The following is a 71,773-nucleotide window of genomic DNA, read 5'->3' as shown; positions in this document are numbered from 1 at the left end:
TTTTTTCTTTCGTCTTTGTTGAAAGACTTGTTTGGCCTACTTTTAATATGAGTTTCATGGTGTTGAAGTATGGAAAAGAAGCTATGTTGGTTCATTAGGCTTATTGAATGCTTGCAAAAGTCAGAAGTGGTAGCTCAGTGGGTTAAGCTGGTGGTTAACTGACTAACAGGTCCCCACAAGGTTGTGGGTTCAAGCCCCAGTATTGGCAAGTAAAAAATTTCAATTCTCTTTTTAAATGTAATAGTTTGTTTGCTTTGTGACATTAAACTGTAAATCTATTTGTTAAAGAGACCTGTTCAAAAGATTGCTTTATTTATTTGTCTTTTGTGAAAAACTTGTTTGGCCTACTTTTATTATGAGTTACATGGTGTTAAAGTATGGAAAAAAAAGCCATTTTGGTTTATTAGGTTTATTGACTGCTTGAACAAGTCAGAAATGGTAGCTCAGTAGGTTAAGCTGGTGGTTAACTGACTAAAAGGTCCCCACAAGGTTGTGGGTTCAAGCCCCAGTATAGACAAGGTAAACATTTTATTTCTCTTTTGAAATGAAATAGTTTGTTTGCTTTTGTGACATTAAACTGTAAATCTATTTGTTAATTAAAGAGACCTGTTCAAAAGATTGCTTTATTTCTTTGTCTTTTGTTTAAAGACTTGTTTGGCCTACTTTTATTATGAGTTACATGGTGTTGAAGTATGGAAAAGAAGCTATGTTGGTTCATTAGGCTTATTGACTGCTTGCAAAAGTCAGAAGTGGTAGCTCAGTGGGTTAAGCTGGTGGTTAACTGACTAACAGGTCCCCACAAGGTTGTGGGTTCAAGCCCCAGTATTGGCAAGTAAAGAATTTTAATTATCTTTTTAAATGTAATAGTTTGTTTGCTTTTGTGACATTAAAATGTAAATCTATTTGTTAATTAAAGAGACCTGTTCAAAAGATTGCTTTATTTATTTGTCTTTTGTAAAAAACTTGTTTGGCCTACTTTTAATATGAGTTACATGGTGTTGAAGTGAAGAAAAAAAGCCATGTTGGTTTATTAGGCTTATTGACTGCTTGAACAAGTCAGAAATGGTAGCTCAGTGGGTTAAGCTGGTGGTTAACTGACTAATAGGTCTGCACAAGGTTGTGGGTTCAAGCCCCAGTATTGGCAATTAAACATTTTATTTCTCTTTTGAAATGAAATAGTTTGTTTGCTTTTGTGACATTAAACTGTAAATCAATTTGTTAATTAAAGAGACCTGTTCAAAAGATTGCTTTATTTATTTGTCTTTTGTGAAAAACTTGTTTGGCCTACTTTTATTATGAGTTACATGGTGTTAAAGTATAGAAAAAAAAGCCATGTTGGTTTATTAGGTTTATTGACTGCTTAAACAAGTCAGAAATGGTAGTTTAGTAGGTTAAGCTGGTGGTTAACTGACTAAAAGGTCCCCACAAGGTTGTGGGTTCAAGCCCCAGTATAGACAAGGTAAACATTTTATTTCTATTTTGAAATGAAATAGTTTGTTTGCTTTTGTGACATTAAACTGTAAATCTATTTGTTAATTAAAGAGACCTGTTCAAAAGATTGCTTTATTTCTTTGTCTTTTGTGAAAAACTTGTATGGCCTACTTTTAATATGAGTTACATGGTGTTGAAGTATAGAAAAAAAGCCATGTTGGTTCATTAAGCTTATTGACTGCTTGAACAAGTCAGAAATGGTAGCTCAGTGGGTTAAGCTGGTGGTTAACTGACTAACAGGTCCCCACAAGGTTGTGGATTCAAGCCCCAGTATTGGCAATTAAACATTTTATTTCTCTTTTGAAATGTAATAGTTTGTTTACTTTTGTGACATTAAACTGTAAATCAATTTGTTTATTAAAGAGACCTGTTAAAAAGATTGTTTTTTTTCTTTGTCTTTGTTGAAAGACTTGTTTGGCCTACTTTTAATATGTGTTCCATGGTGTTGAAGTATGAAAAAGAAGCCATGTTGGTTCATTAGGCTTATTGACTGCTTACAAAAGTCAGAAATGGTAGCTCAGTTGGTTAAGCTGGTGGTTAACTGACTAACAGGTCCACACAAGGTTGTGGGTTCAAGCCGCAGTATAGCCAAGATAAAAAAAAAAATTCTCTTTTTAAATGTAATAGTTTGTTTGCTTTTGTGACATTAAACTGTAAATCTATTTGTTAATTAAAGAGACCTGTTCAAAAGATTGCTTTATTTCTTTGTCTTTGTTGAAAGACTTGTTTGGCCTACTTTTAATATGAGTTACATGGTGTTGAAGTAAAGAAAAAAAGCCATGTTGGTTTATTAGGCTTATTGACTGCTTGAACAAGTCAGAAATGGTAGCTCAGTAGGTTAAGCTGGTGGTTAACTGACTAACAGGTCTGCACAAGGTTGTGGGTTCAAGCCCCAGTATTGGCAATTAAACATTTTATTTCTCATTTGAAATATAATAGTTTGTTTGCTTTTGTGACATTAAACTGTAAATCAATTTGTTTATTAAAGAGACCTGTTCAAAAGATTGCTTTTTTTCTTTCGTCTTTGTTGAAAGACTTGTTTGGCCTACTTTTAATATGAGTTTCATGGTGTTGAAGTATGGAAAAGAAGCTATGTTGGTTCATTAGGCTTATTGACTGCTTGCAAAAGTCAGAAGTGGTAGCTCAGTGGGTTAAGCTGGTGGTTAACTGACTAACAGGTCCCCACAAGGTTGTGGGTTCAAGCCCCAGTATTGGCAAGTAAAGAATTTTAATTATCTTTTTAAATGTAATAGTTTGTTTGCTTTTGTGACATTAAAATGTAAATCTATTTGTTAATTAAAGAGACCTGTTCAAAAGATTGCTTTATTTATTTGTCTTTTGTAAAAAACTTGTTTGGCCTACTTTTAATATGAGTTACATGGTGTTGAAGTGAAGACAAAAAGCCATGTTGGTTTATTAGGCTTATTGACTGCTTGAACAAGTCAGAAATGGTAGCTCAGTGGGTTAAGCTGGTGGTTAACTGACTAATAGGTCTGCACAAGGTTGTGGGTTCAAGCCCCAGTATTGGCAATTAAACATTTTATTTCTCTTTTGAAATGAAATAGTTTGTTTGCTTTTGTGACATTAAACTGTAAATCAATTTGTTAATTAAAGAGACCTGTTCAAAAGATTGCTTTATTTATTTGTCTTTTGTGAAAAACTTGTTTGGCCTACTTTTATTATGAGTTACATGGTGTTAAAGTATAGAAAAAAAAGCCATGTTGGTTTATTAGGTTTATTGACTGCTTGAACAAGTCAGAAATGGTAGCTCAGTAGGTTAAGCTGGTGGTTAACTGACTAAAAGGTCCCCACAAGGTTGTGGGTTCAAGCCCCAGTATAGACAAGGTAAACATTTTATTTCTCTTTTGAAATGAAATAGTTTGTTTGCTTTTGTGACATTAAACTGTAAATCTATTTGTTAATTAAAGAGACCTGTTCAAAAGATTGCTTTTTTTCTTTGTCTTTGTTGAAAGACTTGTTTGGCCTACTTTTAATATGTGTTCCATGGTGTTGAAGTATGAAAAAGAAGCCATGTTGGTTCATTAGGCTTATTGACTGCTTACAAAAGTCAGAAGTGGTAGCTCAGTGGGTTAAGCTGGTGGTTAACTGACTAATAGGTCTGCACAAGGTTGTGGGTTCAAGCCCCAGTATTGGCAATTAAACATTTTATTTCTCTTTTGAAATGAAATAGTTTGTTTGCTTTTGTGACATTAAACTGTAAATCTATTTGTTAATTAAAGAGACCTGTTCAAAAGATTGCTTTATTTCTTTGTCTTTTGTGAAAAACTTGTATGGCCTACTTTTAATATGAGTTACATGGTGTTGAAGTATAGAAAAAAAGCCATGTTGGTTCATTAAGCTTATTGACTGCTTGAACAAGTCAGAAATGGTAGCTCAGTGGGTTAAGCTGGTGGTTAACTGACTAACAGGTCCCCACAAGGTTGTGGATTCAAGCCCCAGTATTGGCAATTAAACATTTTATTTCTCTTTTGAAATATAATAGTTTGTTTGCTTTTGTGACATTAAACTGTAAATCAATTTGTTTATTAAAGAGACCTGTTCAAAATATTGCTTTTTTTCTTTCGTCTTTGTTGAAAGACTTGTTTGGCCTACTTTTAATATGAGTTTCATGGTGTTGAAGTATGAAAAAGAAGCCATGTTGGTTCATTAGGCTTATTGACTGCTTACAAAAGTCAGAAGTGGTAGCTCAGTGGGTTAAGCTGGTGGTTAACTGACTAACAGGTCCCCACAAGGTTGTGGGTTCAAGCCCCAGTATTGGCAAGTAAAGAATTTTAATTATCTTTTTAAATGTAATAGTTTGTTTGCTTTTGTGACATTAAAATGTAAATCTATTTGTTAATTAAAGAGACCTGTTCAAAAGATTGCTTTATTTATTTGTCTTTTGTAAAAAACTTGTTTGGCCTACTTTTAATATGAGTTACATGGTGTTGAAGTGAAGACAAAAAGCCATGTTGGTTTATTAGGCTTATTGACTGCTTGAACAAGTCAGAAATGGTAGCTCAGTGGGTTAAGCTGGTGGTTAACTGACTAATAGGTCTGCACAAGGTTGTGGGTTCAAGCCCCAGTATTGGCAATTAAACATTTTATTTCTCTTTTGAAATGAAATAGTTTGTTTGCTTTTGTGACATTAAACTGTAAATCAATTTGTTAATTAAAGAGACCTGTTCAAAAGATTGCTTTATTTATTTGTCTTTTGTGAAAGACTTGTTTGGCCTACTTTTATTATGAGTTACATGGTGTTGAAGTATGGAAAAGAAGCTATGTTGGTTCATTAGGCTTATTGACTGCTTGCAAAAGTCAGAAGTGGTAGCTCAGTGGGTTAAGCTGGTGGTTAACTGACTAACAGGTCCCCACAAGGTTGTGGGTTCAAGCCCCAGTATTGGCAAGTAAAGAATTTTAATTATCTTTTTAAATGTAATAGTTTGTTTGCTTTTGTGACATTAAAATGTAAATCTATTTGTTAATTAAAGAGACCTGTTCAAAAGATTGCTTTATTTCTTTGTCTTTTGTGAAAAACTTGTTTGGCCTACTTTTAATATGAGTTACATGGTGTTGAAGTGAAGAAAAAAAGCCATGTTGGTTTATTAGGCTTATTGACTGCTTGAACAAGTCAGAAATGGTAGCTCAGTGGGTTAAGCTGGTGGTTAACTGACTAATAGGTCTGCACAAGGTTGTGGGTTCAAGCCCCAGTATTGGCAATTAAACATTTTATTTCTCTTTTGAAATGAAATAGTTTGTTTGCTTTTGTGACATTAAACTGTAAATCAATTTGTTAATTAAAGAGACCTGTTCAAAAGATTGCTTTATTTATTTGTCTTTTGTGAAAAACTTGTTTGGCCTACTTTTATTATGAGTTACATGGTGTTAAAGTATAGAAAAAAAAGCCATGTTTGTTTATTAGGTTTATTGACTGCTTAAACAAGTCAGAAATGGTAGTTTAGTAGGTTAAGCTGGTGGTTAACTGACTAAAAGGTCCCCACAAGGTTGTGGGTTCAAGCCCCAGTATAGACAAGGTAAACATTTTATTTCTATTTTGAAATGAAATAGTTTGTTTGCTTTTGTGACATTAAACTGTAAATCTATTTGTTAATTAAAGAGACCTGTTCAAAATATTGCTTTATTTCTTTGTCTTTTGTGAAAAACTTGTATGGCCTACTTTTAATATGAGTTACATGGTGTTGAAGTATAGAAAAAAAGCCATGTTGGTTCATTAAGCTTATTGACTGCTTGAACAAGTCAGAAATGGTAGCTCAGTGGGTTAAGCTGGTGGTTAACTGACTAACAGGTCCCCACAAGGTTGTGGATTCAAGCCCCAGTATTGGCAATTAAACATTTTATTTCTCTTTTGAAATGTAATAGTTTGTTTACTTTTGTGACATTAAACTGTAAATCAATTTGTTTATTAAAGAGACCTGTTAAAAAGATTGTTTTTTTTCTTTGTCTTTGTTGAAAGACTTGTTTGGCCTACTTTTAATATGTGTTCCATGGTGTTGAAGTATGAAAAAGAAGCCATGTTGGTTCATTAGGCTTATTGACTGCTTACAAAAGTCAGAAATGGTAGCTCAGTTGGTTAAGCTGGTGGTTAACTGACTAACAGGTCCACACAAGGTTGTGGGTTCAAGCCGCAGTATAGCCAAGATAAAAAAAAAAATTCTCTTTTTAAATGTAATAGTTTGTTTGCTTTTGTGACATTAAACTGTAAATCTATTTGTTAATTAAAGAGACCTGTTCAAAAGATTGCTTTATTTCTTTGTCTTTGTTGAAAGACTTGTTTGGCCTACTTTTAATATGAGTTACATGGTGTTGAAGTAAAGAAAAAAAGCCATGTTGGTTTATTAGGCTTATTGACTGCTTGAACAAGTCAGAAATGGTAGCTCAGTAGGTTAAGCTGGTGGTTAACTGACTAACAGGTCTGCACAAGGTTGTGGGTTCAAGCCCCAGTATTGGCAATTAAACATTTTATTTCTCATTTGAAATATAATAGTTTGTTTGCTTTTGTGACATTAAACTGTAAATCAATTTGTTTATTAAAGAGACCTGTTCAAAAGATTGCTTTTTTTCTTTCGTCTTTGTTGAAAGACTTGTTTGGCCTACTTTTAATATGAGTTTCATGGTGTTGAAGTATGGAAAAGAAGCTATGTTGGTTCATTAGGCTTATTGACTGCTTGCAAAAGTCAGAAGTGGTAGCTCAGTGGGTTAAGCTGGTGGTTAACTGACTAACAGGTCCCCACAAGGTTGTGGGTTCAAGCCCCAGTATTGGCAAGTAAAGAATTTTAATTATCTTTTTAAATGTAATAGTTTGTTTGCTTTTGTGACATTAAAATGTAAATCTATTTGTTAATTAAAGAGACCTGTTCAAAAGATTGCTTTATTTATTTGTCTTTTGTAAAAAACTTGTTTGGCCTACTTTTAATATGAGTTACATGGTGTTGAAGTGAAGAAAAAAAGCCATGTTGGTTTATTAGGCTTATTGACTGCTTGAACAAGTCAGAAATGGTAGCTCAGTGGGTTAAGCTGGTGGTTAACTGACTAATAGGTCTGCACAAGGTTGTGGGTTCAAGCCCCAGTATTGGCAATTAAACATTTTATTTCTCTTTTGAAATGAAATAGTTTGTTTGCTTTTGTGACATTAAACTGTAAATCAATTTGTTAATTAAAGAGACCTGTTCAAAAGATTGCTTTATTTATTTGTCTTTTGTGAAAAACTTGTTTGGCCTACTTTTATTATGAGTTACATGGTGTTAAAGTATAGAAAAAAAAGCCATGTTGGTTTATTAGGTTTATTGACTGCTTGAACAAGTCAGAAATGGTAGCTCAGTAGGTTAAGCTGGTGGTTAACTGACTAAAAGGTCCCCACAAGGTTGTGGGTTCAAGCCCCAGTATAGACAAGGTAAACATTTTATTTCTCTTTTGAAATGAAATAGTTTGTTTGCTTTTGTGACATTAAACTGTAAATCTATTTGTTAATTAAAGAGACCTGTTCAAAAGATTGCTTTTTTTCTTTGTCTTTGTTGAAAGACTTGTTTGGCCTACTTTTAATATGTGTTCCATGGTGTTGAAGTATGAATAAGAAGCCATGTTGGTTCATTAGGCTTATTGACTGCTTACAAAAGTCAGAAGTGGTAGCTCAGTGGGTTAAGCTGATGGTTAACTGACTAACAGGTCCCCACAAGGTTGTGGGTTCAAGCCCCAGTATTGGCAAGTAAAATATTTCAATTCTCTTTTTAAATGTAATAGTTTGTTTGCTTTGTGACATAAACTGTAAATCTATTTGTTAAAGAGACCTGTTCAAAAGATTGCTTTATTTATTTGTCTTTTGTGAAAAACTTGTTTGGCCTACTTTTAATATGAGTTACATGGTGTTGAAGTAAAGAAAAAAAGCCATGTTGGTTTATTAGGCTTATTGACTGCTTGAACAAGTCAGAAATGGTAGCTCAGTAGGTTAAGCTGGTGGTTAACTGACTAACAGGTCCCCACAAGGTTGTGGGTTCAAGCCCCAGTATTGGCAAGTAAAAAAATTTAATTCTCTTTTGAAATGGAATAGTTTGTTTGCTTTTGTGACATTAAACTGTAAATCAATTTGTTCAATAAAGAGACCTGTTAAAAAGATTGCTTTTTTTCTTTGTCTTTGTTGAAAGACTTGTTTGGCCTACTTTTAATATGTGTTCCATGGTGTTGAAGTATGAAAAAGAAGCCATGTTGGTTCATTAGGCTTATTGACTGCTTACAAAAGTCAGAAATGGTAGCTCAGTGGGTTAAGCTGGTGGTTAACTGACTAACAGGTCCACACAAGGTTGTGGGTTCAAGCCGCAGTATAGCCAGGATACAAAAAAAAATTCTCTTTTTAAATGTAATAGTTTGTTTGCTTTTGTGACATTAAACTGTAAATCTATTTGTTAATTAAAGAGACCTGTTCAAAAGATTGCTTTATTTCTTTGTCTTTGTTGAAAGACTTGTTTGGCCTACTTTTAATATGAGTTACATGGTGTTGAAGTAAAGAATAAAAGCCATGTTGGTTTATTAGGCTTATTGACTGCTTGAACAAGTCAGAAATGGTAGCTCAGTAGGTTAAGCTGGTGGTTAACTGACTAACAGGTCTGCACAAGGTTGTGGGTTCAAGCCCCAGTATTGGCAATTAAACATTTTATTTCTCTTTTGAAATATAATAGTTTGTTTGCTTTTGTGACATTAAACTGTAAATCAATTTGTTTATTAAAGAGACCTGTTCAAAAGATTGCTTTTTTTCTTTCGTCTTTGTTGAAAGACTTGTTTGGCCTACTTTTAATATGAGTTTCATGGTGTTGAAGTATGGAAAAGAAGCTATGTTGGTTCATTAGGCTTATTGACTGCTTGCAAAAGTCAGAAGTGGTAGCTCAGTGGGTTAAGCTGGTGGTTAACTGACTAACAGGTCTCCACAAGGTTTTGGGTTCAAGCCCCAGTATTGGCAAGTAAAAAATTTCAATTCTCTTTTTAAATGTAATAGTTTGTTTGCTTTGTGACATTAAACTGTAAATCTATTTGTTAATTAAAGAGACCTGTTCAAAAGATTGCTTTATTTATTTGTCTTTTGTGAAAAACTTGTTTGGCCTACTTTTAATATGAGTTACATGGTGTTGAAGTAAAGAAAAAAAGCCATGTTGGTTTATTAGGCTTATTGACTGCTTGAACAAGTCAGAAATGGTAGCTCAGTAGGTTAAGCTGGTGGTTAACTGACTAACAGGTCCGCACAAGGTTGTGGGTTCAAGCCCCAGTATTGGCAATTAAACATTTTATTTCTCTTTTGAAATCTAATAGTTTGTTTGCTTTTGTGACATTAAACTGTAAATCAATTTGTTTATTAAAGAGACCTGTTCAAAAGATTGCTTTTTTTCTTTCGTCTTTGTTGAAAGACTTGTTTGGCCTACTTTTAATATGAGTTTCATGGTGTTGAAGTATGGAAAAGAAGCTATGTTGGTTCATTAGGCTTATTGAATGCATGCAAAAGTCAGAAGTGGTAGCTCAGTGGGTTAAGCTGGTGGTTAACTGACTAACAGGTCCCCACAAGGTTGTGGGTTCAAGCCCCAGTATTGGCAAGTAAAAAATTTTAATTCTCTTTTTAAATGTAATAGTTTGTTTGCTTTTGTGACATTAAACTGTAAATCTATTTGTAAATTAAAGAGACCTGTTCAAAATATTGCTTTATTTATTTGTCTTTTGTGAAAAACGTGTTTGGCCTACTTTTAATATGAGTTACATGATGTTAAAGTATAGAAAAAAAGCAATGTTGGTTTATTAGGCTTATTGACTGATTAAACAAGTCAGAAATTGTAGCTCAGTAGGTTAAGCTGGTGGTTAACTGCCTAACAGGTCCCCACAAGGTTGTGGGTTCAAGCCCCAGTATTGGCAAGTAAAAAAATTTAATTCTCTTTTGAAATGGAATAGTTTGTTTGCTTTTGTGACATTAAACTGTAAATCAATTTGTTCAATAAAGAGACCTGTTAAAAAGATTGCTTTTTTTCTTTGTCTTTGTTGAAAGACTTGTTTGGCCTACTTTTAATATGTGTTCCATGGTGTTGAAGTATGAAAAAGAAGCCATGTTGGTTCATTAGGCTTATTGACTGCTTACAAAAGTCAGAAATGGTAGCTCAGTTGGTTAAGCTGGTGGTTAACTGACTAAAAGGTCCACACAAGGTTGTGAGTTCAAGCCGCAGTATAGCCAAGATAAAAAAAAAAAATTCTCTTTTTAAATGTAATAGTTTGTTTGCTTTTGTGACATTAAACTGTAAATCTATTTGTTAATTAAAGAGACCTGTTCAAAAGATTGCTTTATTTCTTTGTCTTTGTTGAAAGACTTGTTTGGCCTACTTTTAATATGAGTTACATGGTGTTGAAGTAAAGAAAAAAAGCCATGTTAGTTTATTAGGCTTATTGACTGCTTGAATAAGTCAGAAATGGTAGCTCAGTAGGTTAAGCTGGTGGTTAACTGACTAACAGGTCTGCACAAGGTTGTGGGTTCAAGCCCCAGTATTGGCAATTAAACATTTTATTTCTCATTTGAAATATAATAGTTTGTTTGCTTTTGTGACATTAAACTGTAAATCAATTTGTTTATTAAAGAGACCTGTTCAAAAGATTGCTTTTTTTCTTTCGTCTTTGTTGAAAGACTTGTTTGGCCTACTTTTAATATGAGTTTCATGGTGTTGAAGTATGAAAAAGAAGCTATGTTGGTTCATTAGGCTTATTGACTGCTTACAAAAGTCAGAAGTGGTAGCTCAGTGGGTTAAGCTGGTGGTTAACTGACTAACAGGTCCCCACAAGGTTGTGGGTTCAAGCCCCAGTATTGGCAAGTAAAAAATTTAAATTCTCTTTTTAAATGTAATAGTTTGTTTGCTTTGTGACATTAAACTGTAAATCTATTTGTTAATTAAAGAGACCTGTTCAAAAGATTGCTTTATTTATTTGTCTTTTGTGAAAAACTTGTTTGGCCTACTTTTAATATGAGTTACATGGTGTTGAAGTAAAGAAAAAAAAGCCATGTTGGTTTATTAGGCTTATTGACTGCTTGAACAAGTCAGAAATGGTAGCTCAGTAGGTTAAGCTGGTGGTTAACCGACTAACAGGTCCGCACAAGGTTGTGGGTTCAAGCCCCAGTTTTGGCAATTAAACATTTTATTTCTCTTTTGAAATCTAATAGTTTGTTTGCTTTTGTGACATTAAACTGTAAATCAATTTGTTTATTAAAGAGACCTGTTCAAAAGATTGCTTTTTTTCTTTCGTCTTTGTTGAAAGACTTGTTTGGCCTACTTTTAATATGAGTTTCATGGTGTTGAAGTATGGAAAAGAAGCTATGTTGGTTCATTAGGCTTATTGAATGCTTGCAAAAGTCAGAAGTGGTAGCTCAGTGGGTTAAGCTGGTGGTTAACTGACTAACAGGTCCCCACAAGGTTGTGGGTTCAAGCCCCAGTATTGGCAAGTAAAAAATTTCAATTCTCTTTTTAAATGTAATAGTTTGTTTGCTTTGTGACATTAAACTGTAAATCTATTTGTTAAAGAGACCTGTTCAAAAGATTGCTTTATTTATTTGTCTTTTGTGAAAAACTTGTTTGGCCTACTTTTATTATGAGTTACATGGTGTTAAAGTATAGAAAAAAAAGCCATTTTGGTTTATTAGGTTTATTGACTGCTTGAACAAGTCAGAAATGGTAGCTCAGTAGGTTAAGCTGGTGGTTAACTGACTAAAAGGTCCCCACAAGGTTGTGGGTTCAAGCCCCAGTATAGACAAGGTAAACATTTTATTTCTCTTTTGAAATGAAATAGTTTGTTTGCTTTTGTGACATTAAACTGTAAATCTATTTGTTAATTAAAGAGACCTGTTCAAAAGATTGCTTTATTTCTTTGTCTTTTGTTTAAAGACTTGTTTGGCCTACTTTTATTATGAGTTACATGGTGTTGAAGTATGGAAAAGAAGCTATGTTGGTTCATTAGGCTTATTGACTGCTTGCAAAAGTCAGAAGTGGTAGCTCAGTGGGTTAAGCTGGTGGTTAACTGACTAACAGGTCCCCACAAGGTTGTGGGTTCAAGCCCCAGTATTGGCAAGTAAAGAATTTTAATTATCTTTTTAAATGTAATAGTTTGTTTGCTTTTGTGACATTAAAATGTAAATCTATTTGTTAATTAAAGAGACCTGTTCAAAAGATTGCTTTATTTATTTGTCTTTTGTGAAAAACTTGTTTGGCCTACTTTTAATATGAGTTACATGGTGTTGAAGTAAAGAAAAAAAGCCATGTTGGTTTATTAGGCTTATTGACTGCTTGAACAAGTCAGAAATGGTAGCTCAGTAGGTTAAGCTGGTGGTTAACCGACTAACAGGTCCGCACAAGGTTGTGGGTTCAAGCCCCAGTTTTGGCAATTAAACATTTTATTTCTCTTTTGAAATCTAATAGTTTGTTTGCTTTTGTGACATTAAACTGTAAATCAATTTGTTTATTAAAGAGACCTGTTCAAAAGATTGCTTTTTTTCTTTCGTCTTTGTTGAAAGACTTGTTTGGCCTACTTTTAATATGAGTTTCATGGTGTTGAAGTATGGAAAAGAAGCTATGTTGGTTCATTAGGCTTATTAAATGCATGCAAAAGTCAGAAGTGGTAGCTCAGTGGGTTAAGCTGGTGGTTAACTGACTAACAGGTCCCCACAAGGTTGTGGGTTCAAGCCCCAGTATTGGCAAGTAAAAAATTTTAATTCTCTTTTTAAATGTAATAGTTTGTTTGCTTTTGTGACATTAAACTGTAAATCTATTTGTAAATTAAAGAGACCTGTTCAAAATATTGCTTTATTTATTTGTCTTTTGTGAAAAACGTGTTTGGCCTACTTTTAATATGAGTTACATGATGTTAAAGTATAGAAAAAAAGCAATGTTGGTTTATTAGGCTTATTGACTGATTAAACAAGTCAGAAATTGTAGCTCAGTAGGTTAAGCTGGTGGTTAACTGCCTAACAGGTCCCCACAAGGTTGTGGGTTCAAGCCCCAGTATTGGCAAGTAAAAAAATTTAATTCTCTTTTGAAATGGAATAGTTTGTTTGCTTTTGTGACATTAAACTGTAAATCAATTTGTTCAATAAAGAGACCTGTTAAAAAGATTGCTTTTTTTCTTTGTCTTTGTTGAAAGACTTGTTTGGCCTACTTTTAATATGTGTTCCATGGTGTTGAAGTATGAAAAAGAAGCCATGTTGGTTCATTAGGCTTATTGACTGCTTACAAAAGTCAGAAATGGTAGCTCAGTTGGTTAAGCTGGTGGTTAACTGACTAAAAGGTCCACACAAGGTTGTGAGTTCAAGCCGCAGTATAGCCAAGATAAAAAAAAAAAATTCTCTTTTTAAATGTAATAGTTTGTTTGCTTTTGTGACATTAAACTGTAAATCTATTTGTTAATTAAAGAGACCTGTTCAAAAGATTGCTTTATTTCTTTGTCTTTGTTGAAAGACTTGTTTGGCCTACTTTTAATATGAGTTACATGGTGTTGAAGTAAAGAAAAAAAGCCATGTTAGTTTATTAGGCTTATTGACTGCTTGAATAAGTCAGAAATGGTAGCTCAGTAGGTTAAGCTGGTGGTTAACTGACTAACAGGTCTGCACAAGGTTGTGGGTTCAAGCCCCAGTATTGGCAATTAAACATTTTATTTCTCATTTGAAATATAATAGTTTGTTTGCTTTTGTGACATTAAACTGTAAATCAATTTGTTTATTAAAGAGACCTGTTCAAAAGATTGCTTTTTTTCTTTCGTCTTTGTTGAAAGACTTGTTTGGCCTACTTTTAATATGAGTTTCATGGTGTTGAAGTATGAAAAAGAAGCTATGTTGGTTCATTAGGCTTATTGACTGCTTACAAAAGTCAGAAGTGGTAGCTCAGTGGGTTAAGCTGGTGGTTAACTGACTAACAGGTCCCCACAAGGTTGTGGGTTCAAGCCCCAGTATTGGCAAGTAAAAAATTTAAATTCTCTTTTTAAATGTAATAGTTTGTTTGCTTTGTGACATTAAACTGTAAATCTATTTGTTAATTAAAGAGACCTGTTCAAAAGATTGCTTTATTTATTTGTCTTTTGTGAAAAACTTGTTTGGCCTACTTTTAATATGAGTTACATGGTGTTGAAGTAAAGAAAAAAAAGCCATGTTGGTTTATTAGGCTTATTGACTGCTTGAACAAGTCAGAAATGGTAGCTCAGTAGGTTAAGCTGGTGGTTAACCGACTAACAGGTCCGCACAAGGTTGTGGGTTCAAGCCCCAGTTTTGGCAATTAAACATTTTATTTCTCTTTTGAAATCTAATAGTTTGTTTGCTTTTGTGACATTAAACTGTAAATCAATTTGTTTATTAAAGAGACCTGTTCAAAAGATTGCTTTTTTTCTTTCGTCTTTGTTGAAAGACTTGTTTGGCCTACTTTTAATATGAGTTTCATGGTGTTGAAGTATGGAAAAGAAGCTATGTTGGTTCATTAGGCTTATTGAATGCTTGCAAAAGTCAGAAGTGGTAGCTCAGTGGGTTAAGCTGGTGGTTAACTGACTAACAGGTCCCCACAAGGTTGTGGGTTCAAGCCCCAGTATTGGCAAGTAAAAAATTTCAATTCTCTTTTTAAATGTAATAGTTTGTTTGCTTTGTGACATTAAACTGTAAATCTATTTGTTAAAGAGACCTGTTCAAAAGATTGCTTTATTTATTTGTCTTTTGTGAAAAACTTGTTTGGCCTACTTTTATTATGAGTTACATGGTGTTAAAGTATAGAAAAAAAAGCCATTTTGGTTTATTAGGTTTATTGACTGCTTGAACAAGTCAGAAATGGTAGCTCAGTAGGTTAAGCTGGTGGTTAACTGACTAAAAGGTCCCCACAAGGTTGTGGGTTCAAGCCCCAGTATAGACAAGGTAAACATTTTATTTCTCTTTTGAAATGAAATAGTTTGTTTGCTTTTGTGACATTAAACTGTAAATCTATTTGTTAATTAAAGAGACCTGTTCAAAAGATTGCTTTATTTCTTTGTCTTTTGTTTAAAGACTTGTTTGGCCTACTTTTATTATGAGTTACATGGTGTTGAAGTATGGAAAAGAAGCTATGTTGGTTCATTAGGCTTATTGACTGCTTGCAAAAGTCAGAAGTGGTAGCTCAGTGGGTTAAGCTGGTGGTTAACTGACTAACAGGTCCCCACAAGGTTGTGGGTTCAAGCCCCAGTATTGGCAAGTAAAGAATTTTAATTATCTTTTTAAATGTAATAGTTTGTTTGCTTTTGTGACATTAAAATGTAAATCTATTTGTTAATTAAAGAGACCTGTTCAAAAGATTGCTTTATTTATTTGTCTTTTGTAAAAAACTTGTTTGGCCTACTTTTAATATGAGTTACATGGTGTTGAAGTGAAGAAAAAAAGCCATGTTGGTTTATTAGGCTTATTGACTGCTTGAACAAGTCAGAAATGGTAGCTCAGTGGGTTAAGCTGGTGGTTAACTGACTAATAGGTCTGCACAAGGTTGTGGGTTCAAGCCCCAGTATTGGCAATTAAACATTTTATTTCTCTTTTGAAATGAAATAGTTTGTTTGCTTTTGTGACATTAAACTGTAAATCAATTTGTTAATTAAAGAGACCTGTTCAAAAGATTGCTTTATTTATTTGTCTTTTGTGAAAAACTTGTTTGGCCTACTTTTATTATGAGTTACATGGTGTTAAAGTATAGAAAAAAAAGCCATGTTGGTTTATTAGGTTTATTGACTGCTTAAACAAGTCAGAAATGGTAGTTTAGTAGGTTAAGCTGGTGGTTAACTGACTAAAAGGTCCCCACAAGGTTGTGGGTTCAAGCCCCAGTATAGACAAGGTAAACATTTTATTTCTATTTTGAAATGAAATAGTTTGTTTGCTTTTGTGACATTAAACTGTAAATCTATTTGTTAATTAAAGAGACCTGTTCAAAAGATTGCTTTATTTCTTTGTCTTTTGTGAAAAACTTGTATGGCCTACTTTTAATATGAGTTACATGGTGTTGAAGTATAGAAAAAAAGCCATGTTGGTTCATTAAGCTTATTGACTGCTTGAACAAGTCAGAAATGGTAGCTCAGTGGGTTAAGCTGGTGGTTAACTGACTAACAGGTCCCCACAAGGTTGTGGGTTCAAGCCCCAGTATTGGCAAGTAAAAAAATTTAATTCTCTTTTGAAATGGAATAGTTTGTTTGCTTTTGTGACATTAAACTGTAAATCAATTTGTTCAATAAAGAGACCTGTTAAAAAGATTGCTTTTTTTCTTTGTCTTTGTTGAAAGACTTGTTTGGCCTACTTTTAATATGTGTTCCATGGTGTTGAAGTATGAAAAAGAAGCCATGTTGGTTCATTAGGCTTATTGACTGCTTACAAAAGTCAGAAATGGTAGCTCAGTGGGTTAAGCTGGTGGTTAACTGACTAACAGGTCCACACAAGGTTGTGGGTTCAAGCCGCAGTATAGCCAGGATACAAAAAAAAATTCTCTTTTTAAATGTAATAGTTTGTTTGCTTTTGTGACATTAAACTGTAAATCTATTTGTTAATTAAAGAGACCTGTTCAAAAGATTGCTTTATTTCTTTGTCTTTGTTGAAAGACTTGTTTGGCCTACTTTTAATATGAGTTACATGGTGTTGAAGTAAAGAATAAAAGCCATGTTGGTTTATTAGGCTTATTGACTGCTTGAACAAGTCAGAAATGGTAGCTCAGTAGGTTAAGCTGGTGGTTAACTGACTAACAGGTCTGCACAAGGTTGTGGGTTCAAGCCCCAGTATTGGCAATTAAACATTTTATTTCTCTTTTGAAATATAATAGTTTGTTTGCTTTTGTGACATTAAACTGTAAATCAATTTGTTTATTAAAGAGACCTGTTCAAAAGATTGCTTTTTTTCTTTCGTCTTTGTTGAAAGACTTGTTTGGCCTACTTTTAATATGAGTTTCATGGTGTTGAAGTATGGAAAAGAAGCTATGTTGGTTCATTAGGCTTATTGACTGCTTGCAAAAGTCAGAAGTGGTAGCTCAGTGGGTTAAGCTGGTGGTTAACTGACTAACAGGTCTCCACAAGGTTTTGGGTTCAAGCCCCAGTATTGGCAAGTAAAAAATTTCAATTCTCTTTTTAAATGTAATAGTTTGTTTGCTTTGTGACATTAAACTGTAAATCTATTTGTTAATTAAAGAGACCTGTTCAAAAGATTGCTTTATTTATTTGTCTTTTGTGAAAAACTTGTTTGGCCTACTTTTAATATGAGTTACATGGTGTTGAAGTAAAGAAAAAAAGCCATGTTGGTTTATTAGGCTTATTGACTGCTTGAACAAGTCAGAAATGGTAGCTCAGTAGGTTAAGCTGGTGGTTAACTGACTAACAGGTCCGCACAAGGTTGTGGGTTCAAGCCCCAGTATTGGCAATTAAACATTTTATTTCTCTTTTGAAATCTAATAGTTTGTTTGCTTTTGTGACATTAAACTGTAAATCAATTTGTTTATTAAAGAGACCTGTTCAAAAGATTGCTTTTTTTCTTTCGTCTTTGTTGAAAGACTTGTTTGGCCTACTTTTAATATGAGTTTCATGGTGTTGAAGTATGGAAAAGAAGCTATGTTGGTTCATTAGGCTTATTGAATGCATGCAAAAGTCAGAAGTGGTAGCTCAGTGGGTTAAGCTGGTGGTTAACTGACTAACAGGTCCCCACAAGGTTGTGGGTTCAAGCCCCAGTATTGGCAAGTAAAAAATTTTAATTCTCTTTTTAAATGTAATAGTTTGTTTGCTTTTGTGACATTAAACTGTAAATCTATTTGTAAATTAAAGAGACCTGTTCAAAATATTGCTTTATTTATTTGTCTTTTGTGAAAAACGTGTTTGGCCTACTTTTAATATGAGTTACATGATGTTAAAGTATAGAAAAAAAGCAATGTTGGTTTATTAGGCTTATTGACTGATTAAACAAGTCAGAAATTGTAGCTCAGTAGGTTAAGCTGGTGGTTAACTGCCTAACAGGTCCCCACAAGGTTGTGGGTTCAAGCCCCAGTATTGGCAAGTAAAAAAATTTAATTCTCTTTTGAAATGGAATAGTTTGTTTGCTTTTGTGACATTAAACTGTAAATCAATTTGTTCAATAAAGAGACCTGTTAAAAAGATTGCTTTTTTTCTTTGTCTTTGTTGAAAGACTTGTTTGGCCTACTTTTAATATGTGTTCCATGGTGTTGAAGTATGAAAAAGAAGCCATGTTGGTTCATTAGGCTTATTGACTGCTTACAAAAGTCAGAAATGGTAGCTCAGTTGGTTAAGCTGGTGGTTAACTGACTAAAAGGTCCACACAAGGTTGTGAGTTCAAGCCGCAGTATAGCCAAGATAAAAAAAAAAAATTCTCTTTTTAAATGTAATAGTTTGTTTGCTTTTGTGACATTAAACTGTAAATCTATTTGTTAATTAAAGAGACCTGTTCAAAAGATTGCTTTATTTCTTTGTCTTTGTTGAAAGACTTGTTTGGCCTACTTTTAATATGAGTTACATGGTGTTGAAGTAAAGAAAAAAAGCCATGTTAGTTTATTAGGCTTATTGACTGCTTGAATAAGTCAGAAATGGTAGCTCAGTAGGTTAAGCTGGTGGTTAACTGACTAACAGGTCTGCACAAGGTTGTGGGTTCAAGCCCCAGTATTGGCAATTAAACATTTTATTTCTCATTTGAAATATAATAGTTTGTTTGCTTTTGTGACATTAAACTGTAAATCAATTTGTTTATTAAAGAGACCTGTTCAAAAGATTGCTTTTTTTCTTTCGTCTTTGTTGAAAGACTTGTTTGGCCTACTTTTAATATGAGTTTCATGGTGTTGAAGTATGAAAAAGAAGCTATGTTGGTTCATTAGGCTTATTGACTGCTTACAAAAGTCAGAAGTGGTAGCTCAGTGGGTTAAGCTGGTGGTTAACTGACTAACAGGTCCCCACAAGGTTGTGGGTTCAAGCCCCAGTATTGGCAAGTAAAAAATTTAAATTCTCTTTTTAAATGTAATAGTTTGTTTGCTTTGTGACATTAAACTGTAAATCTATTTGTTAATTAAAGAGACCTGTTCAAAAGATTGCTTTATTTATTTGTCTTTTGTGAAAAACTTGTTTGGCCTACTTTTAATATGAGTTACATGGTGTTGAAGTAAAGAAAAAAAAGCCATGTTGGTTTATTAGGCTTATTGACTGCTTGAACAAGTCAGAAATGGTAGCTCAGTAGGTTAAGCTGGTGGTTAACCGACTAACAGGTCCGCACAAGGTTGTGGGTTCAAGCCCCAGTTTTGGCAATTAAACATTTTATTTCTCTTTTGAAATCTAATAGTTTGTTTGCTTTTGTGACATTAAACTGTAAATCAATTTGTTTATTAAAGAGACCTGTTCAAAAGATTGCTTTTTTTCTTTCGTCTTTGTTGAAAGACTTGTTTGGCCTACTTTTAATATGAGTTTCATGGTGTTGAAGTATGGAAAAGAAGCTATGTTGGTTCATTAGGCTTATTGAATGCTTGCAAAAGTCAGAAGTGGTAGCTCAGTGGGTTAAGCTGGTGGTTAACTGACTAACAGGTCCCCACAAGGTTGTGGGTTCAAGCCCCAGTATTGGCAAGTAAAAAATTTCAATTCTCTTTTTAAATGTAATAGTTTGTTTGCTTTGTGACATTAAACTGTAAATCTATTTGTTAAAGAGACCTGTTCAAAAGATTGCTTTATTTATTTGTCTTTTGTGAAAAACTTGTTTGGCCTACTTTTATTATGAGTTACATGGTGTTAAAGTATAGAAAAAAAAGCCATTTTGGTTTATTAGGTTTATTGACTGCTTGAACAAGTCAGAAATGGTAGCTCAGTAGGTTAAGCTGGTGGTTAACTGACTAAAAGGTCCCCACAAGGTTGTGGGTTCAAGCCCCAGTATAGACAAGGTAAACATTTTATTTCTCTTTTGAAATGAAATAGTTTGTTTGCTTTTGTGACATTAAACTGTAAATCTATTTGTTAATTAAAGAGACCTGTTCAAAAGATTGCTTTATTTCTTTGTCTTTTGTTTAAAGACTTGTTTGGCCTACTTTTATTATGAGTTACATGGTGTTGAAGTATGGAAAAGAAGCTATGTTGGTTCATTAGGCTTATTGACTGCTTGCAAAAGTCAGAAGTGGTAGCTCAGTGGGTTAAGCTGGTGGTTAACTGACTAACAGGTCCCCACAAGGTTGTGGGTTCAAGCCCCAGTATTGGCAAGTAAAGAATTTTAATTATCTTTTTAAATGTAATAGTTTGTTTGCTTTTGTGACATTAAAATGTAAATCTATTTGTTAATTAAAGAGACCTGTTCAAAAGATTGCTTTATTTATTTGTCTTTTGTAAAAAACTTGTTTGGCCTACTTTTAATATGAGTTACATGGTGTTGAAGTGAAGAAAAAAAGCCATGTTGGTTTATTAGGCTTATTGACTGCTTGAACAAGTCAGAAATGGTAGCTCAGTGGGTTAAGCTGGTGGTTAACTGACTAATAGGTCTGCACAAGGTTGTGGGTTCAAGCCCCAGTATTGGCAATTAAACATTTTATTTCTCTTTTGAAATGAAATAGTTTGTTTGCTTTTGTGACATTAAACTGTAAATCAATTTGTTAATTAAAGAGACCTGTTCAAAAGATTGCTTTATTTATTTGTCTTTTGTGAAAAACTTGTTTGGCCTACTTTTATTATGAGTTACATGGTGTTAAAGTATAGAAAAAAAAGCCATGTTGGTTTATTAGGTTTATTGACTGCTTAAACAAGTCAGAAATGGTAGTTTAGTAGGTTAAGCTGGTGGTTAACTGACTAAAAGGTCCCCACAAGGTTGTGGGTTCAAGCCCCAGTATAGACAAGGTAAACATTTTATTTCTATTTTGAAATGAAATAGTTTGTTTGCTTTTGTGACATTAAACTGTAAATCTATTTGTTAATTAAAGAGACCTGTTCAAAAGATTGCTTTATTTCTTTGTCTTTTGTGAAAAACTTGTATGGCCTACTTTTAATATGAGTTACATGGTGTTGAAGTATAGAAAAAAAGCCATGTTGGTTCATTAAGCTTATTGACTGCTTGAACAAGTCAGAAATGGTAGCTCAGTGGGTTAAGCTGGTGGTTAACTGACTAACAGGTCCCCACAAGGTTGTGGATTCAAGCCCCAGTATTGGCAATTAAACATTTTATTTCTCTTTTGAAATGTAATAGTTTGTTTACTTTTGTGACATTAAACTGTAAATCAATTTGTTTATTAAAGAGACCTGTTAAAAAGATTGTTTTTTTTCTTTGTCTTTGTTGAAAGACTTGTTTGGCCTACTTTTAATATGTGTTCCATGGTGTTGAAGTATGAAAAAGAAGCCATGTTGGTTCATTAGGCTTATTGACTGCTTACAAAAGTCAGAAATGGTAGCTCAGTTGGTTAAGCTGGTGGTTAACTGACTAACAGGTCCACACAAGGTTGTGGGTTCAAGCCGCAGTATAGCCAAGATAAAAAAAAAAATTCTCTTTTTAAATGTAATAGTTTGTTTGCTTTTGTGACATTAAACTGTAAATCTATTTGTTAATTAAAGAGACCTGTTCAAAAGATTGCTTTATTTCTTTGTCTTTGTTGAAAGACTTGTTTGGCCTACTTTTAATATGAGTTACATGGTGTTGAAGTAAAGAAAAAAAGCCATGTTGGTTTATTAGGCTTATTGACTGCTTGAACAAGTCAGAAATGGTAGCTCAGTAGGTTAAGCTGGTGGTTAACTGACTAACAGGTCTGCACAAGGTTGTGGGTTCAAGCCCCAGTATTGGCAATTAAACATTTTATTTCTCATTTGAAATATAATAGTTTGTTTGCTTTTGTGACATTAAACTGTAAATCAATTTGTTTATTAAAGAGACCTGTTCAAAAGATTGCTTTTTTTCTTTCGTCTTTGTTGAAAGACTTGTTTGGCCTACTTTTAATATGAGTTTCATGGTGTTGAAGTATGGAAAAGAAGCTATGTTGGTTCATTAGGCTTATTGACTGCTTGCAAAAGTCAGAAGTGGTAGCTCAGTGGGTTAAGCTGGTGGTTAACTGACTAACAGGTCCCCACAAGGTTGTGGTTTCAAGCCCCAGTATTGGCAAGTAAAGAATTTTAATTATCTTTTTAAATGTAATAGTTTGTTTGCTTTTGTGACATTAAAATGTAAATCTATTTGTTAATTAAAGAGACCTGTTCAAAAGATTGCTTTATTTATTTGTCTTTTGTAAAAAACTTGTTTGGCCTACTTTTAATATGAGTTACATGGTGTTGAAGTGAAGACAAAAAGCCATGTTGGTTTATTAGGCTTATTGACTGCTTGAACAAGTCAGAAATGGTAGCTCAGTGGGTTAAGCTGGTGGTTAACTGACTAATAGGTCTGCACAAGGTTGTGGGTTCAAGCCCCAGTATTGGCAATTAAACATTTTATTTCTCTTTTGAAATGAAATAGTTTGTTTGCTTTTGTGACATTAAACTGTAAATCAATTTGTTAATTAAAGAGACCTGTTCAAAAGATTGCTTTATTTATTTGTCTTTTGTGAAAAACTTGTTTGGCCTACTTTTATTATGAGTTACATGGTGTTAAAGTATAGAAAAAAAAGCCATGTTGGTTTATTAGGTTTATTGACTGCTTGAACAAGTCAGAAATGGTAGCTCAGTAGGTTAAGCTGGTGGTTAACTGACTAAAAGGTCCCCACAAGGTTGTGGGTTCAAGCCCCAGTATAGACAAGGTAAACATTTTATTTCTCTTTTGAAATGAAATAGTTTGTTTGCTTTTGTGACATTAAACTGTAAATCTATTTGTTAATTAAAGAGACCTGTTCAAAAGATTGCTTTTTTTCTTTGTCTTTGTTGAAAGACTTGTTTGGCCTACTTTTAATATGTGTTCCATGGTGTTGAAGTATGAAAAAGAAGCCATGTTGGTTCATTAGGCTTATTGACTGCTTACAAAAGTCAGAAGTGGTAGCTCAGTGGGTTAAGCTGGTGGTTAACTGACTAATAGGTCTGCACAAGGTTGTGGGTTCAAGCCCCAGTATTGGCAATTAAACATTTTATTTCTCTTTTGAAATGAAATAGTTTGTTTGCTTTTGTGACATTAAACTGTAAATCTATTTGTTAATTAAAGAGACCTGTTCAAAAGATTGCTTTATTTCTTTGTCTTTTGTGAAAAACTTGTATGGCCTACTTTTAATATGAGTTACATGGTGTTGAAGTATAGAAAAAAAGCCATGTTGGTTCATTAAGCTTATTGACTGCTTGAACAAGTCAGAAATGGTAGCTCAGTGGGTTAAGCTGGTGGTTAACTGACTAACAGGTCCCCACAAGGTTGTGGATTCAAGCCCCAGTATTGGCAATTAAACATTTTATTTCTCTTTTGAAATATAATAGTTTGTTTGCTTTTGTGACATTAAACTGTAAATCAATTTGTTTATTAAAGAGACCTGTTCAAAATATTGCTTTTTTTCTTTCGTCTTTGTTGAAAGACTTGTTTGGCCTACTTTTAATATGAGTTTCATGGTGTTGAAGTATGAAAAAGAAGCCATGTTGGTTCATTAGGCTTATTGACTGCTTACAAAAGTCAGAAGTGGTAGCTCAGTGGGTTAAGCTGGTGGTTAACTGACTAACAGGTCCCCACAAGGTTGTGGGTTCAAGCCCCAGTATTGGCAAGTAAAGAATTTTAATTATCTTTTTAAATGTAATAGTTTGTTTGCTTTTGTGACATTAAAATGTAAATCTATTTGTTAATTAAAGAGACCTGTTCAAAAGATTGCTTTATTTATTTGTCTTTTGTAAAAAACTTGTTTGGCCTACTTTTAATATGAGTTACATGGTGTTGAAGTGAAGACAAAAAGCCATGTTGGTTTATTAGGCTTATTGACTGCTTGAACAAGTCAGAAATGGTAGCTCAGTGGGTTAAGCTGGTGGTTAACTGACTAATAGGTCTGCACAAGGTTGTGGGTTCAAGCCCCAGTATTGGCAATTAAACATTTTATTTCTCTTTTGAAATGAAATAGTTTGTTTGCTTTTGTGACATTAAACTGTAAATCAATTTGTTAATTAAAGAGACCTGTTCAAAAGATTGCTTTATTTATTTGTCTTTTGTGAAAGACTTGTTTGGCCTACTTTTATTATGAGTTACATGGTGTTGAAGTATGGAAAAGAAGCTATGTTGGTTCATTAGGCTTATTGACTGCTTGCAAAAGTCAGAAGTGGTAGCTCAGTGGGTTAAGCTGGTGGTTAACTGACTAACAGGTCCCCACAAGGTTGTGGGTTCAAGCCCCAGTATTGGCAAGTAAAGAATTTTAATTATCTTTTTAAATGTAATAGTTTGTTTGCTTTTGTGACATTAAAATGTAAATCTATTTGTTAATTAAAGAGACCTGTTCAAAAGATTGCTTTATTTCTTTGTCTTTTGTGAAAAACTTGTTTGGCCTACTTTTAATATGAGTTACATGGTGTTGAAGTGAAGAAAAAAAGCCATGTTGGTTTATTAGGCTTATTGACTGCTTGAACAAGTCAGAAATGGTAGCTCAGTGGGTTAAGCTGGTGGTTAACTGACTAATAGGTCTGCACAAGGTTGTGGGTTCAAGCCCCAGTATTGGCAATTAAACATTTTATTTCTCTTTTGAAATGAAATAGTTTGTTTGCTTTTGTGACATTAAACTGTAAATCAATTTGTTAATTAAAGAGACCTGTTCAAAAGATTGCTTTATTTATTTGTCTTTTGTGAAAAACTTGTTTGGCCTACTTTTATTATGAGTTACATGGTGTTAAAGTATAGAAAAAAAAGCCATGTTGGTTTATTAGGTTTATTGACTGCTTAAACAAGTCAGAAATGGTAGTTTAGTAGGTTAAGCTGGTGGTTAACTGACTAAAAGGTCCCCACAAGGTTGTGGGTTCAAGCCCCAGTATAGACAAGGTAAACATTTTATTTCTATTTTGAAATGAAATAGTTTGTTTGCTTTTGTGACATTAAACTGTAAATCTATTTGTTAATTAAAGAGACCTGTTCAAAATATTGCTTTATTTCTTTGTCTTTTGTGAAAAACTTGTATGGCCTACTTTTAATATGAGTTACATGGTGTTGAAGTATAGAAAAAAAGCCATGTTGGTTCATTAAGCTTATTGACTGCTTGAACAAGTCAGAAATGGTAGCTCAGTGGGTTAAGCTGGTGGTTAACTGACTAACAGGTCCCCACAAGGTTGTGGTTTCAAGCCCCAGTATTGGCAATTAAACATTTTATTTCTCTTTTGAAATGTAATAGTTTGTTTACTTTTGTGACATTAAACTGTAAATCAATTTGTTTATTAAAGAGACCTGTTAAAAAGATTGTTTTTTTTCTTTGTCTTTGTTGAAAGACTTGTTTGGCCTACTTTTAATATGTGTTCCATGGTGTTGAAGTATGAAAAAGAAGCCATGTTGGTTCATTAGGCTTATTGACTGCTTACAAAAGTCAGAAATGGTAGCTCAGTTGGTTAAGCTGGTGGTTAACTGACTAACAGGTCCACACAAGGTTGTGGGTTCAAGCCGCAGTATAGCCAAGATAAAAAAAAAATTCTCTTTTTAAATGTAATAGTTTGTTTGCTTTTGTGACATTAAACTGTAAATCTATTTGTTAATTAAAGAGACCTGTTCAAAAGATTGCTTTATTTCTTTGTCTTTGTTGAAAGACTTGTTTGGCCTACTTTTAATATGAGTTACATGGTGTTGAAGTAAAGAAAAAAAGCCATGTTGGTTTATTAGGCTTATTGACTGCTTGAACAAGTCAGAAATGGTAGCTCAGTAGGTTAAGCTGGTGGTTAACTGACTAACAGGTCTGCACAAGGTTGTGGGTTCAAGCCCCAGTATTGGCAATTAAACATTTTATTTCTCATTTGAAATATAATAGTTTGTTTGCTTTTGTGACATTAAACTGTAAATCAATTTGTTTATTAAAGAGACCTGTTCAAAAGATTGCTTTTTTTCTTTCGTCTTTGTTGAAAGACTTGTTTGGCCTACTTTTAATATGAGTTTCATGGTGTTGAAGTATGGAAAAGAAGCTATGTTGGTTCATTAGGCTTATTGACTGCTTGCAAAAGTCAGAAGTGGTAGCTCAGTGGGTTAAGCTGGTGGTTAACTGACTAACAGGTCCCCACAAGGTTGTGGGTTCAAGCCCCAGTATTGGCAAGTAAAGAATTTTAATTATCTTTTTAAATGTAATAGTTTGTTTGCTTTTGTGACATTAAAATGTAAATCTATTTGTTAATTAAAGAGACCTGTTCAAAAGATTGCTTTATTTATTTGTCTTTTGTAAAAAACTTGTTTGGCCTACTTTTAATATGAGTTACATGGTGTTGAAGTGAAGAAGAAAAAAAGCCATGTTGGTTTATTAGGCTTATTGACTGCTTGAACAAGTCAGAAATGGTAGCTCAGTGGGTTAAGCTGGTGGTTAACTGACTAATAGGTCTGCACAAGGTTGTGGGTTCAAGCCCCAGTATTGGCAATTAAACATTTTATTTCTCTTTTGAAATGAAATAGTTTGTTTGCTTTTGTGACATTAAACTGTAAATCAATTTGTTAATTAAAGAGACCTGTTCAAAAGATTGCTTTATTTATTTGTCTTTTGTGAAAAACTTGTTTGGCCTACTTTTATTATGAGTTACATGGTGTTAAAGTATAGAAAAAAAAGCCATGTTGGTTTATTAGGTTTATTGACTGCTTGAACAAGTCAGAAATGGTAGCTCAGTAGGTTAAGCTGGTGGTTAACTGACTAAAAGGTCCCCACAAGGTTGTGGGTTCAAGCCCCAGTATAGACAAGGTAAACATTTTATTTCTCTTTTGAAATGAAATAGTTTGTTTGCTTTTGTGACATTAAACTGTAAATCTATTTGTTAATTAAAGAGACCTGTTCAAAAGATTGCTTTTTTTCTTTGTCTTTGTTGAAAGACTTGTTTGGCCTACTTTTAATATGTGTTCCATGGTGTTGAAGTATGAATAAGAAGCCATGTTGGTTCATTAGGCTTATTGACTGCTTACAAAAGTCAGAAGTGGTAGCTCAGTGGGTTAAGCTGATGGTTAACTGACTAACAGGTCCCCACAAGGTTGTGGGTTCAAGCCCCAGTATTGGCAAGTAAAATATTTCAATTCTCTTTTTAAATGTAATAGTTTGTTTGCTTTGTGACATAAACTGTAAATCTATTTGTTAAAGAGACCTGTTCAAAAGATTGCTTTATTTATTTGTCTTTTGTGAAAAACTTGTTTGGCCTACTTTTAATATGAGTTACATGGTGTTGAAGTAAAGAAAAAAAGCCATGTTGGTTTATTAGGCTTATTGACTGCTTGAACAAGTCAGAAATGGTAGCTCAGTAGGTTAAGCTGGTGGTTAACTGACTAACAGGTCCCCACAAGGTTGTGGGTTCAAGCCCCAGTATTGGCAAGTAAAAAAATTTAATTCTCTTTTGAAATGGAATAGTTTGTTTGCTTTTGTGACATTAAACTGTAAATCAATTTGTTCAATAAAGAGACCTGTTAAAAAGATTGCTTTTTTTCTTTGTCTTTGTTGAAAGACTTGTTTGGCCTACTTTTAATATGTGTTCCATGGTGTTGAAGTATGAAAAAGAAGCCATGTTGGTTCATTAGGCTTATTGACTGCTTACAAAAGTCAGAAATGGTAGCTCAGTGGGTTAAGCTGGTGGTTAACTGACTAACAGGTCCACACAAGGTTGTGGGTTCAAGCCGCAGTATAGCCAGGATACAAAAAAAAATTCTCTTTTTAAATGTAATAGTTTGTTTGCTTTTGTGACATTAAACTGTAAATCTATTTGTTAATTAAAGAGACCTGTTCAAAAGATTGCTTTATTTCTTTGTCTTTGTTGAAAGACTTGTTTGGCCTACTTTTAATATGAGTTACATGGTGTTGAAGTAAAGAATAAAAGCCATGTTGGTTTATTAGGCTTATTGACTGCTTGAACAAGTCAGAAATGGTAGCTCAGTAGGTTAAGCTGGTGGTTAACTGACTAACAGGTCTGCACAAGGTTGTGGGTTCAAGCCCCAGTATTGGCAATTAAACATTTTATTTCTCTTTTGAAATATAATAGTTTGTTTGCTTTTGTGACATTAAACTGTAAATCAATTTGTTTATTAAAGAGACCTGTTCAAAAGATTGCTTTTTTTCTTTCGTCTTTGTTGAAAGACTTGTTTGGCCTACTTTTAATATGAGTTTCATGGTGTTGAAGTATGGAAAAGAAGCTATGTTGGTTCATTAGGCTTATTGACTGCTTGCAAAAGTCAGAAGTGGTAGCTCAGTGGGTTAAGCTGGTGGTTAACTGACTAACAGGTCTCCACAAGGTTTTGGGTTCAAGCCCCAGTATTGGCAAGTAAAAAATTTCAATTCTCTTTTTAAATGTAATAGTTTGTTTGCTTTGTGACATTAAACTGTAAATCTATTTGTTAATTAAAGAGACCTGTTCAAAAGATTGCTTTATTTATTTGTCTTTTGTGAAAAACTTGTTTGGCCTACTTTTAATATGAGTTACATGGTGTTGAAGTAAAGAAAAAAAGCCATGTTGGTTTATTAGGCTTATTGACTGCTTGAACAAGTCAGAAATGGTAGCTCAGTAGGTTAAGCTGGTGGTTAACTGACTAACAGGTCCGCACAAGGTTGTGGGTTCAAGCCCCAGTATTGGCAATTAAACATTTTATTTCTCTTTTGAAATCTAATAGTTTGTTTGCTTTTGTGACATTAAACTGTAAATCAATTTGTTTATTAAAGAGACCTGTTCAAAAGATTGCTTTTTTTCTTTCGTCTTTGTTGAAAGACTTGTTTGGCCTACTTTTAATATGAGTTTCATGGTGTTGAAGTATGGAAAAGAAGCTATGTTGGTTCATTAGGCTTATTGAATGCATGCAAAAGTCAGAAGTGGTAGCTCAGTGGGTTAAGCTGGTGGTTAACTGACTAACAGGTCCCCACAAGGTTGTGGGTTCAAGCCCCAGTATTGGCAAGTAAAAAATTTTAATTCTCTTTTTAAATGTAATAGTTTGTTTGCTTTTGTGACATTAAACTGTAAATCTATTTGTAAATTAAAGAGACCTGTTCAAAATATTGCTTTATTTATTTGTCTTTTGTGAAAAACGTGTTTGGCCTACTTTTAATATGAGTTACATGATGTTAAAGTATAGAAAAAAAGCAATGTTGGTTTATTAGGCTTATTGACTGATTAAACAAGTCAGAAATTGTAGCTCAGTAGGTTAAGCTGGTGGTTAACTGCCTAACAGGTCCCCACAAGGTTGTGGGTTCAAGCCCCAGTATTGGCAAGTAAAAAAATTTAATTCTCTTTTGAAATGGAATAGTTTGTTTGCTTTTGTGACATTAAACTGTAAATCAATTTGTTCAATAAAGAGACCTGTTAAAAAGATTGCTTTTTTTCTTTGTCTTTGTTGAAAGACTTGTTTGGCCTACTTTTAATATGTGTTCCATGGTGTTGAAGTATGAAAAAGAAGCCATGTTGGTTCATTAGGCTTATTGACTGCTTACAAAAGTCAGAAATGGTAGCTCAGTTGGTTAAGCTGGTGGTTAACTGACTAAAAGGTCCACACAAGGTTGTGAGTTCAAGCCGCAGTATAGCCAAGATAAAAAAAAAAAATTCTCTTTTTAAATGTAATAGTTTGTTTGCTTTTGTGACATTAAACTGTAAATCTATTTGTTAATTAAAGAGACCTGTTCAAAAGATTGCTTTATTTCTTTGTCTTTGTTGAAAGACTTGTTTGGCCTACTTTTAATATGAGTTACATGGTGTTGAAGTAAAGAAAAAAAGCCATGTTAGTTTATTAGGCTTATTGACTGCTTGAATAAGTCAGAAATGGTAGCTCAGTAGGTTAAGCTGGTGGTTAACTGACTAACAGGTCTGCACAAGGTTGTGGGTTCAAGCCCCAGTATTGGCAATTAACCATTTTATTTCTCATTTGAAATATAATAGTTTGTTTGCTTTTGTGACATTAAACTGTAAATCAATTTGTTTATTAAAGAGACCTGTTCAAAAGATTGCTTTTTTTCTTTCGTCTTTGTTGAAAGACTTGTTTGGCCTACTTTTAATATGAGTTTCATGGTGTTGAAGTATGAAAAAGAAGCTATGTTGGTTCATTAGGCTTATTGACTGCTTACAAAAGTCAGAAGTGGTAGCTCAGTGGGTTAAGCTGGTGGTTAACTGACTAACAGGTCCCCACAAGGTTGTGGGTTCAAGCCCCAGTATTGGCAAGTAAAAAATTTAAATTCTCTTTTTAAATGTAATAGTTTGTTTGCTTTGTGACATTAAACTGTAAATCTATTTGTTAATTAAAGAGACCTGTTCAAAAGATTGCTTTATTTATTTGTCTTTTGTGAAAAACTTGTTTGGCCTACTTTTAATATGAGTTACATGGTGTTGAAGTAAAGAAAAAAAAGCCATGTTGGTTTATTAGGCTTATTGACTGCTTGAACAAGTCAGAAATGGTAGCTCAGTAGGTTAAGCTGGTGGTTAACCGACTAACAGGTCCGCACAAGGTTGTGGGTTCAAGCCCCAGTTTTGGCAATTAAACATTTTATTTCTCTTTTGAAATCTAATAGTTTGTTTGCTTTTGTGACATTAAACTGTAAATCAATTTGTTTATTAAAGAGACCTGTTCAAAAGATTGCTTTTTTTCTTTCGTCTTTGTTGAAAGACTTGTTTGGCCTACTTTTAATATGAGTTTCATGGTGTTGAAGTATGGAAAAGAAGCTATGTTGGTTCATTAGGCTTATTGAATGCTTGCAAAAGTCAGAAGTGGTAGCTCAGTGGGTTAAGCTGGTGGTTAACTGACTAACAGGTCCCCACAAGGTTGTGGGTTCAAGCCCCAGTATTGGCAAGTAAAAAATTTCAATTCTCTTTTTAAATGTAATAGTTTGTTTGCTTTGTGACATTAAACTGTAAATCTATTTGTTAAAGAGACCTGTTCAAAAGATTGCTTTATTTATTTGTCTTTTGTGAAAAACTTGTTTGGCCTACTTTTATTATGAGTTACATGGTGTTAAAGTATAGAAAAAAAAGCCATTTTGGTTTATTAGGTTTATTGACTGCTTGAACAAGTCAGAAATGGTAGCTCAGTAGGTTAAGCTGGTGGTTAACTGACTAAAAGGTCCCCACAAGGTTGTGGGTTCAAGCCCCAGTATAGACAAGGTAAACATTTTATTTCTCTTTTGAAATGAAATAGTTTGTTTGCTTTTGTGACATTAAACTGTAAATCTATTTGTTAATTAAAGAGACCTGTTCAAAAGATTGCTTTATTTCTTTGTCTTTTGTTTAAAGACTTGTTTGGCCTACTTTTATTATGAGTTACATGGTGTTGAAGTATGGAAAAGAAGCTATGTTGGTTCATTAGGCTTATTGACTGCTTGCAAAAGTCAGAAGTGGTAGCTCAGTGGGTTAAGCTGGTGGTTAACTGACTAACAGGTCCCCACAAGGTTGTGGGTTCAAGCCCCAGTATTGGCAAGTAAAGAATTTTAATTATCTTTTTAAATGTAATAGTTTGTTTGCTTTTGTGACATTAAAATGTAAATCTATTTGTTAATTAAAGAGACCTGTTCAAAAGATTGCTTTATTTATTTGTCTTTTGTGAAAAACTTGTTTGGCCTACTTTTAATATGAGTTACATGGTGTTGAAGTAAAGAAAAAAAGCCATGTTGGTTTATTAGGCTTATTGACTGCTTGAACAAGTCAGAAATGGTAGCTCAGTAGGTTAAGCTGGTGGTTAACCGACTAACAGGTCCGCACAAGGTTGTGGGTTCAAGCCCCAGTTTTGGCAATTAAACATTTTATTTCTCTTTTGAAATCTAATAGTTTGTTTGCTTTTGTGACATTAAACTGTAAATCAATTTGTTTATTAAAGAGACCTGTTCAAAAGATTGCTTTTTTTCTTTCGTCTTTGTTGAAAGACTTGTTTGGCCTACTTTTAATATGAGTTTCATGGTGTTGAAGTATGGAAAAGAAGCTATGTTGGTTCATTAGGCTTATTAAATGCATGCAAAAGTCAGAAGTGGTAGCTCAGTGGGTTAAGCTGGTGGTTAACTGACTAACAGGTCCCCACAAGGTTGTGGGTTCAAGCCCCAGTATTGGCAAGTAAAAAATTTTAATTCTCTTTTTAAATGTAATAGTTTGTTTGCTTTTGTGACATTAAACTGTAAATCTATTTGTAAATTAAAGAGACCTGTTCAAAATATTGCTTTATTTATTTGTCTTTTGTGAAAAACGTGTTTGGCCTACTTTTAATATGAGTTACATGATGTTAAAGTATAGAAAAAAAGCAATGTTGGTTTATTAGGCTTATTGACTGATTAAACAAGTCAGAAATTGTAGCTCAGTAGGTTAAGCTGGTGGTTAACTGCCTAACAGGTCCCCACAAGGTTGTGGGTTCAAGCCCCAGTATTGGCAAGTAAAAAAATTTAATTCTCTTTTGAAATGGAATAGTTTGTTTGCTTTTGTGACATTAAACTGTAAATCAATTTGTTCAATAAAGAGACCTGTTAAAAAGATTGCTTTTTTTCTTTGTCTTTGTTGAAAGACTTGTTTGGCCTACTTTTAATATGTGTTCCATGGTGTTGAAGTATGAAAAAGAAGCCATGTTGGTTCATTAGGCTTATTGACTGCTTACAAAAGTCAGAAATGGTAGCTCAGTTGGTTAAGCTGGTGGTTAACTGACTAAAAGGTCCACACAAGGTTGTGAGTTCAAGCCGCAGTATAGCCAAGATAAAAAAAAAAAATTCTCTTTTTAAATGTAATAGTTTGTTTGCTTTTGTGACATTAAACTGTAAATCTATTTGTTAATTAAAGAGACCTGTTCAAAAGATTGCTTTATTTCTTTGTCTTTGTTGAAAGACTTGTTTGGCCTACTTTTAATATGAGTTACATGGTGTTGAAGTAAAGAAAAAAAGCCATGTTAGTTTATTAGGCTTATTGACTGCTTGAATAAGTCAGAAATGGTAGCTCAGTAGGTTAAGCTGGTGGTTAACTGACTAACAGGTCTGCACAAGGTTGTGGGTTCAAGCCCCAGTATTGGCAATTAAACATTTTATTTCTCATTTGAAATATAATAGTTTGTTTGCTTTTGTGACATTAAACTGTAAATCAATTTGTTTATTAAAGAGACCTGTTCAAAAGATTGCTTTTTTTCTTTCGTCTTTGTTGAAAGACTTGTTTGGCCTACTTTTAATATGAGTTTCATGGTGTTGAAGTATGAAAAAGAAGCTATGTTGGTTCATTAGGCTTATTGACTGCTTACAAAAGTCAGAAGTGGTAGCTCAGTGGGTTAAGCTGGTGGTTAACTGACTAACAGGTCCCCACAAGGTTGTGGGTTCAAGCCCCAGTATTGGCAAGTAAAAAATTTAAATTCTCTTTTTAAATGTAATAGTTTGTTTGCTTTGTGACATTAAACTGTAAATCTATTTGTTAATTAAAGAGACCTGTTCAAAAGATTGCTTTATTTATTTGTCTTTTGTGAAAAACTTGTTTGGCCTACTTTTAATATGAGTTACATGGTGTTGAAGTAAAGAAAAAAAAGCCATGTTGGTTTATTAGGCTTATTGACTGCTTGAACAAGTCAGAAATGGTAGCTCAGTAGGTTAAGCTGGTGGTTAACCGACTAACAGGTCCGCACAAGGTTGTGGGTTCAAGCCCCAGTTTTGGCAATTAAACATTTTATTTCTCTTTTGAAATCTAATAGTTTGTTTGCTTTTGTGACATTAAACTGTAAATCAATTTGTTTATTAAAGAGACCTGTTCAAAAGATTGCTTTTTTTCTTTCGTCTTTGTTGAAAGACTTGTTTGGCCTACTTTTAATATGAGTTTCATGGTGTTGAAGTATGGAAAAGAAGCTATGTTGGTTCATTAGGCTTATTGAATGCTTGCAAAAGTCAGAAGTGGTAGCTCAGTGGGTTAAGCTGGTGGTTAACTGACTAACAGGTCCCCACAAGGTTGTGGGTTCAAGCCCCAGTATTGGCAAGTAAAAAATTTCAATTCTCTTTTTAAATGTAATAGTTTGTTTGCTTTGTGACATTAAACTGTAAATCTATTTGTTAAAGAGACCTGTTCAAAAGATTGCTTTATTTATTTGTCTTTTGTGAAAAACTTGTTTGGCCTACTTTTATTATGAGTTACATGGTGTTAAAGTATAGAAAAAAAAGCCATTTTGGTTTATTAGGTTTATTGACTGCTTGAACAAGTCAGAAATGGTAGCTCAGTAGGTTAAGCTGGTGGTTAACTGACTAAAAGGTCCCCACAAGGTTGTGGGTTCAAGCCCCAGTATAGACAAGGTAAACATTTTATTTCTCTTTTGAAATGAAATAGTTTGTTTGCTTTTGTGACATTAAACTGTAAATCTATTTGTTAATTAAAGAGACCTGTTCAAAAGATTGCTTTATTTCTTTGTCTTTTGTTTAAAGACTTGTTTGGCCTACTTTTATTATGAGTTACATGGTGTTGAAGTATGGAAAAGAAGCTATGTTGGTTCATTAGGCTTATTGACTGCTTGCAAAAGTCAGAAGTGGTAGCTCAGTGGGTTAAGCTGGTGGTTAACTGACTAACAGGTCCCCACAAGGTTGTGGGTTCAAGCCCCAGTATTGGCAAGTAAAGAATTTTAATTATCTTTTTAAATGTAATAGTTTGTTTGCTTTTGTGACATTAAAATGTAAATCTATTTGTTAATTAAAGAGACCTGTTCAAAAGATTGCTTTATTTATTTGTCTTTTGTAAAAAACTTGTTTGGCCTACTTTTAATATGAGTTACATGGTGTTGAAGTGAAGAAAAAAAGCCATGTTGGTTTATTAGGCTTATTGACTGCTTGAACAAGTCAGAAATGGTAGCTCAGTGGGTTAAGCTGGTGGTTAACTGACTAATAGGTCTGCACAAGGTTGTGGGTTCAAGCCCCAGTATTGGCAATTAAACATTTTATTTCTCTTTTGAAATGAAATAGTTTGTTTGCTTTTGTGACATTAAACTGTAAATCAATTTGTTAATTAAAGAGACCTGTTCAAAAGATTGCTTTATTTATTTGTCTTTTGTGAAAAACTTGTTTGGCCTACTTTTATTATGAGTTACATGGTGTTAAAGTATAGAAAAAAAAGCCATGTTGGTTTATTAGGTTTATTGACTGCTTAAACAAGTCAGAAATGGTAGTTTAGTAGGTTAAGCTGGTGGTTAACTGACTAAAAGGTCCCCACAAGGTTGTGGGTTCAAGCCCCAGTATAGACAAGGTAAACATTTTATTTCTATTTTGAAATGAAATAGTTTGTTTGCTTTTGTGACATTAAACTGTAAATCTATTTGTTAATTAAAGAGACCTGTTCAAAAGATTGCTTTATTTCTTTGTCTTTTGTGAAAAACTTGTATGGCCTACTTTTAATATGAGTTACATGGTGTTGAAGTATAGAAAAAAAGCCATGTTGGTTCATTAAGCTTATTGACTGCTTGAACAAGTCAGAAATGGTAGCTCAGTGGGTTAAGCTGGTGGTTAACTGACTAACAGGTCCCCACAAGGTTGTGGATTCAAGCCCCAGTATTGGCAATTAAACATTTTATTTCTCTTTTGAAATGTAATAGTTTGTTTACTTTTGTGACATTAAACTGTAAATCAATTTGTTTATTAAAGAGACCTGTTAAAAAGATTGTTTTTTTTCTTTGTCTTTGTTGAAAGACTTGTTTGGCCTACTTTTAATATGTGTTCCATGGTGTTGAAGTATGAAAAAGAAGCCATGTTGGTTCATTAGGCTTATTGACTGCTTACAAAAGTCAGAAATGGTAGCTCAGTTGGTTAAGCTGGTGGTTAACTGACTAACAGGTCCACACAAGGTTGTGGGTTCAAGCCGCAGTATAGCCAAGATAAAAAAAAAAATTCTCTTTTTAAATGTAATAGTTTGTTTGCTTTTGTGACATTAAACTGTAAATCTATTTGTTAATTAAAGAGACCTGTTCAAAAGATTGCTTTATTTCTTTGTCTTTGTTGAAAGACTTGTTTGGCCTACTTTTAATATGAGTTACATGGTGTTGAAGTAAAGAAAAAAAGCCATGTTGGTTTATTAGGCTTATTGACTGCTTGAACAAGTCAGAAATGGTAGCTCAGTAGGTTAAGCTGGTGGTTAACTGACTAACAGGTCTGCACAAGGTTGTGGGTTCAAGCCCCAGTATTGGCAATTAAACATTTTATTTCTCATTTGAAATATAATAGTTTGTTTGCTTTTGTGACATTAAACTGTAAATCAATTTGTTTATTAAAGAGACCTGTTCAAAAGATTGCTTTTTTTCTTTCGTCTTTGTTGAAAGACTTGTTTGGCCTACTTTTAATATGAGTTTCATGGTGTTGAAGTATGGAAAAGAAGCTATGTTGGTTCATTAGGCTTATTGACTGCTTGCAAAAGTCAGAAGTGGTAGCTCAGTGGGTTAAGCTGGTGGTTAACTGACTAACAGGTCCCCACAAGGTTGTGGGTTCAAGCCCCAGTATTGGCAAGTAAAGAATTTTAATTATCTTTTTAAATGTAATAGTTTGTTTGCTTTTGTGACATTAAAATGTAAATCTATTTGTTAATTAAAGAGACCTGTTCAAAAGATTGCTTTATTTATTTGTCTTTTGTAAAAAACTTGTTTGGCCTACTTTTAATATGAGTTACATGGTGTTGAAGTGAAGACAAAAAGCCATGTTGGTTTATTAGGCTTATTGACTGCTTGAACAAGTCAGAAATGGTAGCTCAGTGGGTTAAGCTGGTGGTTAACTGACTAATAGGTCTGCACAAGGTTGTGGGTTCAAGCCCCAGTATTGGCAATTAAACATTTTATTTCTCTTTTGAAATGAAATAGTTTGTTTGCTTTTGTGACATTAAACTGTAAATCAATTTGTTAATTAAAGAGACCTGTTCAAAAGATTGCTTTATTTATTTGTCTTTTGTGAAAAACTTGTTTGGCCTACTTTTATTATGAGTTACATGGTGTTAAAGTATAGAAAAAAAAGCCATGTTGGTTTATTAGGTTTATTGACTGCTTGAACAAGTCAGAAATGGTAGCTCAGTAGGTTAAGCTGGTGGTTAACTGACTAAAAGGTCCCCACAAGGTTGTGGGTTCAAGCCCCAGTATAGACAAGGTAAACATTTTATTTCTCTTTTGAAATGAAATAGTTTGTTTGCTTTTGTGACATTAAACTGTAAATCTATTTGTTAATTAAAGAGACCTGTTCAAAAGATTGCTTTTTTTCTTTGTCTTTGTTGAAAGACTTGTTTGGCCTACTTTTAATATGTGTTCCATGGTGTTGAAGTATGAAAAAGAAGCCATGTTGGTTCATTAGGCTTATTGACTGCTTACAAAAGTCAGAAGTGGTAGCTCAGTGGGTTAAGCTGGTGGTTAATTGACTAATAGGTCTGCACAAGGTTGTGGGTTCAAGCCCCAGTATTGGCAATTAAACATTTTATTTCTCTTTTGAAATGAAATAGTTTGTTTGCTTTTGTGACATTAAACTGTAAATCTATTTGTTAATTAAAGAGACCTGTTCAAAAGATTGCTTTATTTCTTTGTCTTTTGTGAAAAACTTGTATGGCCTACTTTTAATATGAGTTACATGGTGTTGAAGTATAGAAAAAAAGCCATGTTGGTTCATTAAGCTTATTGACTGCTTGAACAAGTCAGAAATGGTAGCTCAGTGGGTTAAGCTGGTGGTTAACTGACTAACAGGTCCCCACAAGGTTGTGGATTCAAGCCCCAGTATTGGCAATTAAACATTTTATTTCTCTTTTGAAATATAATAGTTTGTTTGCTTTTGTGACATTAAACTGTAAATCAATTTGTTTATTAAAGAGACCTGTTCAAAATATTGCTTTTTTTCTTTCGTCTTTGTTGAAAGACTTGTTTGGCCTACTTTTAATATGAGTTTCATGGTGTTGAAGTATGAAAAAGAAGCCATGTTGGTTCATTAGGCTTATTGACTGCTTACAAAAGTCAGAAGTGGTAGCTCAGTGGGTTAAGCTGGTGGTTAACTGACTAACAGGTCCCCACAAGGTTGTGGGTTCAAGCCCCAGTATTGGCAAGTAAAGAATTTTAATTATCTTTTTAAATGTAATAGTTTGTTTGCTTTTGTGACATTAAAATGTAAATCTATTTGTTAATTAAAGAGACCTGTTCAAAAGATTGCTTTATTTATTTGTCTTTTGTAAAAAACTTGTTTGGCCTACTTTTAATATGAGTTACATGGTGTTGAAGTGAAGACAAAAAGCCATGTTGGTTTATTAGGCTTATTGACTGCTTGAACAAGTCAGAAATGGTAGCTCAGTGGGTTAAGCTGGTGGTTAACTGACTAATAGGTCTGCACAAGGTTGTGGGTTCAAGCCCCAGTATTGGCAATTAAACATTTTATTTCTCTTTTGAAATGAAATAGTTTGTTTGCTTTTGTGACATTAAACTGTAAATCAATTTGTTAATTAAAGAGACCTGTTCAAAAGATTGCTTTATTTATTTGTCTTTTGTGAAAGACTTGTTTGGCCTACTTTTATTATGAGTTACATGGTGTTGAAGTATGGAAAAGAAGCTATGTTGGTTCATTAGGCTTATTGACTGCTTGCAAAAGTCAGAAGTGGTAGCTCAGTGGGTTAAGCTGGTGGTTAACTGACTAACAGGTCCCCACAAGGTTGTGGGTTCAAGCCCCAGTATTGGCAAGTAAAGAATTTTAATTATCTTTTTAAATGTAATAGTTTGTTTGCTTTTGTGACATTAAAATGTAAATCTATTTGTTAATTAAAGAGACCTGTTCAAAAGATTGCTTTATTTATTTGTCTTTTGTAAAAAACTTGTTTGGCCTACTTTTAATATGAGTTACATGGTGTTGAAGTGAAGAAAAAAAGCCATGTTGGTTTATTAGGCTTATTGACTGCTTGAACAAGTCAGAAATGGTAGCTCAGTGGGTTAAGCTGGTGGTTAACTGACTAATAGGTCTGCACAAGGTTGTGGGTTCAAGCCCCAGTATTGGCAACTAAACATTTTATTTCTCTTTTGAAATGAAATAGTTTGTTTGCTTTTGTGACATTAAACTGTAAATCAATTTGTTAATTAAAGAGACCTGTTCAAAAGATTGCTTTATTTATTTGTCTTTTGTGAAAAACTTGTTTGGCCTACTTTTATTATGAGTTACATGGTGTTAAAGTATAGAAAAAAAAGCCATGTTGGTTTATTAGGTTTATTGACTGCTTAAACAAGTCAGAAATGGTAGTTTAGTAGGTTAAGCTGGTGGTTAACTGACTAAAAGGTCCCCACAAGGTTGTGGGTTCAAGCCCCAGTATAGACAAGGTAAACATTTTATTTCTATTTTGAAATGAAATAGTTTGTTTGCTTTTGTGACATTAAACTGTAAATCTATTTGTTAATTAAAGAGACCTGTTCAAAAGATTGCTTTATTTCTTTGTCTTTTGTGAAAAACTTGTATGGCCTACTTTTAATATGAGTTACATGGTGTTGAAGTATAGAAAAAAAGCCATGTTGGTTCATTAAGCTTATTGACTGCTTGAACAAGTCAGAAATGGTAGCTCAGTGGGTTAAGCTGGTGGTTAACTGACTAACAGGTCCCCACAAGGTTGTGGATTCAAGCCCCAGTATTGGCAATTAAACATTTTATTTCTCTTTTGAAATGTAATAGTTTGTTTACTTTTGTGACATTAAACTGTAAATCAATTTGTTTATTAAAGAGACCTGTTAAAAAGATTGTTTTTTTTCTTTGTCTTTGTTGAAAGACTTGTTTGGCCTACTTTTAATATGTGTTCCATGGTGTTGAAGTATGAAAAAGAAGCCATGTTGGTTCATTAGGCTTATTGACTGCTTACAAAAGTCAGAAATGGTAGCTCAGTTGGTTAAGCTGGTGGTTAACTGACTAACAGGTCCACACAAGGTTGTGGGTTCAAGCCGCAGTATAGCCAAGATAAAAAAAAAAAATTCTCTTTTTAAATGTAATAGTTTGTTTGCTTTTGTGACATTAAACTGTAAATCTATTTGTTAATTAAAGAGACCTGTTCAAAAGATTGCTTTATTTCTTTGTCTTTGTTGAAAGACTTGTTTGGCCTACTTTTAATATGAGTTACATGGTGTTGAAGTAAAGAAAAAAAGCCATGTTAGTTTATTAGGCTTATTGACTGCTTGAATAAGTCAGAAATGGTAGCTCAGTAGGTTAAGCTGGTGGTTAACTGACTAACAGGTCTGCACAAGGTTGTGGGTTCAAGCCCCAGTATTGGCAATTAAACATTTTATTTCTCATTTGAAATATAATAGTTTGTTTGCTTTTGTGACATTAAACTGTAAATCAATTTGTTTATTAAAGAGACCTGTTCAAAAGATTGCTTTTTTTCTTTCGTCTTTGTTGAAAGACTTGTTTGGCCTACTTTTAATATGAGTTTCATGGTGTTGAAGTATGAAAAAGAAGCTATGTTGGTTCATTAGGCTTATTGACTGCTTACAAAAGTCAGAAGTGGTAGCTCAGTGGGTTAAGCTGGTGGTTAACTGACTAACAGGTCCCCACAAGGTTGTGGGTTCAAGCCCCAGTATTGGCAAGTAAAAAATTTAAATTCTCTTTTTAAATGTAATAGTTTGTTTGCTTTGTGACATTAAACTGTAAATCTATTTGTTAATTAAAGAGACCTGTTCAAAAGATTGCTTTATTTATTTGTCTTTTGTGAAAAACTTGTTTGGCCTACTTTTAATATGAGTTACATGGTGTTGAAGTAAAGAAAAAAAAGCCATGTTGGTTTATTAGGCTTATTGACTGCTTGAACAAGTCAGAAATGGTAGCTCAGTAGGTTAAGCTGGTGGTTAACCGACTAACAGGTCCGCACAAGGTTGTGGGTTCAAGCCCCAGTTTTGGCAATTAAACATTTTATTTCTCTTTTGAAATCTAATAGTTTGTTTGCTTTTGTGACATTAAACTGTAAATCAATTTGTTTATTAAAGAGACCTGTTCAAAAGATTGCTTTTTTTCTTTCGTCTTTGTTGAAAGACTTGTTTGGCCTACTTTTAATATGAGTTTCATGGTGTTGAAGTATGGAAAAGAAGCTATGTTGGTTCATTAGGCTTATTGAATGCTTGCAAAAGTCAGAAGTGGTAGCTCAGTGGGTTAAGCTGGTGGTTAACTGACTAACAGGTCCCCACAAGGTTGTGGGTTCAAGCCCCAGTATTGGCAAGTAAAAAATTTCAATTCTCTTTTTAAATGTAATAGTTTGTTTGCTTTGTGACATTAAACTGTAAATCTATTTGTTAAAGAGACCTGTTCAAAAGATTGCTTTATTTATTTGTCTTTTGTGAAAAACTTGTTTGGCCTACTTTTATTATGAGTTACATGGTGTTAAAGTATAGAAAAAAAAGCCATGTTGGTTTATTAGGTTTATTGACTGCTTGAACAAGTCAGAAATGGTAGCTCAGTAGGTTAAGCTGGTGGTTAACTGACTAAAAGGTCCCCACAAGGTTGTGGGTTCAAGCCCCAGTATAGACAAGGTAAACATTTTATTTCTCTTTTGAAATGAAATAGTTTGTTTGCTTTTGTGACATTAAACTGTAAATCTATTTGTTAATTAAAGAGACCTGTTCAAAAGATTGCTTTTTTTCTTTGTCTTTGTTGAAAGACTTGTTTGGCCTACTTTTAATATGTGTTCCATGGTGTTGAAGTATGAAAAAGAAGCCATGTTGGTTCATTAGGCTTATTGACTGCTTACAAAAGTCAGAAGTGGTAGCTCAGTGGGTTAAGCTGGTGGTTAACTGCCTAATAGGTCTGCACAAGGTTGTGGGTTCAAGCCCCAGTATTGGCAATTAAACATTTTATTTCTCTTTTGAAATGAAATAGTTTGTTTGCTTTTGTGACATTAAACTGTAAATCTATTTGTTAATTAAAGAGACCTGTTCAAAAGATTGCTTTATTTCTTTGTCTTTTGTGAAAAACTTGTATGGCCTACTTTTAATATGAGTTACATGGTGTTGAAGTATAGAAAAAAAGCCATGTTGGTTCATTAAGCTTATTGACTGCTTGAACAAGTCAGAAATGGTAGCTCAGTGGGTTAAGCTGGTGGTTAACTGACTAACAGGTCCCCACAAGGTTGTGGATTCAAGCCCCAGTATTGGCAATTAAACATTTTATTTCTCTTTTGAAATATAATAGTTTGTTTGCTTTTGTGACATTAAACTGTAAATCAATTTGTTTATTAAAGAGACCTGTTCAAAAGATTGCTTTTTTTCTTTCGTCTTTGTTGAAAGACTTGTTTGGCCTACTTTTAATATGAGTTTCATGGTGTTGAAGTATGGAAAAGAAGCTATGTTGGTTCATTAGGCTTATTGAATGCTTGCAAAAGTCAGAAGTGGTAGCTCAGTGGGTTAAGCTGGTGGTTAACTGACTAACAGGTCCCCACAAGGTTGTGGGTTCAAGCCCCAGTATTGGCAAGTAAAAAATTTCAATTCTCTTTTTAAATGTAATAGTTTGTTTGCTTTGTGACATTAAACTGTAAATCTATTTGTTAAAGAGACCTGTTCAAAAGATTGCTTTATTTATTTGTCTTTTGTGAAAAACTTGTTTGGCCTACTTTTATTATGAGTTACATGGTGTTAAAGTATAGAAAAAAAAGCCATGTTGGTTTATTAGGTTTATTGACTGCTTGAACAAGTCAGAAATGGTAGCTCAGTAGGTTAAGCTGGTGGTTAACTGACTAAAAGGTCCCCACAAGGTTGTGGGTTCAAGCCCCAGTATAGACAAGGTAAACATTTTATTTCTCTTTTGAAATGAAATAGTTTGTTTGCTTTTGTGACATTAAACTGTAAATCTATTTGTTAATTAAAGAGACCTGTTCAAAAGATTGCTTTTTTTCTTTGTCTTTGTTGAAAGACTTGTTTGGCCTACTTTTAATATGTGTTCCATGGTGTTGAAGTATGAAAAAGAAGCCATGTTGGTTCATTAGGCTTATTGACTGCTTACAAAAGTCAGAAGTGGTAGCTCAGTGGGTTAAGCTGGTGGTTAACTGCCTAATAGGTCTGCACAAGGTTGTGGGTTCAAGCCCCAGTATTGGCAATTAAACATTTTATTTCTCTTTTGAAATGAAATAGTTTGTTTGCTTTTGTGACATTAAACTGTAAATCTATTTGTTAATTAAAGAGACCTGTTCAAAAGATTGCTTTATTTCTTTGTCTTTTGTGAAAAACTTGTATGGCCTACTTTTAATATGAGTTACATGGTGTTGAAGTATAGAAAAAAAGCCATGTTGGTTCATTAAGCTTATTGACTGCTTGAACAAGTCAGAAATGGTAGCTCAGTGGGTTAAGCTGGTGGTTAACTGACTAACAGGTCCCCACAAGGTTGTGGATTCAAGCCCCAGTATTGGCAATTAAACATTTTATTTCTCTTTTGAAATATAATAGTTTGTTTGCTTTTGTGACATTAAACTGTAAATCAATTTGTTTATTAAAGAGACCTGTTCAAAATATTGCTTTTTTTCTTTCGTCTTTGTTGAAAGACTTGTTTGGCCTACTTTTAATATGAGTTTCATGGTGTTGAAGTATGAAAAAGAAGCCATGTTGGTTCATTAGGCTTATTGACTGCTTACAAAAGTCAGAAGTGGTAGCTCAGTGGGTTAAGCTGGTGGTTAACTGACTAACAGGTCCCCACAAGGTTGTGGGTTCAAGCCCCAGTATTGGCAAGTAAAGAATTTTAATTATCTTTTTAAATGTAATAGTTTGTTTGCTTTTGTGACATTAAAATGTAAATCTATTTGTTAATTAAAGAGACCTGTTCAAAAGATTGCTTTATTTATTTGTCTTTTGTAAAAAACTTGTTTGGCCTACTTTTAATATGAGTTACATGGTGTTGAAGTGAAGACAAAAAGCCATGTTGGTTTATTAGGCTTATTGACTGCTTGAACAAGTCAGAAATGGTAGCTCAGTGGGTTAAGCTGGTAGTTAACTGACTAATAGGTCTGCACAAGGTTGTGGGTTCAAGCCCCAGTATTGGCAATTAAACATTTTATTTCTCTTTTGAAATGAAATAGTTTGTTTGCTTTTGTGACATTAAACTGTAAATCAATTTGTTAATTAAAGAGACCTGTTCAAAAGATTGCTTTATTTATTTGTCTTTTGTGAAAAACTTGTTTGGCCTACTTTTATTATGAGTTACATGGTGTTAAAGTATAGAAAAAAAAGCCATGTTGGTTTATTAGGTTTATTGACTGCTTGAACAAGTCAGAAATGGTAGCTCAGTAGGTTAAGCTGGTGGTTAACTGACTAAAAGGTCCCCACAAGGTTGTGGGTTCAAGCCCCAGTATAGACAAGGTAAACATTTTATTTCTCTTTTGAAATGAAATAGTTTGTTTGCTTTTGTGACATTAAACTGTAAATCTATTTGTTAATTAAAGAGACCTGTTCAAAAGATTGCTTTATTTCTTTGTCTTTTGTGAAAAACTTGTATGGCCTACTTTTAATATGAGTTACATGGTGTTGAAGTATAGAAAAAAAGCCATGTTGGTTCATTAAGCTTATTGACTGCTTGAACAAGTCAGAAATGGTAGCTCAGTGGGTTAAGCTGGTGGTTAACTGACTAACAGGTCCCCACAAGGTTGTGGATTCAAGCCCCAGTATTGGCAATTAAACATTTTATTTCTCTTTTGAAATGTAATAGTTTGTTTACTTTTGTGACATTAAACTGTAAATCAATTTGTTTATTAAAGAGACCTGTTAAAAAGATTGTTTTTTTTCTTTGTCTTTGTTGAAAGACTTGTTTGGCCTACTTTTAATATGTGTTCCATGGTGTTGAAGTATGAAAAAGAAGCCATGTTGGTTCATTAGGCTTATTGACTGCTTACAAAAGTCAGAAATGGTAGCTCAGTTGGTTAAGCTGGTGGTTAACTGACTAACAGGTCCACACAAGGTTGTGGGTTCAAGCCGCAGTATAGCCAAGATAAAAAAAAAAATTCTCTTTTTAAATGTAATAGTTTGTTTGCTTTTGTGACATTAAACTGTAAATCTATTTGTTAATTAAAGAGACCTGTTCAAAAGATTGCTTTATTTCTTTGTCTTTGTTGAAAGACTTTTTTGGCCTACTTTTAATATGAGTTACATGGTGTTGAAGTAAAGAAAAAAAGCCATGTTGGTTTATTAGGCTTATTGACTGCTTGAACAAGTCAGAAATGGTAGCTCAGTAGGTTAAGCTGGTGGTTAACTGACTAACAGGTCTGCACAAGGTTGTGGGTTCAAGCCCCAGTATTGGCAATTAAACATTTTATTTCTCATTTGAAATATAATAGTTTGTTTGCTTTTGTGACATTAAACTGTAAATCAATTTGTTTATTAAAGAGACCTGTTCAAAAGATTGCTTTTTTTCTTTCGTCTTTGTTGAAAGACTTGTTTGGCCTACTTTTAATATGAGTTTCATGGTGTTGAAGTATGGAAAAGAAGCTATGTTGGTTCATTAGGCTTATTGACTGCTTGCAAAAGTCAGAAGTGGTAGCTCAGTGGGTTAAGCTGGTGGTTAACTGACTAACAGGTCCCCACAAGGTTGTGGGTTCAAGCCCCAGTATTGGCAAGTAAAGAATTTTAATTATCTTTTTAAATGTAATAGTTTGTTTGCTTTTGTGACATTAAAATGTAAATCTATTTGTTAATTAAAGAGACCTGTTCAAAAGATTGCTTTATTTATTTGTCTTTTGTAAAAAACTTGTTTGGCCTACTTTTAATATGAGTTACATGGTGTTGAAGTGAAGAAAAAAAGCCATGTTGGTTTATGAGGCTTATTGACTGCTTGAACAAGTCAGAAATGGTAGCTCAGTGGGTTAAGCTGGTGGTTAACTGACTAATAGGTCTGCACAAGGTTGTGGGTTCAAGCCCCAGTATTGGCAATTAAACATTTTATTTCTCTTTTGAAATGAAATAGTTTGTTTGCTTTTGTGACATTAAACTGTAAATCAATTTGTTAATTAAAGAGACCTGTTCAAAAGATTGCTTTATTTATTTGTCTTTTGTGAAAAACTTGTTTGGCCTACTTTTATTATGAGTTACATGGTGTTAAAGTATAGAAAAAAAAGCCATGTTGGTTTATTAGGTTTATTGACTGCTTAAACAAGTCAGAAATGGTAGTTTAGTAGGTTAAGCTGGTGGTTAACTGACTAAAAGGTCCCCACAAGGTTGTGGGTTCAAGCCCCAGTATAGACAAGGTAAACATTTTATTTCTATTTTGAAATGAAATAGTTTGTTTGCTTTTGTGACATTAAACTGTAAATCTATTTGTTAATTAAAGAGACCTGTTCAAAAGATTGCTTTATTTCTTTGTCTTTTGTGAAAAACTTGTATGGCCTACTTTTAATATGAGTTACATGGTGTTGAAGTATAGAAAAAAAGCCATGTTGGTTCATTAAGCTTATTGACTGCTTGAACAAGTCAGAAATGGTAGCTCAGTGGGTTAAGCTGGTGGTTAACTGACTAACAGGTCCCCACAAGGTTGTGGATTCAAGCCCCAGTATTGGCAATTAAACATTTTATTTCTCTTTTGAAATGTAATAGTTTGTTTACTTTTGTGACATTAAACTGTAAATCAATTTGTTTATTAAAGAGACCTGTTAAAAAGATTGTTTTTTTTCTTTGTCTTTGTTGAAAGACTTGTTTGGCCTACTTTTAATATGTGTTCCATGGTGTTGAAGTATGAAAAAGAAGCCATGTTGGTTCATTAGGCTTATTGACTGCTTACAAAAGTCAGAAATGGTAGCTCAGTTGGTTAAGCTGGTGGTTAACTGACTAACAGGTCCACACAAGGTTGTGGGTTCAAGCCGCAGTATAGCCAAGATAAAAAAAAAAATTCTCTTTTTAAATGTAATAGTTTGTTTGCTTTTGTGACATTAAACTGTAAATCTATTTGTTAATTAAAGAGACCTGTTCAAAAGATTGCTTTATTTCTTTGTCTTTGTTGAAAGACTTGTTTGGCCTACTTTTAATATGAGTTACATGGTGTTGAAGTAAAGAAAAAAAGCCATGTTGGTTTATTAGGCTTATTGACTGCTTGAACAAGTCAGAAATGGTAGCTCAGTAGGTTAAGCTGGTGGTTAACTGACTAACAGGTCTGCACAAGGTTGTGGGTTCAAGCCCCAGTATTGGCAATTAAACATTTTATTTCTCATTTGAAATATAATAGTTTGTTTGCTTTTGTGACATTAAACTGTAAATCAATTTGTTTATTAAAGAGACCTGTTCAAAAGATTGCTTTTTTTCTTTCGTCTTTGTTGAAAGACTTGTTTGGCCTACTTTTAATATGAGTTTCATGGTGTTGAAGTATGGAAAAGAAGCTATGTTGGTTCATTAGGCTTATTGACTGCTTGCAAAAGTCAGAAGTGGTAGCTCAGTGGGTTAAGCTGGTGGTTAACTGACTAACAGGTCCCCACAAGGTTGTGGGTTCAAGCCCCAGTATTGGCAAGTAAAGAATTTTAATTATCTTTTTAAATGTAATAGTTTGTTTGCTTTTGTGACATTAAAATGTAAATCTATTTGTTAATTAAAGAGACCTGTTCAAAAGATTGCTTTATTTATTTGTCTTTTGTAAAAAACTTGTTTGGCCTACTTTTAATATGAGTTACATGGTGTTGAAGTGAAGAAAAAAAGCCATGTTGGTTTATTAGGCTTATTGACTGCTTGAACAAGTCAGAAATGGTAGCTCAGTGGGTTAAGCTGGTGGTTAACTGACTAATAGGTCTGCACAAGGTTGTGGGTTCAAGCCCCAGTATTGGCAATTAAACATTTTATTTCTCTTTTGAAATGAAATAGTTTGTTTGCTTTTGTGACATTAAACTGTAAATCAATTTGTTAATTAAAGAGACCTGTTCAAAAGATTGCTTTATTTATTTGTCTTTTGTGAAAAACTTGTTTGGCCTACTTTTATTATGAGTTACATGGTGTTAAAGTATAGAAAAAAAAGCCATGTTGGTTTATTAGGCTTATTGACTGCTTGAACAAGTCAGAAATGGTAGCTCAGTAGGTTAAGCTGGTGGTTAACTGACTAAAAGGTCCCCACAAGGTTGTGGGTTCAAGCCCCAGTATAGACAAGGTAAACATTTTATTTCTCTTTTGAAATGAAATAGTTTGTTTGCTTTTGTGACATTAAACTGTAAATCTATTTGTTAATTAAAGAGACCTGTTCAAAAGATTGCTTTTTTTCTTTGTCTTTGTTGAAAGACTTGTTTGGCCTATTTTTAATATGTGTTCCATGGTGTTGAAGTATGAAAAAGAAGCCATGTTGGTTCATTAGGCTTATTGACTGCTTACAAAAGTCAGAAGTGGTAGCTCAGTGGGTTAAGCTGGTGGTTAACTGACTAATAGGTCTGCACAAGGTTGTGGGTTCAAGCCCCAGTATTGGCAATTAAACATTTTATTTCTCTTTTGAAATGAAATAGTTTGTTTGCTTTTGTGACATTAAACTGTAAATCTATTTGTTAATTAAAGAGACCTGTTCAAAAGATTGCTTTATTTCTTTGTCTTTTGTGAAAAACTTGTATGGCCTACTTTTAATATGAGTTACATGGTGTTAAAGTATAGAAAAAAAAGCCATGTTGGTTTATTAGGCTTATTGACTGCTTGAACAAGTCAGAAATGGTAGCTCAGTAGGTTAAGCTGGTGGTTAACTGACTAAAAGGTCCCCACAAGGTTGTGGGTTCAAGCCCCAGTATAGACAAGGTAAACATTTTATTTCTCTTTTGAAATGAAATAGTTTGTTTGCTTTTGTGACATTAAACTGTAAATCTATTTGTTAATTAAAGAGACCTGTTCAAAAGATTGCTTTTTTTCTTTGTCTTTGTTGAAAGACTTGTTTGGCCTATTTTTAATATGTGTTCCATGGTGTTGAAGTATGAAAAAGAAGCCATGTTGGTTCATTAGGCTTATTGACTGCTTACAAAAGTCAGAAGTGGTAGCTCAGTGGGTTAAGCTGGTGGTTAACTGACTAATAGGTCTGCACAAGGTTGTGGGTTCAAGCCCCAGTATTGGCAATTAAACATTTTATTTCTCTTTTGAAATGAAATAGTTTGTTTGCTTTTGTGACATTAAACTGTAAATCTATTTGTTAATTAAAGAGACCTGTTCAAAAGATTGCTTTATTTCTTTGTCTTTTGTGAAAAACTTGTATGGCCTACTTTTAATATGAGTTACATGGTGTTGAAGTATAGAAAAAAAGCCATGTTGGTTCATTAAGCTTATTGACTGCTTGAACAAGTCAGAAATGGTAGCTCAGTGGGTTAAGCTGGTGGTTAACTGACTAACAGGTCCCCACAAGGTTGTGGATTCAAGCCCCAGTATTGGCAATTAAACATTTTATTTCTCTTTTGAAATATAATAGTTTGTTTGCTTTTGTGACATTAAACTGTAAATCAATTTGTTTATTAAAGAGACCTGTTCAAAATATTGCTTTTTTTCTTTCGTCTTTGTTGAAAGACTTGTTTGGCCAACTTTTAATATGAGTTTCATGGTGTTGAAGTATGAAAAAGAAGCCATGTTGGTTCATTAGGCTTATTGACTGCTTACAAAAGTCAGAAGTGGTAGCTCAGTGGGTTAAGCTGGTGGTTAACTGACTAACAGGTCCCCACAAGGTTGTGGGTTCAAGCCCCAGTATTGGCAAGTAAAAAATTTCAATTCTCTTTTTAAATGTAATAGTTTGTTTGCTTTGTGACATTAAACTGTAAATCTATTTGTTAAAGAGACCTGTTCAAAAGATTGCTTTATTTATTTGTCTTTTGTGAAAAACTTGTTTGGCCTACTTTTAATATGAGTTACATGGTGTTGAAGTAAAGAAAAAAAGCCATGTTGGTTTATTAGGCTTATTGACTGCTTGAACAAGTCAGAAATGGTAGCTCAGTGGGTTAATCTGGTGGTTAACTGACTAACAGGTCCGCACAAGGTTGTGGGTTTAAGCCCCAGTATTGGCAATTAAACATTTTATTTCTCTTTTGAAATGAAATAGTTTGTTTGCTTTTGTGACATTAAACTGTAAATCAATTTGTTAATTAAAGAGACCTGTTCAAAAGATTGCTTTATTTATTTGTCTTTTGTGAAAAACTTGTTTGGCCTACTTTTATTATGAGTTACATGGTGTTAAAGTATAGAAAAAAAAGCCATGTTGGTTTATTAGGTTTATTGACTGCTTGAACAAGTCAGAAATGGTAGCTCAGTAGGTTAAGCTGGTGGTTAACTGACTAAAAGGTCCCCACAAGGTTGTGGGTTCAAGCCCCAGTATAGACAAGGTAAACATTTTATTTCTCTTTTGAAATGAAATAGTTTGTTTGCTTTTGTGACATTAAACTGTAAATCTATTTGTTAATTAAAGAGACCTGTTCAAAAGATTGCTTTATTTCTTTGTCTTTTGTGAAAAACTTGTATGGCCTACTTTTAATATGAGTTACATGGTGTTGAAGTATAGAAAAAAAGCCATGTTGGTTCATTAAGCTTATTGACTGCTTGAACAAGTCAGAAATGGTAGCTCAGTGGGTTAAGCTGGTGGTTAACTGACTAACAGGTCCCCACAAGGTTGTGGGTTCAAGCCCCAGTATTGGCAAGTAAAGAATTTTAATTATCTTTTTAAATGTAATAGTTTGTTTGCTTTTGTGACATTAAAATGTAAATCTATTTGTTTATTAAAGAGACCTGTTAAAAAGATTGTTTTTTTTCTTTGTCTTTGTTGAAAGACTTGTTTGGCCTACTTTTAATATGTGTTCCATGGTGTTGAAGTATGAAAAAGAAGCCATGTTGGTTCATTAGGCTTATTGACTGCTTACAAAAGTCAGAAATGGTAGCTCAGTTGGTTAAGCTGGTGGTTAACTGACTAACAGGTCCACACAAGGTTGTGGGTTCAAGCCGCAGTATAGCCAAGATAAAAAAAAAAATTCTCTTTTTAAATGTAATAGTTTGTTTGCTTTTGTGACATTAAACTGTAAATCTATTTGTTAATTAAAGAGACCTGTTCAAAAGATTGCTTTATTTCTTTGTCTTTGTTGAAAGACTTTTTTGGCCTACTTTTAATATGAGTTACATGGTGTTGAAGTAAAGAAAAAAAGCCATGTTGGTTTATTAGGCTTATTGACTGCTTGAACAAGTCAGAAATGGTAGCTCAGTAGGTTAAGCTGGTGGTTAACTGACTAACAGGTCTGCACAAGGTTGTGGGTTCAAGCCCCAGTATTGGCAATTAAACATTTTATTTCTCATTTGAAATATAATAGTTTGTTTGCTTTTGTGACATTAAACTGTAAATCAATTTGTTTATTAAAGAGACCTGTTCAAAAGATTGCTTTTTTTCTTTCGTCTTTGTTGAAAGACTTGTTTGGCCTACTTTTAATATGAGTTTCATGGTGTTGAAGTATGGAAAAGAAGCTATGTTGGTTCATTAGGCTTATTGACTGCTTGCAAAAGTGAGAAGTGGTAGCTCAGTGGGTTAAGCTGGTGGTTAACTGACTAACAGGTCCCCACAAGGTTGTGGGTTCAAGCCCCAGTATTGGCAAGTAAAGAATTTTAATTATCTTTTTAAATGTAATAGTTTGTTTGCTTTTGTGACATTAAAATGTAAATCTATTTGTTAATTAAAGAGACCTGTTCAAAAGATTGCTTTATTTATTTGTCTTTTGTAAAAAACTTGTTTGGCCTACTTTTAATATGAGTTACATGGTGTTGAAGTGAAGAAAAAAAGCCATGTTGGTTTATTAGGCTTATTGACTGCTTGAACAAGTCAGAAATGGTAGCTCAGTGGGTTAAGCTGGTGGTTAACTGACTAATAGGTCTGCACAAGGTTGTGGGTTCAAGCCCCAGTATTGGCAATTAAACATTTTATTTCTCTTTTGAAATGAAATAGTTTGTTTGCTTTTGTGACATTAAACTGTAAATCAATTTGTTAATTAAAGAGACCTGTTCAAAAGATTGCTTTATTTATTTGTCTTTTGTGAAAAACTTGTTTGGCCTACTTTTATTATGAGTTACATGGTGTTAAAGTATAGAAAAAAAAGCCATGTTGGTTTATTAGGTTTATTGACTGCTTGAACAAGTCAGAAATGGTAGCTCAGTAGGTTAAGCTGGTGGTTAACTGACTAAAAGGTCCCCACAAGGTTGTGGGTTCAAGCCCCAGTATAGACAAGGTAAACATTTTATTTCTCTTTTGAAATGAAATAGTTTGTTTGCTTTTGTGACATTAAACTGTAAATCTATTTGTTAATTAAAGAGACCTGTTCAAAAGATTGCTTTATTTCTTTGTCTTTTGTGAAAAACTTGTATGGCCTACTTTTAATATGAGTTACATGGTGTTGAAGTATAGAAAAAAAGCCATGTTGGTTCATTAAGCTTATTGACTGCTTGAACAAGTCAGAAATGGTAGCTCAGTGGGTTAAGCTGGTGGTTAACTGACTAACAGGTCCCCACAAGGTTGTGGGTTCAAGCCCCAGTATTGGCAAGTAAAGAATTTTAATTATCTTTTTAAATGTAATAGTTTGTTTGCTTTTGTGACATTAAAATGTAAATCTATTTGTTTATTAAAGAGACCTGTTAAAAAGATTGTTTTTTTTCTTTGTCTTTGTTGAAAGACTTGTTTGGCCTACTTTTAATATGTGTTCCATGGTGTTGAAGTATGAAAAAGAAGCCATGTTGGTTCATTAGGCTTATTGACTGCTTACAAAAGTCAGAAATGGTAGCTCAGTTGGTTAAGCTGGTGGTTAACTGACTAACAGGTCCACACAAGGTTGTGGGTTCAAGCCGCAGTATAGCCAAGATAAAAAAAAAAATTCTCTTTTTAAATGTAATAGTTTGTTTGCTTTTGTGACATTAAACTGTAAATCTATTTGTTAATTAAAGAGACCTGTTCAAAAGATTGCTTTATTTCTTTGTCTTTGTTGAAAGACTTTTTTGGCCTACTTTTAATATGAGTTACATGGTGTTGAAGTAAAGAAAAAAAGCCATGTTGGTTTATTAGGCTTATTGACTGCTTGAACAAGTCAGAAATGGTAGCTCAGTAGGTTAAGCTGGTGGTTAACTGACTAACAGGTCTGCACAAGGTTGTGGGTTCAAGCCCCAGTATTGGCAATTAAACATTTTATTTCTCATTTGAAATATAATAGTTTGTTTGCTTTTGTGACATTAAACTGTAAATCAATTTGTTTATTAAAGAGACCTGTTCAAAAGATTGCTTTTTTTCTTTCGTCTTTGTTGAAAGACTTGTTTGGCCTACTTTTAATATGAGTTTCATGGTGTTGAAGTATGGAAAAGAAGCTATGTTGGTTCATTAGGCTTATTGACTGCTTGCAAAAGTGAGAAGTGGTAGCTCAGTGGGTTAAGCTGGTGGTTAACTGACTAACAGGTCCCCACAAGGTTGTGGGTTCAAGCCCCAGTATTGGCAAGTAAAGAATTTTAATTATCTTTTTAAATGTAATAGTTTGTTTGCTTTTGTGACATTAAAATGTAAATCTATTTGTTAATTAAAGAGACCTGTTCAAAAGATTGCTTTATTTATTTGTCTTTTGTAAAAAACTTGTTTGGCCTACTTTTAATATGAGTTACATGGTGTTGAAGTGAAGAAAAAAAGCCATGTTGGTTTATTAGGCTTATTGACTGCTTGAACAAGTCAGAAATGGTAGCTCAGTGGGTTAAGCTGGTGGTTAACTGACTAATAGGTCTGCACAAGGTTGTGGGTTCAAGCCCCAGTATTGGCAATTAAACATTTTATTTCTCTTTTGAAATGAAATAGTTTGTTTGCTTTTGTGACATTAAACTGTAAATCAATTTGTTAATTAAAGAGACCTGTTCAAAAGATTGCTTTATTTATTTGTCTTTTGTGAAAAACTTGTTTGGCCTACTTTTATTATGAGTTACATGGTGTTAAAGTATAGAAAAAAAAGCCATGTTGGTTTATTAGGTTTATTGACTGCTTGAACAAGTCAGAAATGGTAGCTCAGTAGGTTAAGCTGGTGGTTAACTGACTAAAAGGTCCCCACAAGGTTGTGGGTTCAAGCCCCAGTATAGACAAGGTAAACATTTTATTTCTCTTTTGAAATGAAATAGTTTGTTTGCTTTTGTGACATTAAACTGTAAATCTATTTGTTAATTAAAGAGACCTGTTCAAAAGATTGCTTTATTTCTTTGTCTTTTGTGAAAAACTTGTATGGCCTACTTTTAATATGAGTTACATGGTGTTGAAGTATAGAAAAAAAGCCATGTTGGTTCATTAAGCTTATTGACTGCTTGAACAAGTCAGAAATGGTAGCTCAGTGGGTTAAGCTGGTGGTTAACTGACTAACAGGTCCCCACAAGGTTGTGGATTCAAGCCCCAGTATTGGCAATTAAACATTTTATTTCTCTTTTGAAATGTAATAGTTTGTTTACTTTTGTGACATTAAACTGTAAATCAATTTGTTTATTAAAGAGACCTGTTAAAAAGATTGTTTTTTTTCTTTGTCTTTGTTGAAAGACTTGTTTGGCCTACTTTTAATATGTGTTCCATGGTGTTGAAGTATGAAAAAGAAGCCATGTTGGTTCATTAGGCTTATTGACTGCTTACAAAAGTCAGAAATGGTAGCTCAGTTGGTTAAGCTGGTGGTTAACTGACTAACAGGTCCACACAAGGTTGTGGGTTCAAGCCGCAGTATAGCCAAGATAAAAAAAAAAATTCTCTTTTTAAATGTAATAGTTTGTTTGCTTTTGTGACATTAAACTGTAAATCTATTTGTTAATTAAAGAGACCTGTTCAAAAGATTGCTTTATTTCTTTGTCTTTGTTGAAAGACTTGTTTGGCCTACTTTTAATATGAGTTACATGGTGTTGAAGTAAAGAAAAAAAGCCATGTTGGTTTATTAGGCTTATTGACTGCTTGAACAAGTCAGAAATGGTAGCTCAGTAGGTTAAGCTGGTGGTTAACTGACTAACAGGTCTGCACAAGGTTGTGGGTTCAAGCCCCAGTATTGGCAATTAAACATTTTATTTCTCATTTGAAATATAATAGTTTGTTTGCTTTTGTGACATTAAACTGTAAATCAATTTGTTTATTAAAGAGACCTGTTCAAAAGATTGCTTTTTTTCTTTCGTCTTTGTTGAAAGACTTGTTTGGCCTACTTTTAATATGAGTTTCATGGTGTTGAAGTATGGAAAAGAAGCTATGTTGGTTCATTAGGCTTATTGACTGCTTGCAAAAGTCAGAAGTGGTAGCTCAGTGGGTTAAGCTGGTGGTTAACTGACTAACAGGTCCCCACAAGGTTGTGGGTTCAAGCCCCAGTATTGGCAAGTAAAGAATTTTAATTATCTTTTTAAATGTAATAGTTTGTTTGCTTTTGTGACATTAAAATGTAAATCTATTTGTTAATTAAAGAGACCTGTTCAAAAGATTGCTTTATTTATTTGTCTTTTGTAAAAAACTTGTTTGGCCTACTTTTAATATGAGTTACATGGTGTTGAAGTGAAGAAAAAAAGCCATGTTGGTTTATTAGGCTTATTGACTGCTTGAACAAGTCAGAAATGGTAGCTCAGTGGGTTAAGCTGGTGGTTAACTGACTAATAGGTCTGCACAAGGTTGTGGGTTCAAGCCCCAGTATTGGCAATTAAACATTTTATTTCTCTTTTGAAATGAAATAGTTTGTTTGCTTTTGTGACATTAAACTGTAAATCAATTTGTTAATTAAAGAGACCTGTTCAAAAGATTGCTTTATTTATTTGTCTTTTGTGAAAAACTTGTTTGGCCTACTTTTATTATGAGTTACATGGTGTTAAAGTATAGAAAAAAAAGCCATGTTGGTTTATTAGGTTTATTGACTGCTTGAACAAGTCAGAAATGGTAGCTCAGTAGGTTAAGCTGGTGGTTAACTGACTAAAAGGTCCCCACAAGGTTGTGGGTTCAAGCCCCAGTATAGACAAGGTAAACATTTTATTTCTCTTTTGAAATGAAATAGTTTGTTTGCTTTTGTGACATTAAACTGTAAATCTATTTGTTAATTAAAGAGACCTGTTCAAAAGATTGCTTTTTTTCTTTGTCTTTGTTGAAAGACTTGTTTGGCCTACTTTTAATATGTGTTCCATGGTGTTGAAGTATGAAAAAGAAGCCATGTTGGTTCATTAGGCTTATTGACTGCTTAGAAAAGTCAGAAGTGGTAGCTCAGTGGGTTAAGCTGGTGGTTAACTGACTAACAGGTCCCCACAAGGTTGTGGGTTCAAGCCCCAGTATTGGCAAGTAAAATATTTCAATTCTCTTTTTAAATGTAATAGTTTGTTTGCTTTGTGACATAAACTGTAAATCTATTTGTTAAAGAGACCTGTTCAAAAGATTGCTTTATTTATTTGTCTTTTGTGAAAAACTTGTTTGGCCTACTTTTAATATGAGTTACATGGTGTTGAAGTAAAGAAAAAAAGCCATGTTGGTTTATTAGGCTTATTGACTGCTTGAACAAGTCAGAAATGGTAGCTCAGTGGGTTAATCTGGTGGTTAACTGACTAACAGGTCCGCACAAGGTTGTGGGTTTAAGTCCCAGTATTGGCAATTAAACATTTTATTTCTCTTTTGAAATGTAATAGTTTGTTTGCTTTTTGGGACATTAAACTGTAAATCAATTTGTTTATTAAAGAGACCTGTTCAAAAGATTGCTTTTTTTCTTTCGTCTTTGTTTAAAGACTTGTTTGGCCTACTTTTATTATGAGTTTCATGCTGTTGAAGTATGGAAAAGAAGCTATGTTGGTTCATTAGGCTTATTGACTGCTTGCAAAAGTCAGAAGTGGTAGCTCAGTGGGTTAAGCTGGTGGTTAACTGACTAACAGGTCCCCACAAGGTTGTGGGTTCAAGCCCCATTATTGGCAAGTAAAAAATTTGAATTCTCTTTTAAATGTAATAGTTTGTTTGCTTTTGTGACATTAAACTGTAAATCAATTTGTTTATTAAAGAGACCTGTTCAAAAGATTGCTTTTTTTCTTTCGTCTTTGTTAAAAGACTTGTTTGGCCTACTTTTAATATGAGTTTCATGGTGTTGAAGTATGGAAAAGAAGCTATGTTGGTTCATTAGGCTTATTGACTGCTTGCAAAAGTCAGAAGTGGTAGCTCAGTGGGTTAAGCTGGTGGTTAACTGACTAACAGGTCCCCACAAGGTTGTGGGTTCAAGCCCCAGTATTGGCAAGTAAAGAATTTTAATTATCTTTTTAAATGTAATAGTTTGTTTGCTTTTGTGACATTAAAATGTAAATCTATTTGTTAATTAAAGAGACCTGTTCAAAAGATTGCTTTATTTATTTGTCTTTTGTAAAAAACTTGTTTGGCCTACTTTTAATATGAGTTACATGGTGTTGAAGTGAAGAAAAAAAGCCATGTTGGTTTATTAGGCTTATTGACTGCTTGAACAAGTCAGAAATGGTAGCTCAGTGGGTTAAGCTGGTGGTTAACTGACTAATAGGTCTGCACAAGGTTGTGGGTTCAAGCCCCAGTATTGGCAATTAAACATTTTATTTCTCTTTTGAAATGAAATAGTTTGTTTGCTTTTGTGACATTAAACTGTAAATCAATTTGTTAATTAAAGAGACCTGTTCAAAAGATTGCTTTATTTATTTGTCTTTTGTGAAAAACTTGTTTGGCCTACTTTTATTATGAGTTACATGGTGTTAAAGTATAGAAAAAAAAGCCATGTTGGTTTATTAGGTTTATTGACTGCTTGAGCAAGTCAGAAATGGTAGTTTAGTAGGTTAAGCTGGTGGTTAACTGACTAAAAGGTCCCCACAAGGTTGTGGGTTCAAGCCCCAGTATAGACAAGGTAAACATTTTATTTTTCTTTTGAAATGAAATAGTTTGTTTGCTTTTGTGACATTAAACTGTAAATCTATTTGTTAATTAAAGAGACCTGTTCAAAAGATTGCTTTATTTCTTTGTCTTTTGTTTAAAGACTTGTTTGGCCTACTTTTATTATGAGTTACATGGTGTTGAAGTATGGAAAAGAAGCTATGTTGGTTCATTAGGCTTATTGACTGCTTGCAAAAGTCAGAAGTGGTAGCTCAGTGGGTTAAGCTGGTGGTTAACTGACTAACAGGTCCCCACAAGGTTGTGGGTTCAAGCCCCAGTATTGGCAAGTAAAGAATTTTAATTATCTTTTTAAATGTAATAGTTTGTTTGCTTTTGTGACATTAAAATGTAAATCTATTTGTTAATTAAAGAGACCTGTTCAAAAGATTGCTTTATTTATTTGTCTTTTGTAAAAAACTTGTTTGGCCTACTTTTAATATGAGTTACATGGTGTTGAAGTGAAGACAAAAAGCCATGTTGGTTTATTAGGCTTATTGACTGCTTGAACAAGTCAGAAATGGTAGCTCAGTGGGTTAAGCTGGTGGTTAACTGACTAATAGGTCTGCACAAGGTTGTGGGTTCAAGCCCCAGTATTGGCAATTAAACATTTTATTTCTCTTTTGAAATGAAATAGTTTGTTTGCTTTTGTGACATTAAACTGTAAATCAATTTGTTAATTAAAGAGACCTGTTCAAAAGATTGCTTTATTTATTTGTCTTTTGTGAAAAACTTGTTTGGCCTACTTTTATTATGAGTTACATGGTGTTAAAGTATAGAAAAAAAAGCCATGTTGGTTTATTAGGTTTATTGACTGCTTGAGCAAGTCAGAAATGGTAGTTTAGTAGGTTAAGCTGGTGGTTAACTGACTAAAAGGTCCCCACAAGGTTGTGGGTTCAAGCCCCAGTATAGACAAGGTAAACATTTTATTTCTCTTTTGAAATGAAATAGTTTGTTTGCTTTTGTGACATTAAACTGTAAATCTATTTGTTAATTAAAGAGACCTGTTCAAAAGATTGCTTTATTTCTTTGTCTTTTGTTTAAAGACTTGTTTGGCCTACTTTTATTATGAGTTACATGGTGTTGAAGTATGGAAAAGAAGCTATGTTGGTTCATTAGGCTTATTGACTGCTTGCAAAAGTCAGAAGTGGTAGCTCAGTGGGTTAAGCTGGTGGTTAACTGACTAACAGGTCCCCACAAGGTTGTGGGTTCAAGCCCCAGTATTGGCAAGTAAAGAATTTTAATTATCTTTTTAAATGTAATAGTTTGTTTGCTTTTGTGACATTAAAATGTAAATCTATTTGTTAATTAAAGAGACCTGTTCAAAAGATTGCTTTATTTATTTGTCTTTTGTAAAAAACTTGTTTGGCCTACTTTTAATATGAGTTACATGGTGTTGAAGTGAAGACAAAAAGCCATGTTGGTTTATTAGGCTTATTGACTGCTTGAACAAGTCAGAAATGGTAGCTCAGTGGGTTAAGCTGGTGGTTAACTGACTAATAGGTCTGCACAAGGTTGTGGCTTCAAGCCCCAGTATTGGCAATTAAACATTTTATTTCTCTTTTGAAATGAAATAGTTTGTTTGCTTTTGTGACATTAAACTGTAAATCAATTTGTTAATTAAAGAGACCTGTTCAAAAAATTGCTTTATTTATTTGTCTTTTGTGAAAAACTTGTTTGGCCTACTTTTATTATGAGTTACATGGTGTTAAAGTATAGAAAAAAAAGCCATGTTGGTTTATTAGGTTTATTGACTGCTTGAACAAGTCAGAAATGGTAGCTCAGTAGGTTAAGCTGGTGGTTAACTGACTAAAAGGTCCCCACAAGGTTGTGGGTTCAAGCCCCAGTATAGACAAGGTAAACATTTTATTTCTCTTTTGAAATGAAATAGTTTGTTTGCTTTTGTGACATTAAACTGTAAATCTATTTGTTAATTAAAGAGACCTGTTCAAAAGATTGCTTTATTTCTTTGTCTTTTGTGAAAAACTTGTATGGCCTACTTTTAATATGAGTTACATGGTGTTGAAGTATAGAAAAAAAGCCATGTTGGTTCATTAAGCTTATTGACTGCTTGAACAAGTCAGAAATGGTAGCTCAGTGGGTTAAGCTGGTGGTTAACTGACTAACAGGTCCCCACAAGGTTGTGGATTCAAGCCCCAGTATTGGCAATTAAACATTTTATTTCTCCTTTGAAATGTAATAGTTTGTTTACTTTTGTGACATTAAACTGTAAATCAATTTGTTTATTAAAGAGACCTGTTAAAAAGATTGTTTTTTTTCTTTGTCTTTGTTGAAAGACTTGTTTGGCCTACTTTTAATATGTGTTCCATGGTGTTGAAGTATGAAAAAGAAGCCATGTTGGTTCATTAGGCTTATTGACTGCTTACAAAAGTCAGAAATGGTAGCTCAGTTGGTTAAGCTGGTGGTTAACTGACTAACAGGTCTGCACAAGGTTGTGGGTTCAAGCCCCAGTATTGGCAATTAAACATTTTATTTCTCATTTGAAATATAATAGTTTGTTTGCTTTTGTGACATTAAACTGTAAATCAATTTGTTTATTAAAGAGACCTGTTCAAAAGATTGCTTTTTTTCTTTCGTCTTTGTTGAAAGACTTGTTTGGCCTACTTTTAATATGAGTTTCATGGTGTTGAAGTATGGAAAAGAAGCTATGTTGGTTCATTAGGCTTATTGACTGCTTGCAAAAGTCAGAAGTGGTAGCTCAGTGGGTTAAGCTGGTGGTTAACTGACTAACAGGTCCCCACAAGGTTGTGGGTTCAAGCCCCAGTATTGGCAAGTAAAGAATTTTAATTATCTTTTTAAATGTAATAGTTTGTTTGCTTTTGTGACATTAAAATGTAAATCTATTTGTTAATTAAAGAGACCTGTTCAAAAGATTGCTTTATTTATTTGTCTTTTGTAAAAAACTTGTTTGGCCTACTTTTAATATGAGTTACATGGTGTTGAAGTGAAGAAAAAAAGCCATGTTGGTTTATTAGGCTTATTGACTGCTTGAACAAGTCAGAAATGGTAGCTCAGTGGGTTAAGCTGGTGGTTAACTGACTAATAGGTCTGCACAAGGTTGTGGGTTCAAGCCCCAGTATTGGCAATTAAACATTTTATTTCTCTTTTGAAATGAAATAGTTTGTTTGCTTTTGTGACATTAAACTGTAAATCAATTTGTTAATTAAAGAGACCTGTTCAAAAGATTGCTTTATTTATTTGTCTTTTGTGAAAAACTTGTTTGGCCTACTTTTATTATGAGTTACATGGTGTTAAAGTATAGAAAAAAAAGCCATGTTGGTTTATTAGGCTTATTGACTGCTTGAACAAGTCAGAAATGGTAGCTCAGTAGGTTAAGCTGGTGGTTAACTGACTAAAAGGTCCCCACAAGGTTGTGGGTTCAAGCCCCAGTATAGACAAGGTAAACATTTTATTTCTCTTTTGAAATGAAATAGTTTGTTTGCTTTTGTGACATTAAACTGTAAATCTATTTGTTAATTAAAGAGACCTGTTCAAAAGATTGCTTTATTTCTTTGTCTTTTGTGAAAAACTTGTATGGCCTACTTTTAATATGAGTTACATGGTGTTGAAGTATAGAAAAAAAGCCATGTTGGTTCATTAAGCTTATTGACTGCTTGAACAAGTCAGAAATGTTAGCTCAGTGGGTTAAGCTGGTGGTTAACTGACTAACAGGTCCCCACAAGCTTGTGGATTCAAGCCCCAGTATTGGCAATTAAACATTTTATTTCTCTTTTGAAATGTAATAGTTTGTTTACTTTTGTGACATTAAACTGTAAATCAATTTGTTTATTAAAGAGACCTGTTAAAAAGATTGTTTTTTTTCTTTGTCTTTGTTGAAAGACTTGTTTGGCCTACTTTTAATATGTGTTCCATGGTGTTGAAGTATGAAAAAGAAGCCATGTTGGTTCATTAGGCTTATTGACTGCTTACAAAAGTCAGAAATGGTAGCTCAGTTGGTTAAGCTGGTGGTTAACTGACTAACAGGTCCACACAAGGTTGTGGGTTCAAGCCGCAGTATAGCCAAGATAAAAAAAAAAATTCTCTTTTTAAATGTAATAGTTTGTTTGCTTTTGTGACATTAAACTGTAAATCTATTTGTTAATTAAAGAGACCTGTTCAAAAGATTGCTTTATTTCTTTGTCTTTGTTGAAAGACTTGTTTGGCCTACTTTTAATATGAGTTACATGGTGTTGAAGTAAAGAAAAAAAGCCATGTTGGTTTATTAGGCTTATTGACTGCTTGAACAAGTCAGAAATGGTAGCTCAGTAGGTTAAGCTGGTGGTTAACTGACTAACAGGTCTGCACAAGGTTGTGGGTTCAAGCCCCAGTATTGGCAATTAAACATTTTATTTCTCATTTGAAATATAATAGTTTGTTTGCTTTTGTGACATTAAACTGTAAATCAATTTGTTTATTAAAGAGACCTGTTCAAAAGATTGCTTTTTTTCTTTCGTCTTTGTTGAAAGACTTGTTTGGCCTACTTTTAATATGAGTTTCATGGTGTTGAAGTATGGAAAAGAAGCTATGTTGGTTCATTAGGCTTATTGACTGCTTGCAAAAGTCAGAAGTGGTAGCTCAGTGGGTTAAGCTGGTGGTTAACTGACTAACAGGTCCCCACAAGGTTGTGGGTTCAAGCCCCAGTATTGGCAAGTAAAGAATTTTAATTATCTTTTTAAATGTAATAGTTTGTTTGCTTTTGTGACATTAAAATGTAAATCTATTTGTTAATTAAAGAGACCTGTTCAAAAGATTGCTTTATTTATTTGTCTTTTGTAAAAAACTTGTTTGGCCTACTTTTAATATGAGTTACATGGTGTTGAAGTGAAGAAAAAAAGCCATGTTGGTTTATTAGGCTTATTGACTGCTTGAACAAGTCAGAAATGGTAGCTCAGTGGGTTAAGCTGGTGGTTAACTGACTAATAGGTCTGCACAAGGTTGTGGGTTCAAGCCCCAGTATTGGCAATTAAACATTTTATTTCTCTTTTGAAATGAAATAGTTTGTTTGCTTTTGTGACATTAAACTGTAAATCAATTTGTTAATTAAAGAGACCTGTTCAAAAGATTGCTTTATTTATTTGTCTTTTGTGAAAAACTTGTTTGGCCTACTTTTATTATGAGTTACATGGTGTTAAAGTATAGAAAAAAAAGCCATGTTGGTTTATTAGGTTTATTGACTGCTTGAACAAGTCAGAAATGGTAGCTCAGTAGGTTAGACTGGTGGTTAACTGACTGAAAGGTCCCCACAAGGTTGTGGGTTCAAGCCCCAGTATAGACAAGGTAAACATTTTATTTCTCTTTTGAAATGAAATAGTTTGTTTGCTTTTGTGACATTAAACTGTAAATCTATTTGTTAATTAAAGAGACCTGTTCAAAAGATTGCTTTTTTTCTTTGTCTTTGTTGAAAGACTTGTTTGGCCTACTTTTAATATGTGTTCCATGGTGTTGAAGTATGAAAAAGAAGCCATGTTGGTTCATTAGGCTTATTGACTGCTTAGAAAAGTCAGAAGTGGTAGCTCAGTGGGTTAAGCTGGTGGTTAACTGACTAACAGGTCCCCACAAGGTTGTGGGTTCAAGCCCCAGTATTGGCAAGTAAAATATTTCAATTCTCTTTTTAAATGTAATAGTTTGTTTGCTTTGTGACATAAACTGTAAATCTATTTGTTAAAGAGACCTGTTCAAAAGATTGCTTTATTTATTTGTCTTTTGTAAAAAACTTGTTTGGCCTACTTTTAATATGAGTTACATGGTGTTGAAGTGAAGACAAAAAGCCATGTTGGTTTATTAGGCTTATTGACTGCTTGAACAAGTCAGAAATGGTAGCTCAGTGGGTTAAGCTGGTGGTTAACTGACTAATAGGTCTGCACAAGGTTGTGGCTTCAAGCCCCAGTATTGGCAATTAAACATTTTATTTCTCTTTTGAAATGAAATAGTTTGTTTGCTTTTGTGACATTAAACTGTAAATCAATTTGTTAATTAAAGAGACCTGTTCAAAAGATTGCTTTATTTATTTGTCTTTTGTGAAAAACTTGTTTGGCCTACTTTTATTATGAGTTACATGGTGTTAAAGTATAGAAAAAAAAGCCATGTTGGTTTATTAGGTTTATTGACTGCTTGAACAAGTCAGAAATGGTAGCTCAGTAGGTTAAGCTGGTGGTTAACTGACTAAAAGGTCCCCACAAGGTTGTGGGTTCAAGCCCCAGTATAGACAAGGTAAACATTTTATTTCTCTTTTGAAATGAAATAGTTTGTTTGCTTTTGTGACATTAAACTGTAAATCTATTTGTTAATTAAAGAGACCTGTTCAAAAGATTGCTTTATTTCTTTGTCTTTTGTGAAAAACTTGTATGGCCTACTTTTAATATGAGTTACATGGTGTTGAAGTATAGAAAAAAAGCCATGTTGGTTCATTAAGCTTATTGACTGCTTGAACAAGTCAGAAATGGTAGCTCAGTGGGTTAAGCTGGTGGTTAACTGACTAACAGGTCCCCACAAGGTTGTGGATTCAAGCCCCAGTATTGGCAATTAAACATTTTATTTCTCTTTTGAAATGTAATAGTTTGTTTACTTTTGTGACATTAAACTGTAAATCAATTTGTTTATTAAAGAGACCTGTTAAAAAGATTGTTTTTTTTCTTTGTCTTTGTTGAAAGACTTGTTTGGCCTACTTTTAATATGTGTTCCATGGTGTTGAAGTATGAAAAAGAAGCCATGTTGGTTCATTAGGCTTATTGACTGCTTACAAAAGTCAGAAATGGTAGCTCAGTTGGTTAAGCTGGTGGTTAACTGACTAACAGGTCTGCACAAGGTTGTGGGTTCAAGCCCCAGTATTGGCAATTAAACATTTTATTTCTCATTTGAAATATAATAGTTTGTTTGCTTTTGTGACATTAAACTGTAAATCAATTTGTTTATTAAAGAGACCTGTTCAAAAGATTGCTTTTTTTCTTTCGTCTTTGTTGAAAGACTTGTTTGGCCTACTTTTAATATGAGTTTCATGGTGTTGAAGTATGGAAAAGAAGCTATGTTGGTTCATTAGGCTTATTGACTGCTTGCAAAAGTCAGAAGTGGTAGCTCAGTGGGTTAAGCTGGTGGTTAACTGACTAACAGGTCCCCACAAGGTTGTGGGTTCAAGCCCCAGTATTGGCAAGTAAAGAATTTTAATTATCTTTTTAAATGTAATAGTTTGTTTGCTTTTGTGACATTAAAATGTAAATCTATTTGTTAATTAAAGAGACCTGTTCAAAAGATTGCTTTATTTATTTGTCTTTTGTAAAAAACTTGTTTGGCCTACTTTTAATATGAGTTACATGGTGTTGAAGTGAAGAAAAAAAGCCATGTTGGTTTATTAGGCTTATTGACTGCTTGAACAAGTCAGAAATGGTAGCTCAGTGGGTTAAGCTGGTGGTTAACTGACTAATAGGTCTGCACAAGGTTGTGGGTTCAAGCCCCAGTATTGGCAATTAAACATTTTATTTCTCTTTTGAAATGAAATAGTTTGTTTGCTTTTGTGACATTAAACTGTAAATCAATTTGTTAATTAAAGAGACCTGTTCAAAAGATTGCTTTATTTATTTGTCTTTTGTGAAAAACTTGTTTGGCCTACTTTTATTATGAGTTACATGGTGTTAAAGTATAGAAAAAAAAGCCATGTTGGTTTATTAGGCTTATTGACTGCTTGAACAAGTCAGAAATGGTAGCTCAGTAGGTTAAGCTGGTGGTTAACTGACTAAAAGGTCCCCACAAGGTTGTGGGTTCAAGCCCCAGTATAGACAAGGTAAACATTTTATTTCTCTTTTGAAATGAAATAGTTTGTTTGCTTTTGTGACATTAAACTGTAAATCTATTTGTTAATTAAAGAGACCTGTTCAAAAGATTGCTTTATTTCTTTGTCTTTTGTGAAAAACTTGTATGGCCTACTTTTAATATGAGTTACATGGTGTTGAAGTATAGAAAAAAAGCCATGTTGGTTCATTAAGCTTATTGACTGCTTGAACAAGTCAGAAATGGTAGCTCAGTGGGTTAAGCTGGTGGTTAACTGACTAACAGGTCCCCACAAGGTTGTGGATTCAAGCCCCAGTATTGGCAATTAAACATTTTATTTCTCTTTTGAAATGTAATAGTTTGTTTACTTTTGTGACATTAAACTGTAAATCAATTTGTTTATTAAAGAGACCTGTTAAAAAGATTGTTTTTTTTCTTTGTCTTTGTTGAAAGACTTGTTTGGCCTACTTTTAATATGTGTTCCATGGTGTTGAAGTATGAAAAAGAAGCCATGTTGGTTCATTAGGCTTATTGACTGCTTACAAAAGTCAGAAATGGTAGCTCAGTTGGTTAAGCTGGTGGTTAACTGACTAACAGGTCCACACAAGGTTGTGGGTTCAAGCCGCAGTATAGCCAAGATAAAAAAAAAAATTCTCTTTTTAAATGTAATAGTTTGTTTGCTTTTGTGACATTAAACTGTAAATCTATTTGTTAATTAAAGAGACCTGTTCAAAAGATTGCTTTATTTCTTTGTCTTTGTTGAAAGACTTGTTTGGCCTACTTTTAATATGAGTTACATGGTGTTGAAGTAAAGAAAAAAAGCCATGTTGGTTTATTAGGCTTATTGACTGCTTGAACAAGTCAGAAATGGTAGCTCAGTAGGTTAAGCTGGTGGTTAACTGACTAACAGGTCTGCACAAGGTTGTGGGTTCAAGCCCCAGTATTGGCAATTAAACATTTTATTTCTCATTTGAAATATAATAGTTTGTTTGCTTTTGTGACATTAAACTGTAAATCAATTTGTTTATTAAAGAGACCTGTTCAAAAGATTGCTTTTTTTCTTTCGTCTTTGTTGAAAGACTTGTTTGGCCTACTTTTAATATGAGTTTCATGGTGTTGAAGTATGGAAAAGAAGCTATGTTGGTTCATTAGGCTTATTGACTGCTTGCAAAAGTCAGAAGTGGTAGCTCAGTGGGTTAAGCTGGTGGTTAACTGACTAACAGGTCCCCACAAGGTTGTGGGTTCAAGCCCCAGTATTGGCAAGTAAAGAATTTTAATTATCTTTTTAAATGTAATAGTTTGTTTGCTTTTGTGACATTAAAATGTAAATCTATTTGTTAATTAAAGAGACCTGTTCAAAAGATTGCTTTATTTATTTGTCTTTTGTAAAAAACTTGTTTGGCCTACTTTTAATATGAGTTACATGGTGTTGAAGTGAAGAAAAAAAGCCATGTTGGTTTATTAGGCTTATTGACTGCTTGAACAAGTCAGAAATGGTAGCTCAGTGGGTTAAGCTGGTGGTTAACTGACTAATAGGTCTGCACAAGGTTGTGGGTTCAAGCCCCAGTATTGGCAATTAAACATTTTATTTCTCTTTTGAAATGAAATAGTTTGTTTGCTTTTGTGACATTAAACTGTAAATCAATTTGTTAATTAAAGAGACCTGTTCAAAAGATTGCTTTATTTATTTGTCTTTTGTGAAAAACTTGTTTGGCCTACTTTTATTATGAGTTACATGGTGTTAAAGTATAGAAAAAAAAGCCATGTTGGTTTATTAGGTTTATTGACTGCTTGAACAAGTCAGAAATGGTAGCTCAGTAGGTTAAGCTGGTGGTTAACTGACTGAAAGGTCCCCACAAGGTTGTGGGTTCAAGCCCCAGTATAGACAAGGTAAACATTTTATTTCTCTTTTGAAATGAAATAGTTTGTTTGCTTTTGTGACATTAAACTGTAAATCTATTTGTTAATTAAAGAGACCTGTTCAAAAGATTGCTTTTTTTCTTTGTCTTTGTTGAAAGACTTGTTTGGCCTACTTTTAATATGTGTTCCATGGTGTTGAAGTATGAAAAAGAAGCCATGTTGGTTCATTAGGCTTATTGACTGCTTAGAAAAGTCAGAAGTGGTAGCTCAGTGGGTTAAGCTGGTGGTTAACTGACTAACAGGTCCCCACAAGGTTGTGGGTTCAAGCCCCAGTATTGGCAAGTAAAATATTTCAATTCTCTTTTTAAATGTAATAGTTTGTTTGCTTTGTGACATAAACTGTAAATCTATTTGTTAAAGAGACCTGTTCAAAAGATTGCTTTATTTATTTGTCTTTTGTGAAAAACTTGTTTGGCCTACTTTTAATATGAGTTACATGGTGTTGAAGTAAAGAAAAAAAGCCATGTTGGTTTATTAGGCTTATTGACTGCTTGAACAAGTCAGAAATGGTAGCTCAGTGGGTTAATCTGGTGGTTAACTGACTAACAGGTCCGCACAAGGTTGTGGGTTTAAGCCCCAGTATTGGCAATTAAACATTTTATTTCTCTTTTGAAATGTAATAGTTTGTTTGCTTTTTGGGACATTAAACTGTAAATCAATTTGTTTATTAAAGAGACCTGTTCAAAAGATTGCTTTTTTTCTTTCGTCTTTGTTTAAAGACTTGTTTGGCCTACTTTTATTATGAGTTTCATGCTGTTGAAGTATGGAAAAGAAGCTATGTTGGTTCATTAGGCTTATTGACTGCTTGCAAAAGTCAGAAGTGGTAGCTCAGTGGGTTAAGCTGGTGGATAACTGACTAACAGGTCCCCACAAGGTTGTGGGTTCAAGCCCCATTATTGGCAAGTAAAAAATTTGAATTCTCTTTTAAATGTAATAGTTTGTTTGCTTTTGTGACATTAAACTGTAAATCAATTTGTTTATTAAAGAGACCTGTTCAAAAGATTGCTTTTTTTCTTTCGTCTTTGTTGAAAGACTTGTTTGGCCTACTTTTAATATGAGTTTCATGGTGTTGAAGTATGGAAAAGAAGCTATGTTGGTTCATTAGGCTTATTGACTGCTTGCAAAAGTCAGAAGTGGTAGCTCAGTGGGTTAAGCTGGTGGTTAACTGACTAACAGGTCCCCACAAGGTTGTGGGTTCAAGCCCCAGTATTGGCAAGTAAAGGATTTTAATTATCTTTTTAAATGTAATAGTTTGTTTGCTTTTGTGACATTAAAATGTAAATCTATTTGTTAATTAAAGAGACCTGTTCAAAAGATTGCTTTATTTATTTGTCTTTTGTAAAAAACTTGTTTGGCCTACTTTTAATATGAGTTACATGGTGTTGAAGTGAAGAAAAAAAGCCATGTTGGTTTATTAGGCTTATTGACTGCTTGAACAAGTCAGAAATGGTAGCTCAGTGGGTTAAGCTGGTGGTTAACTGACTAATAGGTCTGCACAAGGTTGTGGGTTCAAGCCCCAGTATTGGCAATTAAACATTTTATTTCTCTTTTGAAATGAAATAGTTTGTTTGCTTTTGTGACATTAAACTGTAAATCAATTTGTTAATTAAAGAGACCTGTTCAAAAGATTGCTTTATTTATTTGTCTTTTGTGAAAAACTTGTTTGGCCTACTTTTATTATGAGTTACATGGTGTTAAAGTATAGAAAAAAAAGCCATGTTGGTTTATTAGGTTTATTGACTGCTTGAACAAGTCAGAAATGGTAGCTCAGTAGGTTAAGCTGGTGGTTAACTGACTAAAAGGTCCCCACAAGGTTGTGGGTTCAAGCCCCAGTATAGACAAGGTAAACATTTTATTTCTCTTTTGAAATGAAATAGTTTGTTTGCTTTTGTGACATTAAACTGTAAATCTATTTGTTAATTAAAGAGACCTGTTCAAAAGATTGCTTTTTTTCTTTGTCTTTGTTGAAAGACTTGTTTGGCCTACTTTTAATATGTGTTCCATGGTGTTGAAGTATGAAAAAGAAGCCATGTTGGTTCATTAGGCTTATTGACTGCTTACAAAAGTCAGAAGTGGTAGCTCAGTGGGTTAAGCTGGTGGTTAACTGACTAATAGGTCTGCACAAGGTTGTGGGTTCAAGCCCCAGTATTGGCAATTAAACATTTTATTTCTCTTTTGAAATGAAATAGTTTGTTTGCTTTTGTGACATTAAACTGTAAATCTATTTGTTAATTAAAGAGACCTGTTCAAAAGATTGCTTTATTTCTTTGTCTTTTGTGAAAAACTTGTATGGCCTACTTTTAATATGAGTTACATGGTGTTGAAGTATAGAAAAAAAGCCATGTTGGTTCATTAAGCTTATTGACTGCTTGAACAAGTCAGAAATGGTAGCTCAGTGGGTTAAGCTGGTGGTTAACTGACTAACAGGTCCCCACAAGGTTGTGGATTCAAGCCCCAGTATTGGCAATTAAACATTTTATTTCTCTTTTGAAATATAATAGTTTGTTTGCTTTTGTGACATTAAACTGTAAATCAATTTGTTTATTAAAGAGACCTGTTCAAAATATTGCTTTTTTTCTTTCGTCTTTGTTGAAAGACTTGTTTGGCCTACTTTTAATATGAGTTTCATGGTGTTGAAGTATGAAAAAGAAGCCATGTTGGTTCATTAGGCTTATTGACTGCTTACAAAAGTCAGAAGTGGTAGCTCAGTGGGTTAAGCTGGTGGTTAACTGACTAACAGGTCCCCACAAGGTTGTGGGTTCAAGCCCCAGTATTGGCAAGTAAAAAATTTCAATTCTCTTTTGAAATGTAATAGTTTGTTTGCTTTGTGACATTAAACTGTAAATCTATTTGTTAATTAAAGAGACCTGTTCAAAAGATTGCTTTATTTCTTTGTCTTTTGTGAAAAACTTGTTTGGCCTACTTTTAATATGAGTTACATGGTGTTGAAGTAAAGAAAAAAAGCCATGTTGGTTTATTAGGCTTATTGACTGCTTGAACAAGTCAGAAATGGTAGCTCAGTAGGTTAAGCTGGTGGTTAACTGACTAACAGGTCTGCACAAGGTTGTGGGTTCAAGCCCCAGTATTGGCAATTAAACTTTTTATTTCTCTTTTGAAATGTAATAGTTTGTTTACTTTTGTGACATTAAACTGTAAATCAATTTGTTTATTAAAGAGACCTGTTAAAAAGATTGTTTTTTTTCTTTGTCTTTGTTGAAAGACTTGTTTGGCCTACTTTTAATATGTGTTCCATGGTGTTGAAGTATGAAAAAGAAGCCATGTTGGTTCATTAGGCTTATTGACTGCTTACAAAAGTCAGAAATGGTAGCTCAGTTGGTTAAGCTGGTGGTTAACTGACTAACAGGTCCACACAAGGTTGTGGGTTCAAGCCGCAGTATAGCCAAGATAAAAAAAATTAATTCTCTTTTGAAATGGAATAGTTTGTTTGCTTTTGTGACAATAAACTGTAAATCAATTTGTTAATTAAAGAGACCTGTTCAAAAGATTGCTTTATTTATTTGTCTTTTGTGAAAAACTTGTTTGGCTTACTTTTATTATGAGTTACATGGTGTTAAAGTATAGAAAAAAAAAGCCATGTTGGTTTATTAGGCTTATTGACTGCTTGAACAAGTCAGAAATGGTAGCTCAGTAGGTTAAGCTGGTGGTTAACTGACTAAAAGGTCCCCACAAGGTTGTGGGTTCAAGCCCCAGTATAGACAAGGTAAATATTTTATTTCTCTTTTGAAATGAAATAGTTTGTTTGCTTTTGTGACATTAAACTGTAAATCTATTTGTTTATTAAAGAGACCTGTTCAAAAGATTGCTTTATTTCTTTGTCTTTGTTGAAAGACTTGTTTGGCCTACTTTTAATATGAGTTACATGGTGTTGAAGTAAAGAAAAAAAGCCATGTTGGTTTATTAGGCTTATTGACTGCTTGAACAAGTCAGAAATGGTAGCTCAGTAGGTTAAGCTGGTGGTTAACTGACTAACAGGTCTGCACAAGGTTGTGGGTTCAAGCCCCAGTATTGGCAATTAAACATTTTATTTCTCTTTTGAAATATAATAGTTTGTTTGCTTTTGTGACATTAAACTGTAAATCAATTTGTTTATTAAAGAGACCTGTTCAAAAGATTGCTTTTTTTCTTTCGTCTTTGTTGAAAGACTTGTTTGGCCTACTTTTAATATGAGTTTCATGGTGTTGAAGTATGGAAAAGAAGCTATGTTGGTTCATTAGGCTTATTGACTGCTTGCAAAAGTCAGAAGTGGTAGCTCAGTGGGTTAAGCTGGTGGTTAACTGACTAACAGG

This window comes from Silurus aristotelis, assembly GCF_946808225.1.
Source record: "Silurus aristotelis genome assembly, chromosome: 1".
Classification (NCBI taxonomy): domain Eukaryota; kingdom Metazoa; phylum Chordata; class Actinopteri; order Siluriformes; family Siluridae; genus Silurus; species Silurus aristotelis.
This window is presented reverse-complemented; position numbering follows the sequence as displayed.